The sequence below is a fragment of the Taurulus bubalis genome (genome assembly GCF_910589615.1).
Source record: "Taurulus bubalis genome assembly, chromosome: 21".
Classification (NCBI taxonomy): Eukaryota; Metazoa; Chordata; class Actinopteri; order Perciformes; family Cottidae; genus Taurulus; species Taurulus bubalis.
The window spans coordinates 7005322-7075343 of NC_136609.1; the positions used below are offsets into that span (position 1 = coordinate 7005322).

General features: G+C 45.8%; 7 protein-coding genes across 7 annotated transcripts in view; 4 read left to right on the forward strand and 3 right to left on the reverse strand.

Annotated features, from left to right (window-relative positions):
- The window catches only part of cckbra (cholecystokinin B receptor a), a gene marked incomplete at both ends in the record, with an annotated part of 23496 nt that extends 14861 nt beyond the window's left edge, over positions 1-8635 (reverse strand). Inside the window, one exon of the mRNA XM_079236841.1 lies at positions 8494-8635. Within this exon, the coding sequence (XP_079092967.1) occupies positions 8494-8635 (142 nt within the window). The remainder of the gene's footprint in view (positions 1-8493) is intronic.
- A 10501-nt stretch (positions 8636-19136) lies between these two features.
- Positions 19137-22187, forward strand: LOC306752916 (carboxypeptidase O-like; the record flags this gene model as incomplete). Its single annotated transcript, XM_079236747.1, has 9 exons — positions 19137-19198; positions 19297-19336; positions 19436-19537; positions 19633-19737; positions 19839-19955; positions 20322-20415; positions 21297-21499; positions 21753-21837; positions 21922-22187. The coding sequence occupies 9 exons, from the start codon at positions 19137-19139 to the stop codon at positions 22185-22187; spliced, it is 1074 nt and encodes a 357-aa protein (XP_079092873.1).
- A 229-nt stretch (positions 22188-22416) lies between these two features.
- Positions 22417-23613, reverse strand: nudt15 (nudix (nucleoside diphosphate linked moiety X)-type motif 15; the record flags this gene model as incomplete). Its single annotated transcript, XM_079237015.1, has 3 exons — positions 22417-22697; positions 22798-22994; positions 23465-23613. The coding sequence occupies 3 exons, from the start codon at positions 23611-23613 to the stop codon at positions 22576-22578; spliced, it is 468 nt and encodes a 155-aa protein (XP_079093141.1). The 3' UTR covers positions 22417-22575.
- A 1126-nt stretch (positions 23614-24739) lies between these two features.
- On the forward strand, positions 24740-31034 carry trim25l (tripartite motif containing 25, like). The gene is made up of 16 exons (XM_079236491.1): positions 24740-25369; positions 25766-25861; positions 25953-26186; positions 26728-26887; positions 26974-27006; positions 27107-27139; positions 27236-27277; positions 27368-27415; positions 27504-27551; positions 27648-27713; positions 28028-28210; positions 28313-28423; positions 28847-28882; positions 28983-29051; positions 29142-29207; positions 29364-31034. Exons 1-16 carry the CDS (start codon positions 24743-24745, stop codon positions 29936-29938), a joined length of 2427 nt encoding a protein of 808 aa, XP_079092617.1. The 5' UTR covers positions 24740-24742; the 3' UTR covers positions 29939-31034.
- Positions 31035-31813: 779 nt separating this feature from the next.
- Positions 31814-37347, reverse strand: trak2 (trafficking protein, kinesin binding 2). Its single transcript, XM_079236490.1, has 13 exons — positions 37282-37347; positions 37083-37199; positions 36719-36937; positions 36535-36613; positions 35711-35841; positions 35472-35546; positions 34847-34984; positions 34671-34750; positions 34432-34572; positions 34048-34346; positions 33098-33598; positions 32907-33006; positions 31814-32612 (listed from the first exon to the last, which is right to left on the reverse strand). The coding sequence occupies exons 1-13, from the start codon at positions 37330-37332 to the stop codon at positions 31829-31831; spliced, it is 2715 nt and encodes a 904-aa protein (XP_079092616.1). The 5' UTR covers positions 37333-37347; the 3' UTR covers positions 31814-31828.
- A 9951-nt stretch (positions 37348-47298) lies between these two features.
- stradb (STE20 related adaptor beta) lies at positions 47299-51078 on the forward strand. The gene is made up of 11 exons (XM_079236929.1): positions 47299-47372; positions 47869-47949; positions 48796-48898; positions 48991-49112; positions 49281-49389; positions 49661-49784; positions 49887-50058; positions 50160-50264; positions 50371-50627; positions 50720-50762; positions 50890-51078. The coding sequence occupies exons 1-11, from the start codon at positions 47361-47363 to the stop codon at positions 51040-51042; spliced, it is 1281 nt and encodes a 426-aa protein (XP_079093055.1). The 5' UTR covers positions 47299-47360; the 3' UTR covers positions 51043-51078.
- Positions 51079-54973: 3895 nt separating this feature from the next.
- Positions 54974-70022, forward strand: part of nbeal1 (neurobeachin-like 1) — a gene marked incomplete at its 5' end in the record, with an annotated part of 33447 nt that continues 18398 nt past the window's right edge. The window contains 12 exons of the mRNA XM_079236969.1: positions 54974-55024; positions 61907-61998; positions 63015-63176; positions 63357-63438; positions 63541-63668; positions 63795-63877; positions 64896-64981; positions 65391-65865; positions 66027-66133; positions 67532-67618; positions 69741-69824; positions 69920-70018. Of these exons, the coding sequence (XP_079093095.1) occupies positions 54974-55024; positions 61907-61998; positions 63015-63176; positions 63357-63438; positions 63541-63668; positions 63795-63877; positions 64896-64981; positions 65391-65865; positions 66027-66133; positions 67532-67618; positions 69741-69824; positions 69920-70018 (1536 nt within the window). The remainder of the gene's footprint in view (positions 55025-61906; positions 61999-63014; positions 63177-63356; positions 63439-63540; positions 63669-63794; positions 63878-64895; positions 64982-65390; positions 65866-66026; positions 66134-67531; positions 67619-69740; positions 69825-69919; positions 70019-70022) is intronic.

Genomic DNA, 70022 nt, shown 5'->3' on the forward strand with positions numbered 1-70022 from the left:
ACATCTTACGTTGTGCTTGTGACCAAAGTCAAATTAGATTAATAATACTGAGAGAAAACGATGGAAGACAAACAACATCATGCGGGCTGAACAGACATGTCAGGCGGTAATATCACTCGACTGGAAGAACAAGATCAAAAGTCAACATTATTCGCACCATCAACATCCCTCTGGGTTATCGTCAAAAAAAGTATCAAATGATCAAAATACGGATCAACGTGGAACATCTTCTGTGCAGGACTGACAAGAATGAAAAGGTGTTCGGCCTCGGCCCGCCGCTGCCACACAGCTGAGCATCAGCGAGAGCAGGGCGGCCCGGCCAGAGGGGATTTGGGATGTTCCCTTCACTCTCAGGCCTGTCAGGGCGAGTCTGTGCGAGGCTGAGAGTCACCAACGGGACAAGGCCGGCCATGTGCTGCTCCGACTGAGTCCTGATTACAGACAGCGACATGAGAGAAGGCCAAAGGTCAGCGGACACACACGGCCCTCAAAGGCACAAGCGCAGTCTTCATTAGGGCCGGGCGACATGGAGGAAACCCAAATACCCTCTGAGTCGATATTGTGAGGATATCGTAGGGTTGGCCATATGTGCCTTCACAAAATATTCATGAGATTCATTCATATGAGATTTTTGCTAATCATCAGGAATGTGGGTATAATGACTTCCGTGGGGGAAGGCAGATAAAACACAGCTTGAGCCGTCTGGTTAGTCAGAATATTACATCACTTTACTGTCATGCAGACTTTACAACCAGGAAGAGACAACACTGTATTACTGTATTAAAGTATCCACATTCTACACAAAATAAAGACACATATTCTTATTTATTTTTTACGAATAAAATGTGTTTTCATTGGACAGTTTTTTAAAGCTATGGTATGATTGGCTGTTAATGTTGTATTTGATCTATTATTGCTTAATGCTGCTCTGCATGGCTAACATATGCAATACAGAGTTATTAACAGTATTGCTTGTATTGCTTCATATTGCTTTGTGAGTCTCGTTACATATACTGAAGAGTGGATGTAATAAAACTGCATGGTTTTGCTGCTTCCTTCTGTTCTCCCTCATTCATTCATGGAGGGTGCTGATTTAGTTTCTAATATAATTTCTCCGTGTACGTGGTTCTTTACCTCCATTGGTGTCGGGGCATCTCGCCAATTGGACAGCAGTTAAAAAGCACTGCGCCAGGTACAGAAACGTTGATTCATGTGGCATTGTCCTGTATTAATAAAATATGAGCCGTTTTAAACACCCTTATCTCTGGCAAAAGTCCTACTCTGCGCCAAACCTTACGTGGCCCACTATTTTACCTTTGTTTGTGTTTGTGTTGAAATGAATACAAAAATATAGAGGAACCAGAAGCCGTAGCCAATTTCTATTCGCATTTATCGGACAATCTGCAGAAGGTGGGAAAGATAAAACGTGGCTGAGGGATTTGAACCTAGGACGCCTTTGGAAGCATGTTAATCACCTCTGCCATCTGAGAGACGCAGTCGCCCTGCACTGCAAGTATGAATTATTCTTTTGATCAGGAAAATCCTCTGGCGGCTTTGAGAGCGGTTTCATCGGCTGAGGATTGACGACGCGGTCAAGTTGATAGAAGAAAGTGTTCAGAGAGTTTGACACCGAGCGGAGGAGCACCAACGAGCTCCGCAGCTTCCATTGTGTTAGATCGGGAGCGATCCAGCCGAATGAAAAGGGAATTATCTATTCATTGAGCACCGGCGGTATGTCTGGCTCCCCTGAGCCCAACGGCTGCAGGACAATTCACTTCGGTTCCTTTTACTCCCTCAAGCGTGACAGCTGCGTTCAAATACATCTATAAATACATCGTTGATTGAAAAAAAAAAAAAAGGCCTCCGAGATGCTCTATAACATTATGGCCGTGGCCCAGGGCTCAGTTATGTTTATTTAAACTCTGTTTGCTCTGCGTATCCTATTGGCTCTGCAGTGCAAACTGACGCCACATTTCTCCGCAAGGATCATTAATGTGTCATCACTGCACTTTGCCTTATCTTCAGGAGAGGATTAAACCAATTTAATAAGGACGGCAAGCATTTGAAAGGCATGTGGAGGGAGAGGAACCTTTCTACGGATCGTCTAATCTCATCCTGATACATGAATTAAACAATCTTTAAAAAGAGACCGTCTTGAGATGGGATCACATCAGATAGGACGCAAAGTCGGGCCGGGGGCTTCCCTACTTCCTACCTCCTACTTCCTAACTCCTACTTCCGTCCCCCCTACTTCCTTGCGTCCTTGCTCCGACCACACCCAATCGTGTGAAGTTGCGCGACCGCCTCTCCTGCACAGTTTGCGACGCTTAACGCCTTAGCAATCTGTCCACAGGCAGAAAGAAAGAAGATAAAAAACCTGGCGAAGTAGTCACAACCGCCTGCTGTGTGCCGGTTGCCGCGATGGCAGGTGTTTCCAGGACAACGTGACTCACACCGGTAATGATGAACAGTAATAATCTCAGCGGTGATACGACTGAGACGCCACAACTCTGAACTCTCCTTTTAATCACAGCCCCGCCGCGAGGTGGTATTTCATCCCAAACCCCTGTGAGATGATGAAATATCGGCTCCGTCCAGATCTGATGTTCCTCCTAATTACAAGCGGGCCGAAAGCCCCTCGGAAATGAACCTGTGACGCAGCGGACATGAGTCAGGAAATGAGTCCCGAACTTGTGGGAGTCGGCAACTAATTCGCATTTCTTAAGTATATTTATTTTCATTCAGAACATGAATGTCTCAGGACTGTTTGCCTGGGATAGACCCTTCGCAGGTTTATGAGCAACATGGATATGCTAGCTGGAGTGGCAAAATATTCTAAAATGCATCTTTGCAAGCATTTTTAGGAAAGAAATGCACCTGTCAACATCATTCTGTGTCCCACAAAACCCCAGTATATCTTTTCATCTACAGATATGACTAAAACCGTTTTGTGCAAACACATAACCAGAATATTAGAGAAATCCCTCAGAATACAATTCTGTTCAGACATTTCCAATTTTCCTCTAAACAGTAAACATCCTAAAATGACGTTTTCATTCCAATTAGAGTCTCTTTTGTAACGTCAGAGAGAAAAACATATTTTTTGTGTGGAGAAAAAAAAAAAAAGGTCCTCGAGCCAAGTGACAGATCACTGGTTGAAGTTTCTGGAGGCTCGTAAAGCATTTTGTCAGTTCAAGGACAGTATAATATCCCAGTGACAGCAGACAAATGGTGAAGAAAAAGTGAAGATAAGATGAACCCTATAAAATGTGCAATACAGTAACTTGTATTGGCTTTTCATATTTGGGTCACTTGCACTTCCACTTTATGTGGTGCTTTTGGCAGGAAGGTGAATAAAAATCAATCAACTTTGTGACTTTGGCTCCGAATTATGAATTTGTCCGTGCACCTTTACCTTTTACGGTGTTCATCCGCTATACAGCACATGAAAAAATAAGTGAGTGTTTTGAAATGGAATATTTTTTTTTTTTAGTACAAGGACCTGCTGGTTATAACAACAACAACATTTCCTTATAACCATGAATGGTTGTGTTTTGGACTCATTTCATTCTTAACAGGTAAACACCCCAAATACTAATACAAACATGCTCATGAATGTTTCCCCAGAGTGGAAGGCCGCTTCCGATGCCAGATTTGTGTCCGCAGCGCCGATGAATCACTATCTCACATCACTGAGGCTCCCTGGCTTTAATCCCCGTCGCCTCCTTCCAAATTGCAGGAGAAAATTGGCGGCATGTCTTTTTATCCACACGGATCGAGTCAAAAGATAGGGATTGCTTCTTCAGTCTAATCACAGGGGAAGCACCACCTCTGAATACCAAGACTGAATCAAGACTGATTTCACCTTGAGTCAGGTGTGCGGATTCCTTTCAGACCAAAAGGATCAAACTCAATCTGCAGGTTTTATGACAATCTGGCCCGTTGCAGATTGGACCCAATTACCTTCTGTGCAGCGCTCTCCGAACAGGCTTTACTGTATCTTAAAAAAGTGGTGGCAGACAAATCCAGTGACGAAAGCAATCAAGCACCTGGTGCTCTGCATCTGTTTCACATTCTATCATTCTAACGAGGCGAGCTACTGGTACAGTCAGCACAATTTAACTCAATTAGTCTCCCCACGAGAGGGTCATATTGATCCTTCTCTACCGTGACATTTTTGGACGTCTTGGGACGGAGTTCGTTTGTATTGCGCGAACGAGCTCAGCAAATCTTAGATTACCCACGAGGCCTCGGCAGATACGCATTTTTGCTTTTGACGGCATTAATTCCTCCGATATCGGCCTCATTACCACATTGTAAGATACCAAAGAGAATATTTTAACTGGAGGACGGATACTTGAGGGTCTCAACGGGTCGGGCAGATAGAACGGTAGGTGTGAGCTCATGTCTATTTAAAGTCAAGCATTTAGCAGAGGCACTGCACTGCAGCCGTTTGTCTTCTGAAGACTTGTAATCACCACTACAATACTCATTAAAGGAAGTGAAATTAACTATTCTGATCCGTGCTTGTTGACATTGATTAAATCGAAGTTTCCTCGTTTGCCTCGATATAGTCTCATTTGAACAAGCACCTCGCCGCTGCATATTACCGGAGCTTTATCTTGAGGGATTTCTTTATAGCATTAAACATTCAGCCCAGGTGGTCGCTCCTTGATTCCCATTAATCACGACGTAAACAAAGCCAACGGGGAGGCGCCGGTGTTTCAAGAGGGAGCACCGTGCAGTGCAAATTACTAATTGGACTTCTTCTGGACTACAGAGACCTCAAACTTTGTGAGGTTCAGACTTTACAGAAGAAAAATCAATCAGAAGTTACAGTTCCTATATTTTAGGATCATTGAAGTTGCTCTCGGTTGCACGGTGGTGGAGAGCCCTATAAAGCAGAGGTGGGGGCTCAAGTCACATGACTTGGACCCTAGTCAAACTTGAGTCACATGACTTGGGACTTGTTTTTCTTGACTAGAGACTGGACTTGGGACAAGTCGGTCTTGACTAGGGACTGGACTTGGGACTTGTTTTTATTGACTAGGGACTTGAATTGGGACTAGTCAGCCTTGACTTGGTACTTGACTTGGGACTTGCCTTTCTTGTCTAGGGACTTGACTTGAAACTTGCCTTTCTTGACAATAAACTTGACTAGGGACTACGGACTTGCCGTTCTTGACTAGAGACTTGCCTTTCTTGACTAGAGACTTGCCTTTCTTGACTATGGACTTGCCTTTCTTGACTATGGACTTGCCTTTCTTGACTAGGGACTTGCCTTTTTTGATTAGAGACTTGATTAGAGACTTGACTAGAGACTTGACTGGGGCCTTGACTTGGGACTTGAGCACAAAGACTTACAAAAGCCTTCCTCTCTCCCTGCACCTCTGCCATGAAGCCGTGTTGTATTTGCTTTGTTATCGGCGAGTCACATGACGGAGGATTAACCAAGGGTGAAATTAGTCCTCTTTCATATCGAGTCTGACTGATGTCAGATAACCATAAAACTCCGGCCTGCTGCCAATCCTCCGCTATCACGAGCTCATAACAACGTTGTGCAGACGAAGACCATTACAGCTCATACAACTATTATACGGTTGAGGGCATCTTTATTACTTGTGCCGTCGACACTCCAGACAACACCATACACCTTCATAATCTGCGATAACGGCACTGTTTTTATTGAGTGAACTGATGAGATAAATACCGATAAAAGCCATAACGCCTTATTGATTTTCTTGATTGAATGTTTACTAACAAGAAGCAGCAGCTCAAAGTCAGGAGGGAGGGCATATTAGAGTGTGTGTGTGTGTGTGTGTGTGTGTGTGTGTGTGTGTGTGTGTGTGTGTGTGTGTGTCTGCCTCACCAGGTCGCTTCAAACGTCTCAGATTATTTGATCTAGGTCCCGTGATCATGTTATGACAGTCTACATCACCGTGTACACACCAGACGGGAAGATATTGGGGAGACATTAGAACTCCTGAGGCGTCTCTCCACCATTGCTGTGCATACTGTGCATGCCTTCTCTGCGCTGGCCAGCCTCCCAGCCGTTTTTAACCCAGAGCCCGAGGGCGACTGGTTGTTGTATTATTTCTCTTGGACGAAACTGAAAACGGTGTGTATTTAATGCTCACGAGATCCCACAATGGGATCCGCGTCAGATGTTGTTTTCATGTTTTTGCGCTGCAGCACTTTCGTCCGTAGGCAGCAAAGAGACACAGTCTGCGTCTCCTGTAAAGTACAGACCTCAAAGGACGTAATGCATTCACATTTTAGGACGTTTTTCCTTCTTTGCACATTGGCCCCATCAAAAGTTAGCAGAATGAGCTAATGCTATGCTATGTTTGCAATGCACCCAGTGGCGTACTTTCAGCTACCACCGGACGACTTTGATATTGAGTTTAAAGGATCACGATTCTCAGGCGAGCTCTGGAGTTATGTGTGTTTGTTTTTTCTTCTTCTTTATGATTACCAAGCCGGCACACAGGCGTTTATTCCTGATGGACACCCGGGATAATGTTGTCCTCTGGAAAATTTAAGTAATTTCACATCTAACAACATGTCCATCACGTCCGCATGTTTCTCATTTAGGAGGAGTGCAATTTGCAAATCGTGTCAATTTGAGCAAATGAATGGATCGGACTATAACAACTGAAAGTTGTTTTCTTTTGTAAAGAAAAGGGTTCACATGTTGAAGTGTGTTTAGTCTAATGAGAGAGAGGAGTCACCTGTCTCATTTGTCCTCGGGTAAGTTTAAATATTAGTAAAAAAAAAAAAAAACTGGTTCCAGTTAGTCATTTTCAGTTTTTTTCTCATGCGATAAACAGAATAAATCTAGTTATCTATCGAATACTGATACTGATAAATAATAAGTGGAGACTTATTGCTCCAAATATGTGATTTAATTGCATGATTTTGACCCCTGACATAAAGAAACAAAAATAAATATTAAAGGCATTTAGCTCAGTCTGTTTGCATGGACAATAAACTCCAAAGTTCTCTCCTCCAAATACATCAGACTATATTTACTCGACTTTCTTTTCGGTTCATTGGGATCAAACCACTGTCGCGTTTATTGCTAGCTGTTATTGTTTTGTTTATCCACCAGCATCACAAGCTCCGTCCGTTTGCAAGGGAAGGACACAAATCTCCAATTCAATGAGTCGGACAGCAGAAATTCCACAAGTGTGTGTGTGTGTGTGTGTGTGTGTGTATGGATGGGATGGCTCTTTAAAATCCGTCCCAGTGCTGGAGTGGCTCATCACATAGAGCAGCAACACGGCTGCATAATCCGGCTCCCTCGGCCTGAGGGACAATAAGAAGAGGACTGTTGGCGCGTGTCGCAGAGAGGGAGGAGGCAGCGATCCATCAGCGGGACCCTCCTCTCGGCCCAACACCGAACACACACCCCGCAACGCTTGATCAGCTCCGGCTACAGTTGGGTTGGGAGCCCGGCGCCGATCCTATATAAGGTCAATGCAAGCAATGCAGCGCAGAAGGCGGGAATGCCTGTGAATTATTTAGTAGGGGGTGAGTGGGGAAAGGGATTTTTAAATTTTCTGCAGGAGCAGCGTGTGTGTGTGTGTGTGTGTGTCTCGCCCACGTTCAGACTTCAATCAGCCCTCATTTTCCACATGCTGTCCCGATAGGAGATGAAGGGCCGTATCTTCCTCTCTGGTGTGTGGGGTTTAATCTCCTCAATGTGCAGTCAGCAGTTTGAGAATTATACACAAGAAACATCAACATTCAGGATTTAAACAGCTTCTTGCAGTGTGCACACACACACACACACACACACACACACACACGCACACGCAGACACACACACACACAACAACTCACGACTCTCCCTCCAATTGTGGTATTATTGATGCAGAGGAAAGCTCCAGTATAATTGGTCTGCTCCATGATGGATTGCACACAATGAAGCTGAGGAACTTTATTTAAACACAACTTCTGATTGCGCATAATTCTTTTTTTATTTTTTATTTACGGTTTTTACATGCAGGTAGTGGAACATATGGAAGGATCTGTGACAGTTAAAAAATAAAAGTGCTTTTGTTGTTGTTGTTTTGTGTTGCAAATGTAATATCCGTAATTAAGTGACTCTACATCTGCTGATTGAATTTTTAAGCAGGCAATCAGTCAAAGGTGGCAGTTTGTAATTAGAAGCAAAGGGAAATAAAAGCATCGGATCAACCGAAGGGGTTTTTGCGCTTTTATTTTGTAGGACATACATTAACATATATGCACTTGTTTTCTATGGAAATAAGAACAAAATGTTTTGGGGTTTTTTCTACTGTCAACAGGCTATTTGGAAAATATGACAACTAAGACACAGTTTGGGGACAGATTATTTTTTTCATTTTTCCTTTAAAATGTATTTTTGTCCGCCTGATGCAGCACTTCCATGAAGCGCGAGCACAGTTTCTCAGCTCAGCTCAGGTTATTCATGCGCGACAGCTCGGTGTAGAGGAGGCGCGAGCCTACCTTTGACTCCTCTGGCCGGGTTGGGGATGACGGAGCCGTTCTGGCAGCTCGCATTGTAGTCGCCAACTTCCAGGCTGAGGTTCCCCGGCACCGCGCAGCCCTCAGACAGCCCCGCCGCCTCCAGTGCGCTCGCGTTCGCCATCCTCCCTGCTGCGGCAGGACGGGCGTCAGAAGTGCGGTTCTTGTCGCGTGCACCTGCGCGCGCTGTTCCGACAGCCGTTGGACTCAACTCGTGAGGGTCGCGTTTTGCTTCATGACAGCCGGGGGGTGTTGGGGGGGGGGGGGGGTCGTTGAACTTGAGAGTTTGCTAATTCAAAAATATATTAAATAAAAATAAAAAAACTAACACCGCGGAATAACGGGAGAATGAACCGCACCGTGAGAAGTTAATCAGCGCGCGGTCGCGAGGAGGGGGGACACCCCGTGAAAGTGAAGCGCAGCTCAGCGTGTGCCGCACCGGACTGTGAAGGAATGAAGCTGCGCTGCTAAGGCAACTGAGGAGCTCTCTCCTTCTCTCTTTCTCTTTCACACACACCCTCCCTCTCTTCCTCCCTCCCTCCCTCTCTCCCTCCCTCCCTCTCTCCATTCAGCTCACGACAGTCACTGTACAATTCAGTCACAGCTACACGAGCAGACTTTATCTGTATAGCTGCGAGGTGGAGACTTCAGGTTCACCTCTTCAAAGGAGTTAACACTGCAATTTTCTTTTGGAGTGACAGCAGAAGTCAAATATAAAATGTGTCAAACCCCTTGCTTTTTATTATCATCTTCGCATCTCTTTTGCTCTGACACCGACTGCTCCTCTTACTGTTGTCAGCTCGTTTCTTGCAGTTTACAGGAAGGTGATTTTAGTGAAAGAGCTGTAAAACCCCACTCGATACTGATGAACACTGAACCAAACAGCAGACAGACACAGTTATACCTATGAGTACTTTCTGCATCCGTGAGGGTCTGCCTGTTCCTGCATGCATGGCAGAAATGCCACAAGCCGCCAATTTTGAGGGGACTGCACTTTCTAGTCCGGACTTGTCCACAACGCTACAAGTGGTTCCCTTCAAGTGGACAGTATAAACAGGACCACTATGTGTTCTCAGCTCTACTTGTACGCGTCTGTTTGGGAGTATTAGACTGGAGAGATACTAGCATTAGTTTAAGGACGTACACAACCAATGCTCCAATACGCGAGGTGGCATCATGCTCTCTGTTTTATATTTTATATTATTGTCCAATCACAGAGGGCCCCCAAAACCGCCTCCCTCTTTTCGTAGAGGAACTGATTGTGCTGCTGAGGTGCAGGTACAGTGAGTGAGCGTGTGGATATTTGCCGTGGGTGGGCGATGGGGTTAAAAGAGCTAGGAATGTAATTTATAAATTCTAACCCACTTACGACTCAAAAGATCCAACGAAAAAAACAAAACAACAAATAACACCAAATAAATCTGTATTTTGGTGACTCATTTATGAGCTTTGATGAGTTACAATGTTTACTGAGGGAATAAATCAAGTGAGAAGTAGAGTCATTTTCTCATAGACTTCTATACAACCAGAGGAGTCGCCCCCTGCTGGTCAGTAGAGAGAATGCACATTTAAGACCCTTCTGCATTGGCTTCACTTCCCAGAAATGAAGGCGTAAGCTTGACCAGCTCCCTCCCTCACTTAGCGGTGTTGTTAGAACTCATCTCTCAATGTAGAGTTTTAATTTCATGTACCGTTCCGGTGGATCGATAGGAGAACAATCTCTTCCTCTCAACGAATGGATGCTGTCAATTGCTCCGCTCTAGTGAGCAACCTCCCGGTCTTGCAGGGATGGAGACATAATCAGTGGGACAAATAGCCGTAATTCTGCAAGGTTTAGAGAAGGGTACCTACCGGGTTACCTTTTTCTTAAATTGTCTGGTGGTTTAAAGCAGAGAATGGTGCCATGGTTAGAAATTGTTCTCTTGGATGTACAATAAAACATATTGCACATCCATTTATTTTTTTTATTTTTTTTCCCCCTCTTTTGTCAGGGTCACTGTCTCGTTTACGCTTATGTTTCTAAATGATCTGTTACAGGAGAGCATCTTGGATATTCTTCCTCGCAGCCGGTGGAACCACCGATAAATTTTTGTAGCATTGTGTGTGTGTGTGTGTGTGTGAATTAAAATTCCAGTATAGATTAAGCGTGTTGAATTAAGTTGATCACCCCCATTGTCACTGACAGAGTGGTAGATCGACGGTTCGATCCCTGCCTCCTCCAGTCCACGTCGAATTGTCCTTGGGCAAGACACTAAACCCCAAATTGCTCCCGAATGCTGGGCCATCAGTGTGGGAGTGGATGTGAATGTGAATTAGTCCGTAGTCGATTATGATTTTTAAAACCTGACCTGCCGACCTCAGAGTTTCTGTCTAAGAACTATAATTAACGGCAAGGCTCCAGGGGCATTTCACTTACTTACACTATAAAATGATTTAACATTATCCTGCTCTATGCAGGCATTATAATCACCACTGTAATCGCACATCTCATTATCGTGAGCCTATTATTTCCTCTATGTTAAGTGCAGACAGACATGTCGTTGAACTTTCCCGTATGAGAAGAGAAAAGTATCTCAATTGGAGTCCATGACCTCACTTGAGGTCTGCTCACTCGAGGATTTTCTCCTAATCCTGTGATGTAATGAGCTCATGAACTGGAAGCAAGGGGGGGAAGCTAGCCATTGTCTGTCCAAAGGTTAAAAAATGATTGCATACCAAAACCTCTAAAGCCCCCTAATTAACTCCAAGTGTCATCTTTACATTTCCGAGTCAGGCTAGCTGGTTTCCCCTCGCTGCCAGTCCTCCAACCGTCTCCTCGCTGTAGATTCAGGCTACTTCAAGGAAAGAGGTGGGACATTTTGAAGAATACACTTATTTGCTTTCTTGCCAAGAGTGAAACGAGAAGATTGATACCACTTTCATGTATCTCCGTTAAGTAAGAAGCTAGGAGACGGTTAGCCTAGTATAGCATGACGACTGGAAGCTAGCAAATAATTAAACTACCAGCGCCTTCAAAGCTCACAAATGTATATATTGTTTGTTTATTTCACAATTAGTGAGCTTCAGAGCTGTTGATATATATTTTTACTTTGAACCGAGTGACGCTAGCCGTTTTCCCCTGTTTCCTGTCTTTACACTAAGATAAGCTAACCCTCTCACAGCACTAGTTCAATTCTTAACGGACAATAAAGAGCATTTCTAATATTATATTTAATTTTGAATAGATTCCTTAAATAAAGTCTGTGGTTAATACCCAATTCTCCAATATAAAATACGTCATCTAGTGAATTTTAAAGCTTTTTTGCTAACAAGTGGCTAAATGATAGTGATGTGTCCTTTCGTGTCGAGGCTTCAATGCGCGTGTCGAGTAATCCAGGTAGATTTTGGTGAAGCGCATATCGAGGCTTGTGTCGATGACGTATGTGGTGACGTTTGAAGCCTCGCGAGCCGGCCGTACCACGTGACTGATTCAGAAAATGGTTCGTGGGTTTGCCGTGCGATTTGAAATATAAGGGGCAGCAGTAGTATATTTCTGGTACATAGCAGTACCGCATGTGTCCGCAACGTACCAAATGGCGCTAAACGTACCAAATCATGCCATATTGAAAAAAAAACGGAACCCATTTTCTTTTATTTATTTATTTTTTTCAAAGATAGTGGCACGTGAGGGAGGGGCGGTGAGTCACATGTAGGTGTGAGGACCCAGGGGGGGGGGGGGGTATAGGGTTAGGGAGCACTTTTTTCTATCTCATCCATCCCCTTGGTACGTACCGGGGGGTGGGGTTCACATACTGTTAAAACAGGACCCAGGGAACAGGAGGGGAAAAAAAATTAGTAGGATTGTTTTTAAATTTAGCATATGGTGGGAGTGTTTAAATGTAGCATTAGCATAGATGGGTGTGTTTTAAAATATATATATAGAGGGGATGAGTCAAGGGTTATTTCAGGGCTGTAAGTTAACCGATGTTCTGATATCATACAAACTATAGAGCGGTATGTTAGCCAGTGTTCTGATACTTATAAAAAACTGAGAATATAGTGAGATGATGTTCTGATATTCATACAAACCAAGGCTATAAGTCAGATGTTTTGATAATTGTAGAGTTCTGTAGAATTATACTAGTTTAGGTTACCAAGGGGATGGATGAGATAGAAAAAAGTGCTCCCTACCCCTAGACCCCTAGATTTGGTACGTTTAGCGCCATTTGGTACGTTGCGGACACATGTGGTACTGCTATGTACCAGAAATATACTACTGGCAGCGAAACTCAATGGATTTCCCCCCTTCCTCTCTGTACCCAGCTTCATGTGTGCCTGTGAAAGGGTATTTTATAAAGCAGGCGAAATAGTCTCAAAAAGCCCAGCACTGTGGAAAAGTTCTTATTTTTACTTAAAAAATTGGACACATCAACATGGACTAGCGGAGCCGAGGCTCGAAACACCGATCCTCTTACTGAAAGTCGGATATTCTAACCACTGACCCGTCACATCACAACCCTCTCCCAATTTGTTTTGAGTTTTGATTTTGACCCCGCCATTATATCATAAAGATGGACACAATATTAATAAGTTAATAATTGATGTATTGGCGTCACAAACATAATGTATTAAATTTAAAGCTTCACACACCAAAGCCATGGTGTCGTTATGATCACTGTGCTTGTTTTACATGTATTGTCCACTTGGTGGCGCAGTCGAGCAAATGAAGCTCCATGAAGCTCCATGAAGCTTCGGCCCATGAGCGAACCAATTGGATGGAAAGCTTCAATGCTTCAGGAAGCTTCATCTCGCCATCACTACTAAATGAGACTACAAAAAAACATCTTGTCGTCTAGCCTGATTTAACATCTTTGATTACTCCAAAAATTATAAAAGTGGTGTTCATTTGTGAAGATTATCTTGCTGAATAAAACTTGTTAAGTATCATAAACTTGTTTGCCACAGTTTATTTTCCGCAATAATCCAAAATCCCGTAAAAAAAACTGCATTCGCTCTTCGTCGAGGGAACCAGTGCGATGCTAACTTCTGGGGTTGGCACACTGAAACACATTTAAGGGCAAACCCACGCTTACTCACATGTCAACGCAGCACTGACGAATACTTCACCTAAAACCCGCCAACCCACAACAACCCTTCATGCCCCTCAGGGATTTATGCAGCAAAAAGCATTTGCCGGTGACCTTCAGCTCTGCAGTCTGTCCAGATGTTTACACAGCTCTCCAAGTTAACTGCACCTCGTGAAACAATGAGTGATCGTAAAATGTTGGATGGAAACTGTCAGGTGATGTGATGTTTTGGTTAAATGAGTCACAAACTGGGAATAGAAGAGGATGGCTGCGTTTGAAATTGCTTCCTTAGACCCTCCTTGCCGGTTTGGAGACCTGTAACCATGGTAACCAGTGCCAACCACATGTGATGCAACGATGATTTGTGAGCTGAACTTTATAATATATATATATATATATATATATATATATATATATATATATATATATATATAGCGTTCAGCAAAGTGGAATCTTATTCCTAAATTGAAGTGTTTTTTTATGTTGCAGAGCTGTTCGTCATCATCTGTTATGAAACGTGTTGTCACTACCGCATTGCATTATGCATACTTTTGGTTTTATACTCAGGTTTTGGACATCAAAAAGCTCACCAACTGTTTTAGTGTACTTTCGAACGCAACCAACGAGTACATGAAGTAGCACATATCCAAATTCAGCTCTAATCCCCCAGAGAAATTTCTTATCTCTTAATCCAAACTTTAAGATGCTATCAGTGGCTTCAAAGACGCCGACAGACAGGCTGTGAGCTCGTGTCTGAGTGCAGCAGAGCGGCCTGCCTCTCTCATCCAAAAGCATTAGCGCTTTCATCCATCATTATGAAGAAACGGCCCATGATGTGCACTTTGATTCCGGGTTTGTGCATACAGGGCCAAGGCTGAGACAGGCCTTGTCTCCGTATCTCATGAGCAGCTTATGAATAGACAAGATGCACATGTCAGCAAAGGAGTGGGAACAAAGACCGGAGCTGCTGAGGCGTGGTTAACGTGCAAGCGCTCCACTGTCAGGGCTACAACCACGAAGACAGATGGAGCGCCGGGTAAAGGAAAGGCTGCACTCCGACACTAATTAATCTCAAAGGGTCAACTTTGCCAAGCGTATATAGCAGGTATCATAAATGACTAGTTGACAACCTGCACCGACTTCTTATTGAGAACTTAAGGTGAGGACGTACTCCCATTGATAGTCTGTATATAGCTGTCATTGTGTAATGGGCGTACTCTGGGTGTCTCTGATTATCTTATGCTATATATCTTACCTGAACTCAGCATTGCAGTGACATCTGCTGGTGAGACATTCCTACAAAAACCCTCGTCTGGCTACATGAAAGCAGATCTTGCTGAAAAAAAATGCTTTGAATGCCTAACAGTAAATCGCATGCTTGAACTCCAGAATCCAGCTGCCTCAGCACAAGTTTCAGTGCTTATTACTTAAACGTGTGTAGGTTGTACTTCAGTGCAGCAATGGAAACACAAGTAGAAAGAAATGGGTGAGAGAAATGCAATTTATTTTCTTCTGATTATGCTATAGTGTTTTATTCTTTGCATCATTACAGCGCAGTGCACAGTTATTACAATCTTAATTGTGCCCAGGTGAATGTAGGTCAGACTCTAGCCATCATAGATTATTATGACAGAATTATTATGACAGTCTAGGCTCAGTTTCAATGAGAATTGGTTTGAATAATATTTATATTCGTATAGAATGTCATTACAAATGTAACACTGATTTACATAGAGATGAGCATATTTACCGTGAATTTGATACGGATTGAGACCAAAATCTGGACTTTTTGTCTTAAGAGGTTTGAGCCTTTGTTGTGAAAACTGAGGCAGTAATACTGTAATATCCAAGGGAAAGTTTGTAGCTCCCCGTCATTTATCTCTTCGCACTAAAGTGACTTTAGTATAACTTTAAACGGGTAACAGATTCACGGATTTACGTCCATGGATGTTTAAAGAGAACTGGATGCAGCATTGGGGCCCCATTCATTCCTATGAAAATTGCTCTTCACATGAAGCAAAAAAAAGCTTTTTCAACTATAAAATTACCTGGGTCTTTCCGTCCATCGTCCACATTTTGGGGCCCGCAGAGCTCTGCCTTTTCCTTTCTGCTATTAGTTCATTTTACAACATTTAGGACCTGGTGCATTAAATAAGGTCTATTCATGTGTTCGTACCTTAATTCATCTTTTTATTTTTATTTACAGACGTCCATTTCCCAATGTAAGTCTATGGGGGGAAAGTATGTTTGGGCCGCATGGCTACACATGACGGACCTGGAATTTTGTATTCCACCGTTTGCCCGCCATGTCAAATTTGCTTTCATGCACGGCGCTCTTCTTGGGGGTTTGTTTTTTGTTTTCCTGGGTAAGTGACGATTGATGATGATTAAAAGCATCAAAACGAAATCCAAAGACTGTGTTACAGGCGATTTTTAGGAGCTGCATTTCAGCAATTTAGCACCGAAATAAACCAAAATGCGGGATCTGAAGACCTCAATGAGGACTCTTCAGCAGGCACTGCTGGGACACAATAAAAGCTTGTTCCTGGAAAAACTGGATTAGACTGAGCCTATAATGTCATGCAGTCCACCTGAGCACAGATGATGTTGACCAGAAACATTTCCAAAAAATCACATCATATAAAAGTTTAAATTATTTTGCATTTGATTGTGTGAAATAAGTATTTGATCCCCTCGCAAACAGCCATAATTCTGGCTCCTACAATCCGGTTCGATTAGTTATTTCGCTTTAAGAAAGTGCCCCGAATCTCAACTGATACCTGTATAAAAGACACCTGGCTACAGAATCAATCAATCAGATTCCGACCTCTCCACCATGGACCATGTGCAAGACCAAAGAGCTGTCTAAGGACGCCAGGGACCAGATGTAGACCTGCAATAGGCTGGAATGGAGCACAAGTCTATCGGCAAGCAGCTCGGGGAGAAAGAGACAACTGTGATTATTGGAAATGGAAGAAACACAAAATGACCATCAATGGCCCTCGGTCTGGGGCTACACGCAGGATCTCGCCTCATGGGGTATCGAGGATCATGAGAAAGGTGAGCGGTCCGCCCAGAACTACAAGGGAGAAACTTGTTAACGATCTCAAGACAGCTGGGACCAGTCACCAAGAAAACCATTGGGAACACACTACGCCGTCATGGATTCAAATCATGCAGCGCCTGCAAGGCCCCCTTGGTCAAGAAGGCACATGTACACCTGTCTGAAGTCTGCCAGTGAACACCTGAAGGCTTGGGAGAAGAGGGTGTTGTCAGATGAGACCGAACTCAAGCTCTTTGGCATCAACTCGACTCGCTGTGTTTGAAGGAAGAGAAAAGCTGACTATAACCCCAAGAACACCCTCTCCTCCGTCAAGCATGGAGGAGGAGACATTGTGCTTTGGGGATGTTTCTCTGCTAAGGGGACAGAACGACTTCACCGCATCGAGGGAGGATGGACCACGCACCAGGAAATCTGGTCCAACAACCTCCTTCCCTCAGCCAGGACACTGGAAATGGGTCGTGGATGAGTCTTCATCAGTGACAGTGACCCAAAACATACGGCCAAGGCAACAAAGGAGCGGCTCAAGAAGAAGCACATTAAGGTTCTGGAGTGGCCGAGTCAGTCTCCAGACCTGAATCCCATAGAACATCTGTGGAGGGAGCTGACAATCTGGGTCGTCAAGCGACGGCCTCGAAACCTTCAGGATTTAGAGAGGATCTGAAAGAGGACCACAATCCCTCCTGGGAACCTGGTGAGCAACTACAAGAAACGTCTGACCTCTGTGCTGCCTGCAACGGTTTCTCTGCCAAGTACTGAGTCATGTTTTGCGAGGAGATCCAATACTTATTTCACACAATCAAATGCAAAGAAAGTTATAACTTTCATATGATTTTTTTATATTCTGTCTCTCACTGTTCAAATAAACCTACCATTCAAATTATAGAGCGTTAATTTCTTGGTCAGTGGGCAAACTTACAAAATCGGCAAGGGATCAAATACTTATTTCCTCCACTGTATATCCAAGCATGTCGACTGATTGAGAGGGTGAAATGGAAAACAAGATAACACAAGGCTTAATTTGCAGATAACGATCTTATATGACCATTGGATGTAATGGAACAAGCAATAACAGAGGATTCAGGTTATTAATAATTACCTTGATAAATATAAATGATGTGAAACTATAAACAAGTTTCTATCCCGAAGGCCATGAAATTTCAAAATAAATTCATGTTTTGCATCAAATAAAAGTTTCAGGCAACAAGACACTGTTAAAAGTCTACAGCCTTGTGTACAGTTACAACGCTGACAATGTTTATGTTGAGCATTTACTTTAGCATCTTAGCATACTAGCATGTGTACAGTGACAATGCTAAATTGTTGATGTTTAGGAGGCATATTTACCATGTAGTTCAACGTGTTCACATGTGTACAGTGACACTGTTTAATTGTTGATTTTAACATGCAGGTACTGCTCACTCTTTAGTTTAGTGTGTTAGCTTGTTAGCATGCTAGCATGCGTACCGTGGCAATGCTAACATTTCGATGTTATGGACCTTAGTTGACCTTTTAGTTAAGTGTGTGAGCATGTTAGTGTGCGTTCGGTGGCAATGCTAACATGTTGATGTTCAGCACGTAATGTTTACCTTCTAGTTTAGTGTGTTACCATCGTAATAGCTATTTATCACTTCGCACAAATTACAGCTATTTGGTTATACAACTTAATATTTCCCTCCAAGCTGAAAGCATAGCACCATTAATTTAAAGATAATCATTAACATCCTTATATTGACCTTATGCTATCCACCTAAACACATGCCTCCTTTGTTAAACAGAACAACATGTGCAACACTTGCATTTATACTCGTAGACCTTTGCTCTTTTTCATCGGCCGAGCCTCATTATTTTTCCCTGTCATGTCTTTGACTTATTGGGGCTTATCTAATCTACTTCCTCTTTTATTCATTTTCGGGAAACATGTTCTCTTGTGTGGCTGAACACGCCGCTATTACCCTCAGACGAGGATGCAGGATGCTCTAAAAATATCCACACTTAACGTTTCCAGAGAGGACGAAGGGAGCAATATTGCTAATGAATTACAAAATGTTTTCATGCAAGTTCCTTTGGTGTTCCTGATGAGTCTTTGTGTTCCCGAGGCGTTTGGCGGCCCACGGGACTAAATATCACCTGCTCTCAGTTATTTGTGAAGAAAAGAGTGAGCTGGAGTGGATACGATTAAAAAGTCTAAAACAGTATTACAAAAAGGTCAGCCTGGAACGGGAATTTAGTCTTTTGTACAAGTCTACTTTTTATTGCTATTGTCTCATGATTAATGATTAATATTTAGCAACCGATAATAAAAATACTAAAATATATACATAAATCGTAAAGTCAAGCTCTCGGCTCAGATAAATCATTAACCAACAGATAGCGTGTGTGGTCTCCGGCCGAGACAAAGGTGTATCTTTATCTGATGGAGGCCTCCTATAAAGGCTTGAGTACCACCCGCAGGCCAGGAGTTCCAAACGACGGGGTTTACGTTCACAAAGGCGACAATGCTTAGCTCGGCGAGTCTCGTGGTGCTGCTTTCTGCGGTGGGAGCAGCCGCAGTGGAGAGGTAAGTTTCTTCCATGAAGTGGTTTTGTTGTGCAAATACAACATATCATCATACTTCCACCACTGCTTCTCAATAATTTTGCTGATGTGCGCATACAGAGTGGAGCATGACTACTACAAATATCATCCCATGCCGGAGGTGAGAAGGCCTCCGATGAGCTCACTCTGTCAAGAATGAGACGAGTGTCAGACACACAAGACACTCGGATTGCGTAACGCGTGCATTCTCACTCCGCAGATCGCCAACTGGATGGATCAGGTGGCTCAGGAACACTCCGATGTCGTGACCACAATGAAATACGGACAGACGTACGAGAAGAGGACCATCAGCCTGCTCAAGGTCAACCAACTTTGTGATCCGTTGAATTCAGATCGGTAATGCATGTTTGTGTTGTGTGGCGGCCTAACCGAAGGCAATATGAATGTGTCTTCAAGATCGGCCTCAACACTGGGGAGAAAAAGAAAGCTATCTGGATGGACTGCGGCATACACGCCAGGGAATGGATCGCCCCGGCCTTCTGTCAGTACTTTGTACGGCAGGTAAGAGACAGGCGATCATTTCAAAATCATGACCTTTTTCTTCTTTTTAATATTATTTGTGGATGTAATTGACATTCCAAACCAATCCATTCTCCAATCAGATCCTGCAAGCGTACAGAACCGACCCCAAAATGCAGGAGATGATGAAGAACATGGACTTCTACGTCACCCCCGTGCTCAACATAGACGGCTACGTCCACTCCTGGAAGGACAACACAGTCAGTGCTCATGTTTTGTTTTTTTACGGATTCAAATCAAATTACTTTTCGAGGGGTTTCTTGCGGCTCTCGGGCCACAGATGAGTGGGATAATGCGAGGATGGCGGTCTATTAAAGAGACGGCAATTAAGTTGCAGCGGGCCACGATTCAATCAGAGAGCAAATTGATTTCTGGTGCTCAGAGTGACCCAAGTAGAAAATCATCTCATTTTTATCATAAGTTGGATGGAGGAAAAATAATAATTATATCACACAGCTATCCCAGGCAGCACTGGAGTATGTTTGAGTGCCCATTTTACATCCCACTGAATTGATAGAACAGCCAGGAAGCAGCTGATGTAACTGACTGAGCAATTTGACCCGTAGACTCGACTGTGGAGGAAGAACAGGTCACCGGGACCTTTGGGCTGCAACTGCACCGGCGTTGATCTCAATCGCAACTTTGATGCCAACTGGGGCAGTGAGTCTTGTTGTGGTTCTCCATCTCCTTATTATTCAACAATAAGCAAGTTTGTGTCACACAGATAACTGTCCCTTGTTCCTCCTCAAGATGTCACTGAAACAGTCTCATTAATGCACAATTTGTTTTAAAGGAGGTGCAAAAGAGCGCTCTCAAGCGCCGAAAACGCAACTCAGCACCATAAATATCCACAACTCTCAAGATCCCGGTTATTAGCGCAGATTATTATTTCTGTTAGGAAGTGTTTTTGAGAATAGTGTGACATGAAAATGTGAAATACCTGCATGCAAATAGTATACATCTGGGGCTTTTATTGTGAAGGAAGGAGCGGATCTGTTGTGCGCCCTCTTTGTCAAAGTTTAAAGGAGTAATTAAGTTTGCCGTCTTGGTTTAGACTACAACGCAACTCATTGGTCGATGCCGTAAAAAAAATGTATTGCGCTTTTTCATGTTCATGTTCTGTGCAAAAGTAATGACAAAAACACGTGCCAATTAATTGCATGCAAAAAAAACACCTGCCCCTATTGTGTAATAGGCCTTAACCCCAAAGACATCACTATGACATCATCCGGGTTACTTTCTCACACTTGACCAGGCTCGTCCGGAGCCTCAGAGGATATCATACAGGCTCTGCCCGATGAGTCACCTGATCCATCGTGTGTCAAACCTTTCGACACGATACAAACGTCAATCGATGACATGAGCGATCCCCAATCAGTGTGTTGTATTGACTCAATGTCCCATGATGCTCGTTCACAGGGCCAACAATCTGCATAAAAAAAACAAATGTTTGCATACAAATATATTGCTTTATAGAATTTTGAAGATTTAAGCATGTAAAAAGAAGTGCCGTGACTCCTCCATTTGATTTGTCCTCACAGCGATCGGGGTGTCATTTGACTGCTGCTCCAACATCTACTGCGGAACCCAAGCCACGTCCGAGCCCGAGGCGCAGGCCGTCACTTATTTTGTGGGAACCCGGAAGGAAGACTTCCTGTGTTTCCTCACCATCCACTCCTACGGCCAGCTGCTGCTGGTTCCCTATGGAAACCCCAACTTCACCGCCTCCAACTACGACGAGCTGGTACTTCCGTCCACACACACTCAGCCGTGCAAAATATTTGACGTCTCAAAGTCAGGATTTGAAACATTATTACTGACTGAAACATCAGATTTCTTGAAAACGATTTCATATCAAAAGCAGCGTCTTTAGACCCTTGCCTTTCCCGCCTCGTAAAACTGCTTCCTGGTGTCTCCTAGTTGCCTGAACCTGCAGCATAAGGGCACATAAATGCTTTCAATGACTGTGGGATAAAAGCTATCGTCTGGTTCCTCAGATGGGGGTGGGTTTGGATGCCGCAGACGCCATCAGGAGCGTCCACGGGATGAACTACACAGTGGGAACCTCACCGGACGTGTTGTGTAAGTCACTGCCGGTCCTCGCCCGCTCTTTGGCTCCCGGTGGGGGGGCGGAACGGTAACACCTTTGTACCCTCTTTTCTACAGACCCCAACGCCGGTTCCTCCAGAGACTGGGCTCGGATGCAGGGGATCCCCTTGGCCTACACCTTTGAGCTGAGGGACAAAGGGACGTTCGGCTTCCAGCTCCCTGTGGATCAGATCAAGCCGGCGTGCGAGGAGGCCTACAGCGGGGCCCTGCACATCATCAGCTACGCCCACGACAAGACCTTTAGCGGTACCGTGGCAACCACTGCCGTGACCCTGTGGACCATGCTGCTAGCAGTGGGTGTCACCAGCAACACCCTGATGTGAGGAGGGGAAAAACCTCCTCACATCAGGAACCGTCTACATCTGTCTACATCTGTTCATAAATCGTTCCCAAGTCTATTTTTATATCATGACATATAAATAGCATTATCTTGGAGTAAAAAAACAATAAAAATATTTAAATAAGTGCCATTTTTCTTGTGTTGATGTGTGTACTTTAAACATTTGTGAAGCCCATTCGCTCACGTACATTGCACTTTATTTCATTGTTTGCTTAAAATCTGAATGAATGTGGCAAATATTAGAGTATGCACCATAAGAGAAAGAACACATGATGTTTGAGGAAAAAGTCCTTGTACACCAACCACAAACCAAAGCATGTTGTGTCCTTTAGTGAAGGATACACGTTTCCCTAAATATAAACGAGGCTGTTTCAAAGCTGAGTTTCAGCGCTGCTTGTCCTGAACGGCTGGAAGCCTTGCTGCCTCAGGCCTGCCAGCGGCAAGAAGAGCTGCTCCTCTGGAGGGAACCGGTCCCACAGAGTCCACGTCCAACCTGGGAAGGAGAGAACCACACACACTGCTCAGGTGGAATCTTTTTGTCTTTCTTCCTTCCATTTAAAACTGCTGACAAACAGCAGTTCCACCTCTCGTACCCTCGTTCTTTTCAGGCTCCAGGTTCTCCGGCTCTCCTGACTCCTTCCGGTCCAGTTCTCCCTGCATGAGTATGGTGACGTAGTGGTACTGCTCCTCCAGTCTGATGGAGTTCACCACGGAGGCAAAGTGGACGTCTCCCAAACGCACCCCCGCTTCCTCCAACACCTCTCTGCGAGCACACCCCTCCCATGTCTCCCTTTTCAGCGACATAGAAACGAGTGTGTCACATCCACTGGAAGTCATCACTGCACGTCATGCATGCAGCACATTGAGGAATTTATACACATATTTAGACTACGGCCTCTCCACCTCTCAAGTAACCTCAATTTGCTTTAAGGTGAATGTCTTAAAAAATAAATAAAAAGATTACTACCCACACTCCCTACCTCAAACCAAACTGCCTTTAAAATATAGCAAAAATAGTCTTTATGCACACTTTATTGGCAAACACGTGAAACAATGCAAAATCAGAACATGTCTTAATATTTGCTGAACACTTATGAACAATTCGGCAAATTGATACCTGACGTTGTTTATTCCGTTGTAAATGCACTCATTAAAAGCAACGAGGGGTGTTTTGCAACGGGTCTTGCGTCACATGTCTACGCACGTGTCAGATTCATGAATGGGGCTTCGCTAACTGCTGCAGCTGTCTCGGTTACGTACCCAAACTCCAAGTGGCCGCCGGGAAGCTGGTACGTCCCGTCGCCCATTGGGCTTTTCCGTTTGCCCAGGAGAACACAGCCCGGGTGGGTCGGGTCTGTCACCAGCACCCCGACCCCAACTCCCGGACGTTTCACGGTTTTATCTGACATCTGCACGACTCATAAACGACACAAAGTTAGCTAAACTGATGAGTAGCTATCTGTCTGGGAGGTACAAGAGGGGTATTTTTCAGGACTTCCGTCTTCGCTTTAAATACAAAAAACAAAACGTTGGGTAGACCACGCCCTCTCTTGTTGTCTTTACTTTGGTACATTACCTCCTTTTTTATTGGGTGGCAAGGCAACAATATAATGGTCTATCAGTAGCTGATATTCAACATTATACCGTCTCAATCCTTCTATTTAGCTGGTTATTTGAATTAGTCACGCTGTAGATACTCTCTTTGACAGTTAAACACTCTTTGGCTGCAGGGCAGTTTGTAGACAACAATTGTAGTCTACAATTGGTTATTTCTTAATATAATGGACAATAATTACATTCAAAAGCACCCGCTGTAGCCACTAAACATAGGTGTAACACTGCCCCCTAGTGACACGTTTTGCTAAGTGTATATCTATTCTATTTATAGACCTACAGGGACTATTATGATGACTGTAACCAGGGGGCGTCAGCTGCAATCACAGATTTTGGCTCACTTGGCTTTGATATATTTGCTGTAGAGGCCTTTCTTAAATCTCACAGGAGGAAGAAGAAGCAGTCCACATAATTTATTTTCCACACGGGTCACAGTTAAGTCTGAGAGTTAAACTAAACGTGTATTATTGGGACAGTTTAATTTAACATTTAAATTGACAGTAAATCTAACTAAAATGAGAGTGAAATCTTATTGTACAACTTTGTCATATTGAGAACATTTCAAGTACATGAATTGAATTCTTCTCTCCTTTCACTGAAGTAGGATTTAAACTTTGTTTTCCTTGTAATATAGGCTTTTGACATTGTAGTCTTGGTTAGTTTACTAAAGTAAAGGATCTGAATCTTGAATACACCCGTTTCTTTCTGGTGCAATGACAAAACGATCAGTCCATTCACACACCTATAATTGTTTTCCACTGACACCCGTTTTCCCCGCTAGACCTGCCCGGCGGCTCTGGCCCCGCCCAGCCTCTCCCTGCTCTCACCTGGAGAGACAGAACTTTCCTCCAGTCAGTCCGGACGAGGCTTCCCTCCTTCACCGCTCCATTCTCTTCCGTCTCTCCTCCACAACGCGGCGTCGCCATGAGCTCCAAGCTGTGGACCGAGGAGCAGTTCAACTGCCCCGTGTGTCTGGATCTCCCGAACGACCCGGTCACCATCCCCTGCGGACACAGCTACTGCATGGGCTGCATCAAGGACTACTGGAGCAAGGACGACCCCAAGGGGGTCAGCTGCCCCCAATGCCGACAGACCTTCTGCCCCAAGCCAACCCTGTCCAGGAACACCATGCTGGCCGAGGCGGTGGAGCAGCTCCGCAAAGGGGCCCTCAAGGCCGACGTGCGGGAATCCATGCGGAACGCACGCTCCTCGTCCGGCGCCAAAGGGAAGCCCTCCTCCTCCTCTTCCTCCATTGCGGTGCCGTGCGACATGTGCAAAGGGGAGCAGAGGGCGGCGGTCAAGAGCTGCCTGTCGTGCATGACCTCGTTCTGCGCCGCCCACCTGAAGCCCCACTCCACCAAGAAGGCCCTAAAGGCGCACGAGCTGATCGCGCCCACCGCCAACCTGGCGGAGAAGATCTGCACCCAGCACAAGTACCTGCAGGAGTTCTTCTGCCGCCAGTGCAAGATGTTCGTCTGCTGGCTGTGCACCAGCAACCTGCACAAGGGCCACGAGTGCGTGTCCACCAAGGTCGAGCGCCTGGAGAAACAGGTAAGGGGGCGGATGCTGCGGCCGGGGGGAACCGTGGTGCATTTAGGGAGGTAAACATCTTTATTTAGTCAGTGGTGTCTTCTAAAACAAACAGATTATCAGACGGAACGGTTTAATTTCTTGGATAGAGTATCGGCGATGGTTTCTAGAACAGTACTATGCTGTGTGTCCAGTGTTCACCGCTTGATGGGTTTCCGTGTCTTAGAGGGTGTTGTCCTCTCTCTCTCCTTTTGTGTCTCAGCTGGCTCCTGCCGGGCTGAGGACATTCCTAACTGCATTCCTGTCCAATCATAACGCTCCACCTTCTCACGTTGTCCTTCTTGTGTGACTCACACACACGCACACATGGCTGTTTCCTTGTTTGGTTTTTCATTGTTTTCATGCCCCTTCTTGCAGAAAGTGCTGTCAGAGATGCAGACTGAGAATCAGCAGAGGCTGAAAGTCAGGGAGCAGGAGCTGAAGGACATGAAGAAGATGATGGACGGGATGAAGGTTGTGCCCCATAAACCCCTGCAGCGGTATGGCTGTTCCAGATAAGGGGTCAGTGTGTGTTTTAATCCGACCTCCTCCTCCACTCTCCCAGCGCTCCGCCAACAGGGTGCACGGCGACACGGAGGAGACGCTGGCGGAGCTGCAGCGCTCGATGGAGCGCCTGCAGGAGCTGCTGGAGGAGGCGCTGGACCAGGCGGGCCAGGAGAAGATGGGACAGGCCCAGGAGGTCGTCGACAGCCTGGAGGCCGAGGTCAAGGAGCTGAGGAGGAGGGAGACGGAGATGAGGGATCTGTCGCTCTGCGAGGACCACATCCGCTACCTGGAGGTACAGGCCGGACCGAGGAGGGTTAGAGTATCCAAGCTACGGCACGCGGGGCCAACTGGGGCCCGCTGATCTTTGACTTGAATATGACTCGAGCATATTTATAAACTGCACCTTACATTAATTTCATGAAATTATCTGTCTTGACCTCTTGGCACAGAAACCAATATTTGACCATTTCAGCCTGTGTCGCATCTTAATAATAAACTCATTCATTTACATCTTACATTTATATTTGTATCAGAACTTTTGAAGATATTTGGTTATTTTTTGCCTGTGTTCACTTTACGTAAAGATTTCCTCTCAAAATTGCAATTAGTATAATATATTATTTATGCTTTTGGGCTTTTCTGGTCTAGAAACACAGATGTGTGTAACTTGTTGAAAACTAACCATCTGCTTTTCAAATCCCTTTTAAATTATTTATTTATGAATGTATATATATATTGATAACTATTTTCGTGTGTATTGAACATTATTTTAGTGGAAAAAGACATGAATATATAAATCACAAAACACATCTGTGCATCATGTTTTCTGTCAGGCATGCGAGTCCGTGTGCAGCCCGCTGGAGTCGGGCGACCTGCCCGCCGTAACGGTCAACCCCGACGCGTCCTTTGAGCCCGCGCGGGAAGCCATCCTGGACCTCAGGGACCGGGTGGAGGACCTGTGCAACCAGGAGCTGGGCAAGATCACCAAACAAGGTCCGTCGCCAGACGCCTCTCGTCCCGCCTCTCTTATCTCCCTTTCACGTCCTATCTTTCATCTGATCTCGTCTTCTCTCTTCCAGTCAACGACACCACTCTGTTCACGCTGAAAGACTGTAAGTCACAAACATTCCTTCTTCTTCCCCACCCACAAAACCACACATGAACTTAACAAAAGCAAGTCGTCTTTGCTTAACTTCCTCTTGTCTCATCCAGCCAAAGCAGGGCCGAAAGAAGGGATTTTAAAATGTGAGTTTTTTTTTATTTATTTTTATTTCTGAATAAAAAAAAAAAATGTAAAAAATCTGAAAATCATTATTTCATGAAAACTAATTCCCATTGCAGTGTTCGGTCTGGGCACTCGCAACACAAACAGCCGTTCTACAGGTACGTCCAGTGTCTCCAAGTCTCCACTTCACCCACCATCACCTCATCACCTTTAACACAAACCTCCCTGTCCTCTGTCCCGTCTCACAGCTGCCATACCCAGCATCTCAGTGGGAGGGCGGAGCGTGGACAGGCGAGGTGACGTAAACAGACGTGCGACAATATCGTAAAGAAAATATTTAAAAAAATATATATTTAACCTCCGAGTTAACGTTGTGTCATTCAGGGATCGGCCTGAAGAGTCAAGACGTGAGGAGCAGAGACTCCCCGCGAGGTGAGGCGCAGCGTGGAACAAACCTAAATGAACCTCGAACCTGTGATGGAGCAGTACAAACGTGCGTGTGTGCGTGTGTGTGTTTCTTCCTTGTAGCAGACAGAGGAAACACGAGCTCACCCAGACTCCAAGACCGGCAGAGGAGGGAGGAGCGAGAGACAGGTGTGTTCCTGGAAGATGACGTGGCGGGAAATACCGGCGGCACGCGACTAAGGCTGGAAGCGCTGCGTCATTAAGAAGCATTCATGATTATATTCAGACTGCTTCAAAGCAATAATCTTAACACGTTGTGAAGCATTTTTATCAGGACCGACAAGGTCAAATATCACATGACTTCATAGTTCACGGTCACTTTTTTGTTGTTGCAAGGATCATTAGTGTATTATAGTAATCACAGTTTTTGGATGAATTGTTTCTTCACATTTAGTTTCAAGCCACTGATCTTCTATCTGACTTGTCCCGTGTCCTCCAAACAGTGAGGGAGACCCCCAGACCCAGTCCGAGCCCCAGACCCAGCCCCACTCCCAGCCGCCGGGAGCCCCAGTCTCAGTCTCTTTGGAGCAGGTCCAGCCAGAGCCAGGCTGTCCCTGCAAATATCCCGACTCCAATCCCGGCTACCCCGGCCCCAGCCCCAGCCCCAGCTCCAGCAGCATCCGGAGGTACAGCACCAACCTTATTTTGACGCTGTTTGCTGCCACTAACAATAAAAAGGTTCAGGCGGGAGTCTAACACCCTTTTCTTCTCTTCCTCCCCGGGTTCAGGGTCCGGTTTCAGTCGAATGTCGTCCATCAGCAGTCTGTTCCGCTCCCACCGTCGCGGCACCACCCCGGCCAGCCCGGCCGGTAACACGCTGCCAGCGGGAGGAAACCCATGTAAGATCAGAGTCCAACTCCCAATCAATCAAATCAAGAGCATCTCTTGATCTTATTTTAATGTGTATGTTCAGACTTAAAGCAAGAGAGGCTTCATTACAAAGGATATCTCAAAAGAAAGCAGACAGTCTACAGATTCTGGACATATACATCAAATCTGCTGTGACCAGTAACATATATACTGATATTTACACATTTGAACAAATCTCTCAAGTGTTCTTTTATTATTATACCAACATTATTCAAATAGACCTTATGGTTGCAGAGATATGCTCTTTTTTTATTAATTATTTATATTAACAATTTGGTGTGTTTTTAAAAGGTTATTTAGTCTAAGTGATCAGAACATGTCTCCTTATCAGGCGTTACATAGCCTGTCCACTCAGTTTCAAAGTGTCCTAAGTGCGTGTGTCCACTCAACAGGGGGGATGGCCGCTCTGTCCGAAACGCCCACAGAAAGTAAGATGGCCACCTTGACACATGTCCAACCCTTTTTGGCTCACCACTCCAACACGTCCTGTTTTATTAACGCGCATCATTTCCCCCCCCGTTTGGACAGTTAACCCGAGCCTCTTCTTGGACCTGCCCACCCCGGTCTCCACGATGCACGCGGCCACTTTCCCCGCACGTGAGTAACACGTGTGCAATGGAACCCGTTTGTAAAAATGTAGCCTTTTTTTCTTCTGTGCGTGAGCCGACACGTCGTTTGCTTTCCCAGTGAGGGAGATCAACCTCGACAGCATCGAGGCCCCGGAGCCGAGGAGCAGAGAGGAGTTCCTGCAGTGTGAGTCGCTCCTTCGTGTTCACGCCAAAGCATCAACAAACATATCAATTGATTATTGAAGTTATGATAGAAACGGATTCCACATAATAATACCCACCATACATGAACTTCACCGCTTCATTTTCAGTGTGACTAATTCTCAGTTCAACCCTCCAGACGCGGTGACCTTGACCCTTGACACCGACACGGCCCACCGGCGGCTGGTTCTCTCCGAGGGAAACACCAAAGCCACCCTGCAGCCGGCGCCGCAGCCCTACCCCGACACCCCGCAGCGCTTCGACGGCTGGACCCAGGTGATGTGCGCGAGCCCGCTGTACGGCCAGCGCTGCTACTGGGAGGTGGAGTGGCGGGGGCGGGGCTCCTCTATGGGCGTGGTCTACGGCGCGATGTCGAGGAAGGGCACGGCCGCCCGCTCGGGTCTCGGCTACAACGCCCAGTCCTGGACCCTGGAGCTGTCGGACACCTGCTGCTCGGCCATGCACGACAACGAGAAGAGGGACATACCGGTCACCTACTCGCCGCGCCTGGGCCTCTACCTGGACCTGTCCACGGGGACGCTGGCCTTCTACACCGTGGCGGAGAATATGACGCACCTGCACACCTTCCGCGCCAACTTCACGCAGCCGGTTTACGCCGCCTTCGGGGTGGGCAGCGGAGTCGGGGTGGGTCTGGACTTCGCCCTCGGACAGTTCAGTTCCAGCTCTGACATCATCAAGATCTGTCCCATGTGAGAAAGCATCCAAAACAACAGACTGCAGGGAAATACGTTTGAGACAACATTGCGTTGACTTTCCGCACCATTTCTTCCACAAATAACTAGTTCTCCCACAAAGTCTGAGTAATAAACCAATGGGTGAGTCAGCAGTTTTGTTTCCATTGATTTATTTAAAAAAGAAGAAGAGGCAACTGAATAATAGCTATGAGTAGTTTACAGAGGATCATGACCTTAAAGGGGAGGCATGAGGAAGTGACAGAACATTTTATACTTTAGCCGAAGCAAAAGAGACACACACACACACACACACACACACACACACACACACACACACACACACACACACACACACACACACACACACACACACACACACACACACACACACCCTGCTTTACTGCAAAAACAGGAGATATGACAACTAATCTAAAGATATGAAGTGCCTTCTTTCCTCATACATACATACATACGAAATAAAAAAAAAACTTTTTTAAATATGTTACATATGATTTTTTGCACGTGTATTCTGTTACTTAAAAAATAAAAGCATCACGTTTGGCTTCAGTGGGTTTGGAAAGCAAAATAATTACACATTAAAATATGTCAAAATGTTAGCCGAGATCGTTACAGTGTTCTCATTATGTGTATATTATTATTGTTATTATGTATACTTCAAATAGTGGTGTCACTAAAACAAAAGGTTAAATACAAAAAAAGTCAAAGTGCGAAAGCGGAGTAGGAGGTCTGGTTGGATCGACGGATGTTAGGGACGACGATCAAGCGCTAAGTTCCGCCCTTCCTCGTATCTAAAAAGCATGATATTACAGAATATAAACAAGCAATTTGGATGAACTTTCTTTACGCTCTCCTGCAGGAATACTCCCACCTGCTGGCCAGTGTGTGAACCATATAAACAATGTGATATACAACTAAAGAATGAAAAGGAGGAAAGAAAATCTTTCCTCCTTTTAACCGACTGAACCCGAATATCTCACGGGCCTGAATCTCTCTTTTAAAAACCACCCGTGGTGAAACCAAGCAGTGATCCTCAAAACGAACACAACCTCCAAATCCCACTTGAGTGCAACTAATATATACAAACATGGCCTCACGGCAACATAAACCACAACAGTGCTGGCTATACTTAAGGCCTCCGACCATTAAAAATAAAAAATAAACACAAGGACCCAAAGGAAAAGGCAGACCCGGTCTTGCTCGCCCCTCTGCCGACAGGTGCATGCTGGGAACCCCGTAAGGCTTGCGAGATGCATGGTCGATCACCAGACCAGTAAAAATCATTAAAATATTGATACTGGTACGTTAATGGCATGGTCTGACTACAAGGTTGGTCCGGCAGTACGCTATTAAACCAGCGAGCACTGAAAGTCCTCGAGTTAGGAAAGCATGTTGAACCCGTCTGCTTTTTATTTGGAGATGACCTAAAAGCATTCGCTGTATAATGGTTTTGCTCGTATTTGATTACAGACTAAAGCTTTTCTGACCCACTCCAGAACAAGCCCTTGGAATAGCCTGGATGCTCGGCCGCTCTCTCTTTCACTTATTTCCCCTTTTGACAGACGTATTCCTTCATCATAACTTAATCTCCTCTTATCCACATCCACAAACCTTCGACAACATACTCGTTACCCGTTTACTCCTCCTCCTATCCCTGCAGCTGAGCATCCAGAGCCTCGCAGGAAAACTACAGAACTAATAAATGACTGAGAGCTAAGGCCTCGGTTGCTAGCGGCATGGCGACCGTCTACACGCGTAGACACGACGGTGGCGCTAAAACAGTCCAATCTTCGTAGCATTGTGCTTTTAAAAGGAGGTTGTAAAAAGGAGGGAGGGAGGTGTAAAAGGACGTGGGAGTGTCTGACCCTCGCGGTCCAGCCGCCTCGTCCCCTCAGCGTTTCGTTGAACTTGTCGGGGCATGCGGGACAGAGGCAAGATGCCGTCTCCGCTCTTTGGGGTTCCCCCAGGGTGGCAGCGGGAGGGCCAGGGAGGTGGGGTGAGGGGGAGGCGGCGGGTGGCCGGCTGACCTCCCCGCTCGGGCACCGATCATGGCCGGGAGGCTCTGGTTGCGCCTCAGGCCGTCCAGTAGGCTCCCCCCGCCTGCCGACACGAAAGTAGCAGAATCCTGGCGCGGCGCCTCAGACTCGGCACTCTGGAGCACCTTGCTGAAGCCCAGCCGCCGCAGCCGCTCCACCAGGCAGAGGTCGGGCTTGGCGCGCCCCGACTTGGGGGACGGGACGCGGGCCGGAGGTCCCTGGGAGGGGCTCGGTAGGTCGGGGTGTGGGGCGCGGCCCAGGTTCAACCCGTAAACGTCCTGGAGAAAGAGCTCGGCTGGCCGCGAGGCGAGGAAGTTGTCGGCTTGCTTGCGGAGCTCCGGGGGCACCGGGGGCACCGGGGAGGCGGCCCGTGAGTGGGTGGGGGAGTTTGGGGGGGTGCCGGGGAGGAGGCGGAAGAGAGGCTGCCGGGGGGCGGTTTTTGGGGACGGAGGTGGGGTGTCAGTGGAGATTTGTGCGGAGATGCCCCTCTCCAGGACCAGCTTGGCCAGCCCACTGGTGGGCACAGAGGGCCAGCGGCGGGGAAAGCAGTCGCCTAGGCTCAGCCTGCAGGGAGTCACCGGGGTGCTGGGACCAGTCCTCATGGAGCTGGGGGTGTTGGCCATGAGGGACGACTGAGTGCTGAAAAACATGAAGACAGGTACGAGGTGAGAAGAGAGTCCTCCTGTCATTGACTTTATTTATTTATTTGATGTGGACATCACAGTGCACACACAAAAACAGTGTATATAGCGAAATGCTCATTTCCAACACCTGTCCACAGGAGGCTTTTTTTTTTATAATAAAATGTGATAAAATAGAATAAAAAAAGAGAATACATACAAAGTAAAAGTATGTGTTACAAGGGTGTTAAATTTGTGAACAATGTTGTTTTTCTCTTAACGATGAAAACGATCTCTGCGTGCTTTGACTCACCTCGAGGTGACCTGTGTGATGTCACTAGGGTGCAGGATGCTACAGGTCGTGAAGGTGTAGGTGGAGGAGGTGGAGCTCTGGCACTTCCCTGGATTTTGGACTGAACACACAACAAATTAAGTAACGACAAACAAATTAATATGAGCGGTTATACCCTAAAACCCATAATTTAATAGTTGTGTAGTGTTTACCAGAAGAAGACGTTGTCGTGGAGATGAAAATCTGACTTGATTGGACCACGGTGGTGCAGGCTCCTGGAATGGGCTGAGGGGGTTCCTCGGTGACATGTCGGGGTGCGGGGGTCAGACAGAGGTCCGCTCTGACGGAGATGGAAGCGGAAGGTGTCCCGGGTGAAGAAGGCAGGGTCGGGGAGACAGGCGGGACGAGTAGAGACAACACCGAGTGCTTTCTGTCCCTCCTCTCCGCCGGCGTGGACGTAATGCGCACCTTGAAGGTGATTCCGCCTTCCTCCTCTTCGTCCTCGTCCTCCTCCTTACACCGCTCTGCCGCCCCCTTCTCCAGGACACCGCTGTGCCCCTCGTCCTCTGCATCCTCCTCCATGTCCGACAGGCGGTAGACGGCGTCCTGAGCCAGTGGACAGGAGCCTTTGGTCACCACCCCGGGGTGGGGGTCCAGGATGGTGGCCAGGTGTGGTTGGGCCAGCTGCTGCCAGTGATGCAGCGTCAGTGAGCCTGATTGAAAACAAAATGTCTTTATGGTCACCGACTACTTTCTTTCTGAGCAAAACGTGATTAAAAATCCACTGGGACCAGCTTGTAAAGGATGAGGTCATTGTTTTAAGTCCAGAGTCAAGTCCTGAATGAAGACCCCCAAGTCCAGTTCACCAAGTCCCACATCCAGACCACCAAGTCACACATCTAGTCTCAAGTCCCACATCCAGACCACCAAGTCCCACATCTAGTCTCAAGTCCCACGTCAAGTCTCAAGTCCAGACCACTAAGTCCCACGTCTAGTCTCAAGTCCAGACCACCAAGTCCCACGTCAAGTCTCAAGTCCAGACCACCAAGTCCCACGTCTAGTCTCAAGCCAAAACACCACCAAGTCCCTTATAGTCACTGAAGACCTTCTCTCCAGTGGTACCAGTTTGTAAAACGTGCTGGCTGACAGCTGACCACTTTACCTTCCATGGGCTTGACGATCTGAAGCTTCTCAGGCAGAAAGGTCCTGAAGATGCTGGAGCTGAAGGAGAGCTCCGACAGGTTGGAGAACGAGGACAGCGCGCTGCCCGTCGGTGAGCTGTAGCCGCTGGCCTCCCCGTCGCCCTCTGGGCCCGCCAGGGCCTGCAGCTTCTTCTCGCGCTCCGCCTGGAAGAACTGGCGCTCGCAGAGGAAGTTCTGTCGGCGCAGTGACAGCCGGTGGAGGGCTTTGGTCAGGTCGTTTCCTCCCGGACAGCCGGGCTGGCCCATTCGCACCTCCTCCCTGAAAAACACATTGATTATTAAGCTGAAGGGGTATGCAGATCTTCCTCAAGTTAAAATCCAAGGCAGAGATATTGGTGACGTACCGCTGATTGGACGTAAAGGGCTGTGCGGTCATCACCAGAGAACTCTGTCCTGAGCCGGGGATGGGAGGCGTGGCCGAAGCGGGCCGCGAGGCCGAGGCGTTGATGGAGCGGACCGTTTGGAAGACTCTCTTGTGGGACACTCTGCAGGGAGAAGAGGTACGAGGTCAGAGACACGGTCCTGGACCTAGTGAGGAACCAGTCTCAGCCTGAGGACCGTCGCTTTAAAATGGGCTTCTGACCTTTGGTCCCGAGTGGCGATCTCCTCATCGACACTCAGCTCTCTCCTCATGGTGCCCTCGATCTCTGCTGCCAGGGAGTCCTGTACACACACACACACAAGTTCTGTTCACATTCAGGCACACATTTTTCACTGTTATTTAGCAACTGGCGTGTGTTCATCTCGGTGGTCTCTCACCATGGGGTAGAGGCCGTAGGAGAGGTGCCGTCGCATCCCAGCAGACGGAGCGTTTCTACTGCGCAGGTCCTTGATCTCCTCCTGGGACTCATGGAGCATCTCTACACACTCTGCATTCCTGTCCGCAGACTCGTCCAGCTGCCACACACACACACACACACACACACACACACACACACACACACACACACACACACACACACACACACACACACACACACACACACGTAATTCAAATGACTTTGTATGCAGCTGTTAAGTAAGCCCTTAAATAGGTATTTGAATTAGGCATGCAATCAGACTTTAAATGTATTATTTAATTTGTCAATATAATTGTCTTAAATACATTTATAAACCCATTAATGGATTTACAAAATTAACATAATTACTAATTAAAAGATACAACTTTTTAAATGAGGCATATAAACTATAAAAATGTATTCAAATTATTTGTTTAATTGCATCTTTTTTATTCTAGTCAATTAAATAATTTCTGTATTCATTAAGTGTCGCTGTATTCATTAAATGTTAAAGCTACAAACCTAAACATCTGGGATTTAGTGATTTTAGTAAACAAAAACAGAAGTATTCACGATCTGATCTCACTTCCTGTGAGAGATGGTACCTCTGCTGTGAGCTGCCTCTGAGCTTCTTTAGACGCCTGCAGGTGGATCCTCAGCTCCTCCTTCTCCAGAGCCAGCTGTGTACAAACACACGCACATTTAAACACGCCACCAAGTCCCACGTCCAGTCCCAAGTCAAGACCGCCAAGTCCCAAGTCTTACTCCTAAGTCCATGTCCAAGGGAAGTCACACGTCAGTCTTAAAGACTTTAACGGTCCAGACAGCTGTTCAGCCTCCTCACCTCCTTCACTCTGCGCTGCAGCTCTACAATCTGAGAGAGCAGCTGGGAGATTTCCTCCTGGTGTCTGAGCAGCTCCTCGTTCTTCTGAGACAGCTCGTCCGTCATGGACACCATCTGGCTGTTGGACTCTCCTGGAACCAGCACACAGACCAAAGTTAAAATGGGGCACGAGGGACACGAGGCCGGAATGTAAAACGCATCTCACTCACGGATAGGGTTGGGTACCGAAAACCTATACGATAACACAGATTTTGGTGCTTCCTTTCAGTGCCTAAGCTGATTGAAATACTTTTTTTACACTACTCTGATGAGTCAGTCCTGGCAGGAGGTAACGATAGCTTATCGTTTGTATAGCTACAGTAGCTAGCTAGCCATCAACCTTTTAACAGAGAAAATGCCGAAAGGGAAACGGTCAAGTTGACTTGCTGGTCTGTGCTTCCTCGCCTCAAGTTTCCATGGATCGTGCCGTTTAATACGCAGTTTGTCTTTTTAGTTTATTCCGTCTTCTAGTATAACTTAATCAAGCAACTAATAAAAACATGAACCATGAAATTAAAAGATAAATTTACACATACATCATTGTCTAACACGGTGGTTTAATGGATTAGGCAGGCGACTTTCCGGGTTTGAGTCTGGGTTGTTCAATTTGAAAAAAAACTAATTGCCTTGGCAATAAAAAAAAGCCTCATTAATGTCGTCTATCGTTGTTTTGTGCTTTTTTGTAATTATTATTAAGTATCGGTTCAGGCACCGGTATCGTTTTAAAAGTATCGTTTTAGCACCGGTATCGGGAAAAACCCCAAACGATACCCATCCCTACTCACGGAGCTCCTTGACGCAGTCGCTCACGAGCCGCTGCTCCTTCTCCTCGTAGGTGACGGTGTCGCTCTTCAGTTGACACGCCTGGAGAGGAGACGAGGGGGAACCAGTTAAATTACACTAGCCTCTCGAAACATGGTCACGATTTACAGCTCCCACTTCCCACCGCGTTTCCACCACCCCTCGTACCTCAGACCTCAGGGACAGGTTCTCCTCCTCCAGCTCAAGCAGCTTTCCCTGCAGACACTCCAGCTGGCCGAGAGCGCCGGCGGCCGTGGACACCCCCGGCGGCCGGGGCTGCCGCAGCGGCGTGGACGCGCTGGAGTCGGTCTCGCTCTCCTCCGAGGCGCTGGCCACCATGCGCAGCAACTCGTCCTTCTTGCTGAGCTCATGCTGCACCTGGTGGACCTGACCAATGGGAGGAAGGGAGGGGTTTGTCAAGTGGTTACTGTGTGAGCGAACATCTGCAGATCCCTGGAGACAAACTGGTTTAAATGTGTTTCCTTTAAATATGGAAACAAAGACCTAGCGTGTGTGTGTGTTAGTGTGTTACCTGGTCCTGGGCCTGTGCCAGCTGCTCCTCTAAGGCCTCGTTGCGTTCCTGCAGCAGGTGGTTCCTCTGCAGAAGGGACTGACCGATCCGAGCTGCCAGCTCCAAGTCTCTGTCCCGCTGTCCAATGAGAGCACAGACCAATCAGATGCCGCTTCATAACTGCTAAACAAGTTGTCCCGAGCGAGTGTGGGCGACCTACCTCCGCCAAAAGGTGCGAAACCACTTCGATGTCATTGTAAGTCTTGGTCATCTGCTCCACGCGATCCCCACTGAGGACTGTCCAGAAAGAGGACATTTTACCATCAAACGCACACACACACACACTCATGCAGTCTGTCGTGCACATCGTGCATTAAAACACAAGAGCATTTAAACCAAACCACACATACCACTCCACTTTACTCACGCCCTAATAAAAAACATTCGGACCACAAGCAGCCGTTACAGAAACACTACTGATGCCACTTGATGAAATGACTCCACAATGTGGCGATGTGGTTGCGAGTGGTCTGAATGTAATGAAACCACAACACACACACACACACACACACACACACACACAGCTATAAAGTCGTCTACGCTGGCAGACAGCAGACCCACACTAGTTAATTTCTCATCTGCTGTCGTCTACATGCGAAGAAGCAGAGACACACTGGAGCTAAATGGAGCAGAGCAGGTAGAGAGGAAGATACCTTTGGAGAGGCTCTGAGAGCCGGGGTGGGAATAGGAAGAGGGCTCCAAGGCAAGATACGCTAGAGAGAGAGAGAGAGACAGAGATAAAAGCAGGGGAATAGTTCAGAAGGTTTTCAGACTAAAGGGGCAGGAAAGACAGGAAGTAAAGAAGCTGAGGAGGTGGAGAGCTGAAGCTTCAGTGAATCAACATATTAGTGTGTTGACATTCTACACATCGATTAGTCCGGTCCGCCTTTTAGCACCTGAGTGGGTGTCGCCGGCGCCGCACCGCCGCCCCTTCCACCTGTCCAAAGAGAAGTGGCAACTCTAAAAATCACTGAAATCATCGGCAGGCTCAGCGCGGCGCAGGAGCGAGCTACATTTCAGCAGGAAGTACGAGGTGGAGCGAGGGAGCAGCTGCCCGATTGAGGCGAGCCGCCGTCCGGTAATCTGAGGCCCGCGGAGATCCAGGTCACCGGCGGTTAAAAATAACATCTGCTGCCCAAACGGAGCCATCTTTGTTACACATATAATCTCTTGTGTTACTGTACATGAGACGCCAAGGGTCTCACACGTATACAGTATGAATATCCTTTTACCTGCTGGGAGAGTAAGGCGTCATTGTGTAGATTAAGCCTATGATAAGCCAAACACGACATACTAAACTAAACTAAAGATAGAAATACAAATCACACTGGTTTGGCTAGTTTGAACTTGTGCTTTCATTTTCATATTGATTCTTGGACTGTTTGCATACTCATGGTCAATGAAACACTCTGGACGTTTGGCAGTAATTAACTAACGTCACTTGCTGCAGGTACAACATTTAGTTTATGTGGAAAAGTATTGATACTTTAAAATCCCATTTTTACCCAGTTGAATTAGAAATTATAGGTACAAAGGGTCAAGTAGGAGGACAAAACAAACAACGTGTCCATTTTACTGATGCTAAAGTGCTGAAGTGGCGCTTCCACAGGTACTTGTGTTGCTGATGTGGTTTTGAGAGGTTGGTTCAGGCATCACACACACACACAAACACATGCAAGGTCAGAGTGGCAAAGACTACAAAGTATTAGAAGCGGGCTGATCCTGGAAATGCATTCTCCCACTCGGACTCCACTTTGCATTGGAATGGAGTTTCTGCTGCTCAAAGAGCTTCTTTTTTTTGTTTTTGCCGAGTCAGACCGCTGCCTGATCCAATTTCACAACACAACACGATAATGGGATACTTGAGATGAAGTTCGTATGGTGCCATCGTATTGGAGTATTGAGGCTACTGTCAGCACCGTCTGAGATGCGTACAAACCCCTGCACACTCACTCATCTCTTCTGGTGGGCACTCGAACATCAGCATGCCTCTTCCTGAGTGCATTGGGCGCTATTAATAGTCTTGATCCTACAAGTGGAGCAAATGTTTCACCGAGCAGGAATAGGACGCAGATCATGGAAACGAAACCATCCACCACTCAACTTAAACCTGCTTGTGTGTGTTCAGGTCCGGTCAGATCAAATTATGCTTCAAATTAAAACAAAAAGGAGAGAGAGGAAGTACATAATGCACTGAAAACATAGACAGGAAGTTGTTCCCGCATACCGAAACTCGTTTGAATGTAAACACGCGAGCGTTCATTCAGAATAGCCCACTTCCTGTCTTTCGAGAGAGAGACACACACACACACACACATTCTGCCTGACCTTGCAGACTCGACACTGGAGCTGCAGTCACACCGGCTCACATGTCTCTCTCTCACTCTCACTCACACACACACACACACACACACACACACACACACACACACACACACACACACACACACACGTCTGCACTGACCTTCCACAGCGAAGTTGTCGTAAACCTCCTCATTGTGAATGTTTAAAATCGGCATGATCCGACTCCTCTCTCTACCGTCCTCTCTTCATCCTCTATCAACCTCCTCCCTCCCTCCCCATCGCTCTGTCCCGTGACTGGCTCCAGCTTTGAACTGCACTTAACTCTGGCTGCATCACTGGATTCCTCTTGCTCACCGTCTCTCTCTCTCTATCTCTCTCTCTCTCTCACTGTCTCCCTCTCACACACATATCAGCAAAGACAAACAGGCACAATGACCACCGAGTGTCAAATAATATCCGCGCTTAAATCGCTGCCATTTTAATTGGAGAGGATGTGCGTTGGATGAAGCGAATCCCTCACGAGACAAACGCCATCTGCTCGCCGATGTTCGGCCGCGGGCTTTAGCCAATCAAAAAACGGCAGACAGAAGGTGTCCCGCCCCCAGATATCACCCAAGTGAAATCCACACTTACTCATGTAGCGGAAGGTCTCCTCGGCCAGCATCGGGGAGATGGCGCCGTGCGGTGCGGGGCCCTCGTCCGGGGAGCAGCTGGGGGAGACCGCCCAGTCCTGGCTGTCCGACAGGTAGACGGAGCCGGAGTCGGCCGAGCCGGAGCCCAGCGAGCCATAGCGCTTCCCGCTGCTGCCGAGACCCTCATCTGTGAGGGAGAGAGGACGGCATGTCATGATTACTTTCGTCAAATGATCTCCCGCACTGGAAAATGTCCAACGTGACGCGGTATTAAAAGATCACTGGCGGGAAGACTGGAAGCAGAGTACGACTGCCCAGATACAGCTAGATTCCAGTTCAAAACAGGGCATTTACATCCCCCCAAAAACTACATGTTAAACTATTACTTTAATGTCTTTAACTTGCAAATTATGAACAAATATTATTATATTAAAACAGCTTGTAGCAGGAGCCTGGTTGCCATATTTATACGCTATAAATAGACAACCAGCTTCAATACGGATGATGCATGACATCGAAAACAAAAGCAAGGCTTTTACTATGTTATCTGTCACAATGATAACATCAATTAGAGATGAGCGATGCTTTTATTTTGAGTGTGGGCCGATGAAGCCTTTGAGTGTGTGTCTATGTGTGTGGTGTGTGTGTGTGTCTTTCCACTTGAACAAACGTGGTTTACTGGGACAGTATAGTATCGAGCCCAAAGACACGGCACACTGTACTCCAGGGCAGCGGAACGCTGGCGGAGTAAAACTTAAGAATGCACACAAAGCCCACACTGCAGACGTTTCCCGTGGGACGCCCTACCTGTCTCCGTGCTCGACTCCTTCTTCTCCACCGCCCGGGGTTTGACTTCAAACATGTCCTGTCCTTGGAGGGGGAAGGGTTCCCCGCTCGCTAACACAAAGCTGGACCCGGGAGCGGCTGCCGCTGTGACATCACATCCTGTCCCTGTGCTGACGGGTGGTGTCCGCGCACACCTTTACCTGAGGAGAGAAGCGTTAGATGTCAAAGAGATGACATTTACCACGCTTACAAGTCAAATTAGGACCTATAGAGAAAAGAAAATGAAAAATTCCTCCCACAGTGTTTGCTGCTGGACACTTTAATCTGGCATCTTCTTTAAGGTTTGATCTTACTAGCCTTAAAATCTCAAGAAGCTGCAAGACTTTTACTCTCTTCAGTCTGCCCTGTCGCATAAACAACATATAAAGTCACTCATTAAGAATTCACAGTGGGAAACATGCAGAGCAGCTGCTGTATATTTTCATTTCCTTCTATGTGTCACATGTTTTTTAAGGGAGAGCCCGCCCACATCCGGTTGAGTCTCTGCAGGGAATGCTCTGGTGCTTAAAGGGATGACTGCAGGGAGGAGACAGGATGCACTCTCTTAAAGGAATGAACTCCCAGTGGAGAATTTGGGAATATTAGCTCCTGTACTGGCATTTGGTCAATTTTCACTCACACGCTTCTTCAGTTCCAAATAACCCGCTTCCACAGGAAACATTCAAAACTCAAATTAAAGGGCAACTCCAGCAATTCAGCATTGCGCCTCCATGAAGTTGTGAGAAACGTATTTACTTTTTAAAGGGAGAAGGCAAGATCGAAGCAGCAGAGGGGTCGAGATCACCTGACTTTTAGCGCTTAGTGTCAGTGTCAGTGTCAGTGCCCCAAAACACTTCCCACGATGCAATTTGACAGCATCTTTAAGTTAATCCTCCCCCACTGTATTACAGAGCCGATTTCAGGGCTAGACTGCTCTTAACGTGTCAAATCTGTGCTCTTTTAAGTGGAAAAAGATTGCAGCTCATGACAGCTACTTTGACAAAAAGGACACTGTGCAGGTTCATGCAATCCCAGTACCATCTGCATCCCTGACCTCAGTGTGGGCAGACGTATCGGTGTGGGTGGGTGTATGCATGCCTGTGGAAAAACACTGGTCCTTGGGCAACATTCATCCTCTGCTTGCGTAACACTGAAGCTGGAATCGTTTGTTCCATAGAGGAGATTAATGTCATGCACGCACCGCTACAGCTCAAATGTGCCGTTTGGCATCAGAGGCCTGGGAGATAAAAATGTACTGACCCATTAACGACACCCGTATTGGAATGAATAGAGCTGAGTGCAATCTTCTATGCACAAAATATTGCATTTATTAAATCATCCTTAATAGCTCAGTATGAGTCGGGTAAAGATATGCTGCACCAATCATGTCGATAGCAACATCTTTCAGAGGATGCTTGTCCCTCCCCCTTGATTTAAAATGCCACGGCTGATCTTGACCAAGAGGCCTGTGAGTCATCTCATGAGCAGCACTGTCACAGACAGCACTGTGTTTGTGATACAGCCCGGCACTGTCTGGGAACTGGACAGCAAGAGATGCAGTCCTTTGGGAATCTTTCACTTTAAAACAGGAAAAATACAAATAAACTAAAAAGAGCCAGCGAACAAAAATCAATCTATACACTACTTCCTGTGGTTTTGAAAAAAACACCACTTAATGTTGGCGACAGATTATTGCAGTTTATAAGTGTGTGAAATGGAAGCTACGGCCGCAAGATAGCAGCCCTGGAAGTCCCTCTGTGAAACACACGGACAACGCAGCAGCACTGGGCACAAACAAGGTCCCGTCACAGCCGTCCCACAGGGGACTCACTGCTTACTCCAGCTTTTTACAAGCTTCATCTCCCTTCGCGTCTAATCCCATCACTCAGCTGACGCTCTCATCCAGAGTGACCTACAACGTGCAGCAGCAGAAATGTCAGTATCTGTAGTCGGCCCTGTCTTAGATCTGACAAACTAGACAGGGCCCGTGGGCTTGTGTTTTTTGTTTTTAAAGAAAGGGGACACTGGAAGTAGCACGTGACTCTGACTTAGAGGCTTTAACTGCATAACCGGACACCTCAGCCATCAGCAGAGATTCCTTGCCAAAAGAATATGAATTATTACCAACAACATCATAACATACTCATCTTATCAGATTGGCTGCCAACATCCAGAACCATTAACCTCCAAATGCGTCATCACCTGCCTACTATGAAGAACTTAATCAAGCCAAACTCAGTTTGAAAAACCTATATTTTAAAGATGCTTCGCCGGTCAGTACAGACGGGTAAAGCGTGAATTAAAACATTCAGATTAATCCACCAGGAGCTGCTCTCCATTTCGGCACGACTTACATTTAGGAAAAACAATTATTATAAGATATTTTACAAAATCGGGATGCTGCTTTGTGGTTCGTTAAGGTGCTCAATATGTCAGAAAACATATTTCAGGATTAAGATGTTCTATTAATAAATTAGACTTTTACAAACAGACAGAATTAGCCAACAATGATTGTATACGTGTATGTGTTATATGTAGGTATAGTTAAAGGTTACCATATTATAAACAAGCTCAGCAATAAACAAACATGTTTAGCAGGCCAGCTAACATGTCACGTTACCGTTACATGAGCCAGACACGGAGGAGAGGCCGTTGTTTGTCCTTCATCAAAATATCTTTGACTTTAAACTTGTATTCTTTTATTTATTTGTATTAGGTTTTTAGCATCAGCTAACGTAACGTTTCACATATCGGGCAACGGTGACAGCTTCACTGTTGCTCGTCATTGCGTTGCCCTCGCGAGCTCAAACTGGCCGCGTCGCTCACGCGGGGCGCGTTTACAGCACATTAAAAAGGATGTTTGTGTCAATTATTATGAAGTGAAAAATTAAAAAACGTACCCAGTGTCAGTGTTATTCCACAGCATCTGTTATTCCAGTTTTACATGCGGTGTCTTTCAATCCCTTCACCGAGACCTGAAACAATGGAGGGGAAGGGAGGGAGCTGGCTACGAGCTACGCGTCATCGACGCGCGACAGTAAACTCGGGACGTTTTTAACCCGCGCCAAGGATATGTGTCAAAAAAGGTCCTGTCAAAAAAAAATAATCACAATTTCGCGTTGGGATGTCGCGCGGTTCGATATTGACTGTAAAACTCTATACTTTATAATTTCCCCCAACTAAACAATTAAAGACTATCGAGTTTATAGACAAAACGTCGCTGAGGATATCAGCCTCTCTTTTGTATTTTTAACGTTGTTCAAATCTTTGTTGCATGTTATTCCCCATCCATCGTTTAATGTAATCTCTATATTTGTCTTTCAAATAATATGTATAAATTGCCCAAACAAACAATGACGTGAGTCAAATAATTACTTTCCCAGTCAGTGAAAGCAGGCACTGGACCAGGTGGTTTTTTGGCCAAGCACATTGCACATTTGTATTCCGATTCAAACACTAAGATACAAACACACTGATTAGATCTTGAGTACTACACTAAGAAAATATGGCTAACAAAAGTTCTCACTCACCTGATGGGTTCAGTATTTTTAGAGCGAACTGTTTTCGCTGATGTACCATCTCTTTAGCTGTCGTGCCAAAATCCACGTTTGGCATATTTGGGAAGGCCTCCATGACTTTGTTTGCCATCTAAACATGTGAGCGATTGTAGATGCTGTTAATCGACTTAAATCTGAACATCAGCTCCATCACTAAGAAGGCCCAGCAGAGGATGTTCTTCCTGAGGCAGCTGAAGAAATTCAACCTGCCAAAGAAAATGATGGTGCAATTATACACTGCCATCGTTGAGTCCATCCTCTGCTCCTCCATCACCGTCTGGCACACTGCAGCCACTGCCAAGGACAAGGGCAGGCTGCAGCGCATCATCCGCTCTGCTCAGGGGGTGACTGGCTGTAGTCTGCCGTCCCTCCAGGACTTGTTCGCTTCTGACTCTGAAGCGAGCTAGGAAGATTGTAGCTGACCCCTCTCACCCTGGACACAAACTGAGTCCCTTCCCTCTGGCAGGAGGCTGAGGTCCATCAGGACCAAGACCTCACGCCACACTAACAGATTTTTCCTGTCGGCAGTCGGGCTCATCAACGGGGCCCGGGGCCCCCACTGACTGACTCTGTCACCCCCAGGACTATTTTTCTTTCTTTTCTTTCGTCTTACCGAGCACTCGCCTGCACACTTCCTATTTAAACACTCATGTCACTTAACATACACTTTAACCTAAACACACGTCACTTTAACATACACTTACATTAACATTATCTGTTTGTCTGAGCACTTTATCTTATACTTTATCTTATACTATAATTTAATACCCACTGCACTGTTGTTGTCGTTGACTGTTGATTGATGTTTGTCTCGTCTAACGTCTCATGTCTAATGCATGCCCCCTCCGCCTAGAAAAATTCCTCATTTGTGTAAAGATTCCTGGCAAATAAACGGTTTCTGATTCTGATTTCTGAAAAAATAAATAAAAGCAACTGTGGATGGTTTTAAACACCTACCCAATAGTCAATCAGTTCAAGGGCTATGCGGTATTCATATAGTGGCCCATTAAAGCAGCATGACAAGAGTATTAGATGCATGACCAATTGGTACAGTAAAATGTATTGATTGCAAGTTTAGTGGAAGTCCGAGACGTCCTGAGCACATCTGCATCAGTCATTCCCTGGAACTCTTGAGAAAAGTATATTTAGAGAGCCTCACACATTAAAAAATTACTCGTTTATCGCAAAAAATGTAGGACCTTTACTTTGAAATATCTCCTAATTGGTAAAGTAAAATTGTTTGATTTTCAATATATCTGTAGACATATGCATCAGTCATCTTTGGGAATTATTGAGAAAAGTATGTTTATGGCACCTCAAATATGCTAAAAATAAGCTTTTTGGACATAGCACCTCAAATATGCCGAAATAAGCTTTTTGAACAGGACTTTTATTTTTGATAAACTCTCACTTAGTACAGTAAAAATGTTTGAATTTTTATATAGGTAGAGTCTGATACATCTTGAACACATGTTAATTAGTCATTGCTTAGAATTATTGAGAAAATTATCGTGATACCGCCTAAACATGTTAGAAATTATCTATTTGAAAGGTAAAACGTCTGTTCAGTTACTTACTACTTATATCTGAATTGGTAATGTGAAGATATTTTATTTTTGTTTGGATGTGGTCAGTCAGTCAGATTGAATTACATTAATTATCTTTCATTAACTCTCAAATCAAAGAATAAATACACTTCATGCACAATTTTGTTGTATTTTCTCTTTAACTCACTAGTTGAAGGTCACATGTTTTACTTAATGTGAATATAATTCATGTAATCTAAATTCCATCATGCAGGTACACGATTGGTCGACATCTTATTTTGAAAGACGGACATCTTACTTTTAAAACCAGATGTTGTGTCACATGGATCTTTCCGCTCACTTTTCTTCACCGAGACCTTAAGGGAGGGAGCTGACTACGAGGTGCGTCATCGACGCGCGACAGTAAACTCGGTGACGTTTTTAACCTGCGCCAAGGATCTGTGTCAAATTAAAAGTCCTGTCAAAAAAAAAAAGAGAGAAGAAAATACACAATTTCGCGTTGGGATGTCGCGCGGTTCGGTATTGACTGTAAAACTCTATACTTTATAATTTCCCCTAACTAAACAATGAAAGACTATCGAGTTTTTAGACTAAACATCGCGTAGGATATCAGCCTCTCTTTTGTATTTTTAACTTGTTTACGTCGAGGCGCTCGAGTTGCAGCCGAGAGGAGACGGTAAGCGACTTCTTTTCAACACAGGGGAACGTTACTCTACACAAAGTCAATAGCGTTACAGTAAATACACGAGCTATTTGTTTTTTTTTTGTTAGCTTGAATACATTCAATACACAGCCTACATGTTAGCTAGCTGACATTAGCCGTCGGTTTGAATAACAGTCGCGTTCTGGTTAAACTAAAATGGCTGCAGTTAATCTTAACCTTGAAGTGGAATTTAGTCTAATACTTGTACAGTAATGTTGGATATTAATTAACCCAAATTGAGTACATAACAAACGAGGCTGGACGCGTTTAATGTCGGCTTCTCATCTGGAGTGTGGGGCAAACAGTTTTCCCGGGGTTCATTATCGGACTCAGCCAGGTGTGGGTGTTTGCTGGTTAACTTCATATAATTTGCTTAACCTAGATCTCCAGATCACCTGACGCAGCCAGGTGAGCCGCACGCGGATGGCTGGATTGATGGCTGGCTGGGGTCGGACGGACGCCGGCTGCTTTCTAGTCTAGTGCGTGTGTGTGTGTGTGTGTGTGTGTGTGAGAGAGAGAGAGAGAGAGAGAGAGAGAGAGTGTGTCTGTGTGTTGTGGTGGGGGATCAACGCTCGTCTCTTGTTACCGCTGCGCTTCATCCTCCCCCCTTGTCTCCCTCCTTCGCGGATGAATACCATAGCCTGTGGTTTTACCGTCGCCGAAAGGACTCCATGTCTTTCTTGGTAAGAATACCCCGCTGTTTTTTTTATTTCTTTCATTACGTGCCTAATGGTTGAGCTGTCATCGAGCGAGATGTGCAGTCTGGTGGGATGAAGCAAAGTCAATCAGTCCCTCTGGTGGTGATGCACCAACATGTGTGTGTCAAATGTGGATTTTCTGAGGGACGTAAGAGGTCAAATATTATTTAGATGGCTTGTCTGGAAACTCTGATGCGTCTGCACTGACATGCATGGCATAGATTGGGGGTGTATGAGATGCTGCTTTGCATTGCTCACATCTAATGGGCATCTACTTTAAGTATGCAGCTCTGCGGGGACGCATCAGTCACTCGGCTGCCTCTTATTGTTGCCTGTTATTGTGCTATCACCACTTCTGATAAAATGCCCTGTCCCTGCCCAGTGTATCACCCTCCTCTCCCCAAGCTCCCATGTTTTTACCTCTCCACCCATTCCGTTGTCTGTAGGGCATGTCTCACCTGTGCTCCTTGTCCTTCACTAGGACTGTTCCTGCATCTCCCACACTCAAGTCCAGCCCCTGGACATAGTGGAGCAATATGAGGACATCAGCCACCATTTCCTGGTCAGTAGCCAAGACTGTCAGCACGGAGACGAGCAACACCCTGATGCTCTTCCACATATCACCACTGTTCATTCATCCATCTATCCGGGGCTGATTAACCCGTCGATAAGTTGTTTAGGACCGTAACTACTGGAATCACATTGCAGATGTTAAAGCTGTTGGTAGCATGTAAAGGGGTGCTCCATCAATTTAATATTCTCACACAAAAACAAATGAGCAGACAAAATTGGAGCGACAGATATTGATTATATTTTTCATGAGATCCTTTATGCCTACGTCTTTTATACTGCCAGTTTACAACACTGGCGTTTTGTAACAAAGTGAGGAGCCAAGGTTATGGCAACTCTGATGACATCACCATGACATCACCAGGGGTTGTTTTGCTCAGACTTGAAGCCATAGAAGATGCGGATTGCCCCTTTTTAAAAAAAAAAAAAAAAAAGCATCACCAATAATCCACATTATTGATTTGATTTTCACCAGAGACTTTGCCTGTTTTTTCAAAATATATCTTTCTATCGCTACGTAAATCATTCCTAACGCAGAACTTCCTGATAATACAGACACAATGCTGGCACAGTAAACACACTCATCTGATGTGTGTTTGCAACAAAGCTGCATCCCCTCCCAACTCCTTTATGCTCTGCACAGCGTCACAGTGCCACCCTCTGGCAGCCACACATTACCTCACCACAAAGTAGTCTTTGGTTGATGAAGGTCATGGAAGCACATTTAAAGCGGCCGCACGTGCGTCCGTGTTTGAGCCCCTTTTGCAACGCTCTCAACATGTGTATATATAAAAATGCATAATCTTATTAAATGCATAATATATGTCCCTTCCCGCAGAGCTGTGACAGTTCTGAATACACGCTGCAGGGGCCGGCAGGTGGCGATGACATCACGGGGCTGTCTGCTGAACCGGCCCACTACCAGCTGCTGTCCGAGCTGGGTGAGAACACCACATGCGCTTCAGTCAGGCAACTAGATCCCTCTCCCGGGGGAAGGACGATTTTCACTTGAAGTCAATTCTCTGTGTCACAGGGAGGGGCTTCAACAACATGAGCCAGGTGAACATGGCGCGCCACGTCCCGACGGGCCAGCCGGTGGCCGTCAAGCAAACCAACCTAGACGAGTGCACCGAGGAGGAGCTGCTGCAGCTCATGGTGAGCCGGTGCTGATTTATTTGAAGGACCTTTTTGGCGGAGTACATGTGGTTCTTCCCTTTAGAGCTTTTAAAACCCTTTTTTTTATTTTTTTTTGAGGCACGCTGTCGGCATAATAGCTGCTTTCCACCCAGGTGTGTTGACGTCTGATTCTGTCTCAAACCCCAGAGCGAGGTCGTGCTGTCCAGGCGGTTCCGTCACCCCAATCTGCTGACCTCTCGCCTGGTTTTCGGCTCCTGCTGCCAGCTTTGGGTCCTCACGCCCCTCATGGCCTACGGTCAGCCACTGCTACGTCGCCATTCACTTTTTTTGCGTTTTGTTTTGCCCATAAAATCCTTAAAATTTTGTGATTATGAAATGCAGTGCTGTGCACAAGGATGGACAATAGCTCTTTATTGGTTTTGGCATTCTTCATGGTTGCATTTATTTCGATAAGATCCTTCTCGGGGCTGAAATGCATTCCCGCTGTCTCTAAATTCAGATAAATCACTGCTTTCCATGAGAATTACCAGCTCAGATATCCTTCTCTCTCCCTCTCTTGCCTGCAGGCTCTGCAGACAGCTTACTCCGAACATATTTCCCAGATGGAATGAGTGAATCCCTAATAGCGTACCTGCTGTACGGCGCTCTGAAAGCATTGGAATACCTGCACAGGATGGGCTACGTTCACCGGTCGGTGGGCGAGGGGTCGACGTTAGCGGCAACATCTGTATTACCAAGGTGGAGAAGTGTTTAAAATGCTTAATGTCTGTCCACATGTTCCTCTCCCGCCAGGGGGGTGAAGGCCAGTCATATCCTGCTGTCTGGGGAGGGCCGCGTCTACCTCTCGGGGCTCCACAGTGTTTACAGCATGATGCGCGAGGGGAAGAGGATGAGGGCGGTGTTCGACATGCCCCACCACAGCCCCGCCCTGCTGCCCTGGCTCAGCCCCGAACTACTGCGACAGGTCAGGACTCCCCAGATCTAGAAGCAATGCGCCGGTGTCGGTGCCTTTTATTCCGAATGTTTTTTATGTCTCGCCTCTCACCACGGTGTTGTCCTCAGTAGGACCTGCACGGCTACGGAGTGAAGTCAGATATCTACAGTCTAGGTATCGTGGCCTGTGAGCTGGTCAGCGGCAGGGTGCCTTTCCAGGAAATGGCCCCCACTCAGGTAATGGAAACTTACTCTTATTCCTATGTCACTAGAAGAACCACATTATTATATATCTGTATATGTATGTATAATGATGTGTTTCTTGCCCCCCCTCCCCGTCCAGATGCTGCTTCAGAAGCTGCGCGGCTCCCACTGCAGCCTGCTGGACGTGGCTCCCTTCCCGCTGGGCGAGCTGGGGGCGCTGAAGGTGTCGCGGTCCGGCGTGGACTCCGGCATCGGGGAGAGCGTGGCCACCGGCAGCATGACGCACAGCGCCACGGCTCCTCCCACCGACCGACCTCAGAGCCCCGCCCCTAAAAACCACTCTGTCACCCTGCACAACCTGGTCCAGCTGTGTCTGCAGCAGCAGCCCGACCGCAGGTCAGTGCGGTGGAGGACCAGTCGACCTCATTGTCAACTACTCATGACTGTAATGCATAAGTGTTTATTCTTTTCTTTCCTTTCTTCCATAGGCCGTCAGCATCTACTCTGCTGACCCATGCTTTCTTCAAGCAGGTGGGTTCATTGGCCTCTTAGTTCTCGGCTCTGTCCACACATGAAACAGCAGAGCACATGAAGATAATGCATGTGATCAGTATAACTTTAACCGTGTTAAATCAGAGTTGGTGGCGTTCTGTGACAGGTGAAGAGGCACACCAGAGACACCTTCCTCAGCCTCATGTACCCAGCAGTGCCCCTCACCAGCCCAGCGGAGGCTCCAGTGTCCAGCCCCCCGGCCCCGTCCTGCCACGCTCCGGTGTCGGCCTCCGCCGAGGCGGCGTGGGACTTCTCCTGATCCCACGACCTCCAAATCCTGACTAGCAAGCCAAACCCAAAGACAATCAAAGCAAAGCAATGAGGCCAAATTCTACTGTGCTTTTATTTTGTATTATTAACCCGACTCTCTGAGCCTTTTTTAAAAGTGGTTTCGTAGCTGTTGTTTTTTTTTTTTTTTTTTTTTTATCGGTTTGTCTGATGCATAAATACAGAGTCGTGAGATGGGGGCGAGACTGTGAACGTGCTCGATCAAAGATGCTGCTCTGGATTATATATGAGCGATCCATGATGACGATGATAACAATGGACCGTCAACAAGTCACACACCACAAAAGAACAATGCATTGATTTATAATCACACACTTCCTTCTGAGATAAATGATAAACACATGTTTTTTTTACAACATGGAGGACCTCGTTAACTTAATCTGAATACATCAGAGAGTTAAATCCTAACAGGTACTGACAAAAATAACCCCTGAAGCGCAGGTGACTAAGCGGGGGTGTGTTTTTCCTTTGACGGTGTTTTAATGTATTCAGACTGTGAATAGTTCATACTGAGGTACATGAGATATTTACCACACATGCGCATATATATTCATCTATATCCAGCGACTCTGAGCTCATTCGGCATACTTTTAGTAGTGCCAATTTGCCAAAATACAAACACATATTGGCTTTAAAATCAGGGAAGTTGTTGTAACAAGTCTGAGTCCACGGCAACATATTACACATAATTATTGAATTATTAGAATATTAATATATTATATATCTCTATTTTAATCCCATCAGAAGTTAAGTTAATTTGCTTAAATTGAGGCTTTCTTGCCAACATGTATAGAAAACTTGCCACAATCCAAAATGTAAATGTTTTTGCTGTGTGTTTGAACATATGTGCGCGCAGTGTTTGACCATATGTATTGTCATTTAAAAAACATAGGAATAATAAGATAAACTTGGCTCTAGACTAAAGCTAGTGTCCCATGTGGGAGTTAGAAACAATCCGTAGAATCCGTAGAGGAATTATCGCCAGCGAGTCGTCCCAAGAGAATATTTCCACTGTGACCTCTCCAACAATGCCTTTGTGTGTTCATGAAACCTGCATTCTGAATATGGTGATCCATCTGTAACTGTGATTAAGTGTACTGATATGAGAACTGTGATCTACAGTACGTATAAAACATGGTAGCTGTATGAGCCTTATATAGTATATATATATATACACATAATTATAAATGATATGTATTATATAAAAAAAAATATTTCTAAACTTCCTGTTAAGCCTTGAATGTTTTCTTTATAGTTTTCTGTCAATAGAAAAGTTGTATGTGTACAAGTATGTTTTTTTTTTCGACAATTCTTCCTAAAAGGACATTTTTATATTTTAAATATGAACATAAGTGCGGTAATCTAACGTCAGTTTCACACAAATGGACTCGTTATTATTATGAGTCCTCCTGGTTAGGAGAACCCTGAATATACTCTGTGGTAATTCAAAAGAAACTGGGATGCAGAGGCATGTGCATATGTTTCTACAGGCATGTAATAACAACACAATAATACATTGTATTATTCATGTTTTAGACCTTTTAATGTCTAAAGATGCAGCCCACAGAGCTTTACGCCACAGAATAAAAAAATGTGAAATTAAAAGAAATAAAACAATAAAATAGAGGGGAAGACTAAGAAGACTAAAGACGCATGTGGATAGGAACCTCGTGAAGTACCTGAAGTCCAGTGCCTGGTCAATGGCACCTAATTCAATAAAAATGAGTTAGAAAAGAACATTTGTGTTAATTCATCATTTATAATTATTTTTGAGATATTAAGTCCACGTCCCTCTGCCGTGTCCGATTCTTTTTCCAGTTGTTCCAGACCTCATCCTCCTTGAAGTGCTTTTGTGTATGTTTCTGAGAGGTAAGACATGTTATTTTATTGGAACATGTTATTGTTGTTTTTTTACATTCAGAAATGGCCAACATGTATTTCCCAACCAGTCTATTAACTTCTCTTTAAAAAAAGGGGAAAACATTCAACCTTTTGTTTTATAATTTCCTCATTTGATAGTTCCTCTCTGTACTATATCCACTTGTTTTTTTTTCTTATTGACCTACTGTAAAAGGCCATTCGTCTTTTTTATTATTATTAAAAAGGCAGTGCTACTTTTGCAAGTTTGATCATATTATTGTACAGTAATTTAAATGTAATAAAAATACATCTATATGAAGTGTACCTGAATTCATGAATGCTACAGTAACTCATTCTTACAATATTGTTGTGTCTTAACCCATTTTTTCCGTCACATTTAACGTCTCCATAATGCTTGTAATAAACAGCAGTCCACTACTGCTCCACTAGGTGGCAATACAACATCATAACAAACCGATGGAGCGCCGCTGCAACCTGAGCCCCGCGCTTAGCAACCACGTAGCTCCACATCGACAACGTAAAGTGGATATACAGTCGCAAACACACAGAATGTTATGATAAATATTGCACGGCACGTATTCCGTGCTTCTTTATTTTTTATCATAACAAAATGAATCCGCTATAAAAAGAAAGACGTATTCTGTATTGAAACTGCAGTTTAATGCCTAATATGTTCACTTGGTTGGTAGTTTTTTCTGTGCCAGTTGCTGCAGTGTATTATGTATCCGGTTCCACTACCAAATTAAACGTTCCGTTTTTTCACATAAGAATTACTTTTAAAGTATGGTTAACTAGACCATTTATAACAACGTTATACACCACCAGCAGCCATAAGGCATATTCTAACTTTATTAAACTAGTAGCACGAGAAATAGGCTAGTATGCATATTCTTTTCCTGTGGAAGCCAGCTTAATTGTACCACACCCTTGTGTGACTAATAATACAATTTACCATTAAATATACCGTATTGAAGAATTTACCTGAGTCTGACTCAATTAGAAAGTAAGATACCAAACATTAAACTAAATTAATCACTTCAGTATATAAATGTGTAACAAAATATCAGTTTAGGGATAATACAACTGAAATCTTGCGACTCTTATTTTGAAATAAATCAAAACGCACTCTGACCGGAAGTCGCTGTCGGTTAATGCGCGGTGTCAGTGTCTGCAACTTGACGCATTTACAACAACTCTGGAGACGGCGTCAGTGACAGTTGGTCCTTTCGTCACACAGGTGAGACGTCTTTACGGGTTTAATACACGTTATCAGACATTCATACTCATATTATTTTCCTGGAATGAAACGTGTGTAACCGAGCGGGGTTCGGGAGGACGAGGCGTTTACTGTCACATGAGGAGGAGGAGAACGGGAGACAAATAAATAAATAATAGAAATAGGCTTTTTTGACAGCTAGCTTTGAGCTAACGTTAGCTTGGTCAGGTAAGGTCGACCGAAACATTAAGTTAATGTTTACCGAGGATAACCGAGGGCATTGTACAGCCGTTGCAGCACGAGCAACTCTGCTTTTAACTAGCTAATAGCGCGCGACAGAAACGGACATTATTAATTAAACCGTGTAGTTTAAACCACCGTTGCTCAAAGTGCACAGCGGACCCGCGGTACTGGAAGTGTTTCGCCGCCGCTAGCAAGCGGACGCTACTGCCAGGCGGACAAAACATCCGCCTCCATGATAACTAATTGCCTGTGTTGTTGTCGTTGATAGCGCAAACCCCGCCGGGAATACCCGAACGAAGTAGTACGGGCCCGACTTCTCCAAAGACCCGTCTGGGGACCGCACAGCTCCCCTGCCGTGGAATAAACGCCTGCCGTCCACTTTGAACACGTCTGGAAGGAGTTTTTTTTTACACCTCGCCAGAGTTGGACAGCAGTCGGACAGCAGGCATGATGCTGAGCGCTGAAGGCCAGCAGCAGGGGTTTGGCTCGTGACTGAACACCATGAGGCAGGCAGGGAAGTGACCTCGGTGGACTCCACAGCCTGAGGGTCCAAGGCACCACCATGGCATCCAAGGAGAGACTGTACGAGGTCTGGATGCTCTACTGCACCAAGGTAGGGTGTATTCCTGCACACGCACACACAGTGTCTGTTTTAGTCTCCTGTGGCAGCCGGGGAGGAGGAAATGTCATTAGGTGAAGTAATGGACAGTGTGATGGCATTTCCTCCTTGGCAAAGAGGTCATCCATTCATGACATTTCTCTTTTGGAAGTGTTGTGTTACATAATAGATTCAGCCTATTTGCAGTGGCAGACTGGTCACTGGTAAAGTAAAATCAATGTGGGATTTCAAAGCTTGTGCTGGCAGATGTTTTTTTTTTTTTTAAACCAAAGTCACTGATTGCCATTATTTTGTGGCAACGTTTAGCATCTTTTTATACCCTGCGTTTCACTTTTTAGGATGGAAAAGCCTTCTGAAACGGCATATAAAACATTATACGACTCTAAAGCACTCCAGTCAAACCCACACTTATGAAATTTCCTGCAGATCATGAATGTTTAATGGTCGGGGACAAATTAGTCCCATGAACGGGTAATTAATTCACAGAGAGCTACTATAACTGTATGTCAGGTATTAGCACCAGTTTCTCTGCAGCTGTGGTGAGACGGGAACCGTCATCACATTGGTGCTGAATAAATAAAACCTAGAAATAACTCTAAAAACATATCCAACACGTGGAGGTCTTCTTAGGCCGACGCGTCAGGGATGGTCTTGTAATGTGATGGACACCACTGCAATGCTCGGAGCGTTCTGCTTTTGTTTTTAAAATGACACTCGGCAGAGACGGCACCCCTTGAGTCAGCTGTTGGCTAGATTTAATTCACTTGGCGATAAAGCACGCGCGTCCCGCTGTCCAATCAAAACAGCCCGCCTGAGCTGCTCCTCATGTGAGCCTGGCTGCAGTCACACACTTAACTTTCCCACTGTAATCCCTCACAACACACACACACACACACACACACACACACACACACACACACACACACGCACGCGCTGCCACAGCCCTCTCTGAAGTGTCCCATAAAAGCAAAGCTGTGTTTTTTTCTTCTTCTTGCAAGTTTAGGATATGACATTGAATAATCCTCACCCTGGGAAGCAAAGTATAGAAGCTTGAACGCTGACACAAATGGAATATCTAATGCCAGCGGCGTGGGCGTTTGGGGTTCAAAACAGAACGAACTGCTGCTTCCGCCGCACACACTCGTCGCAGTCCCTTGTGAAAATGCCATCAATTTGCTACGAGCATACACATTGCATTTGTTGGAGCAGGAGTGTGTATTTGCATTGATTAAGCATTACACTGCGAGGAGGGGATTGTTTCATTTCATCCTGGCCATGAGCCAATGGTCCACAGGGGCCAATATTGCTCTCTGCATGAGGCGAAGGAGACGCCTCGAGGGACAGAAGCATTTCAAGCTATATGTGTAGCGGCTTGCCTTTCTCCCCCAGCAGCTGAAATGTCAGGTTTGGCCGGCGGGGTGTCTCTGCACTATATATATGTGCACGTATGTATGTTAGGGTTGCTAGGAGATGCTGTCTGCGAGTGGAACCTGCAGTCATGTGACCTTAATCAGATGAGGAATGCTGGTGTAGGGGACCCCTGATGGGTTAACTGTTTCACAACAAACCTCAGCCTCGACCTCCATAGTCATACTCCTATGCATTATTGAATGATTACCAGTTATTTGGCATCTTCAGTCCAAATGCTACCATAAGATGTGCTCTGTGAGGGCTATTTAAGCATGAAAGAGTACAAGGAGTAGCTATTTAAAGTCCATGATATAATTCAGTTCGATGACTGGAAAAGTGTTCTCGCCATCTGTCCGTGTAATGATTGACAAACCAGTGGAGACGTCACGCTGCCCTCAGTGTCAGAGGTTAACACTGGCACTGTTCTCTCCGAGGACGGCTCTATCCGAAGTGTATTGTTGACCGGAGAAGCTTCCATGGTACTAGCAGCCGAGGGTCACATTCGGAGAAGCATCGGCTGCCTTTTCTTATCTCGGTGTGTTATTATTCATCCCCCGGTACCCGGTGCTGAAAGAGGAAGGAGTGTTTTTTTCCGGGGGGTTTCTTATTGAACCAGATGTGATGCTGTCATTAAATGTTCTTCGACTTTGGATAGATGACATGTAACTGATTTCAGAGCCAACTGTGGCAGCTGTTCACATGATGATGTTGGGTGAGCAGCTGTGGCATTCCGTCACTGTTGAGGAGTGATGGAGTTAGAATATTTTTTCAAACAAGATTAAACGGTGCATTCTTTAGAGACTATTTTCAGGCGTGGAGATCTACCTACTAGCTGCCTGAGCTTTCAAATGCACGCTCATTTGTTTCTCCACAAAGAGTCAAAAGCATCACTCATTCGTTCCAGCGTGAAAAAAAATTCATAAAAACCACAGATTCCCTACAGAATAGAGGATTCTGTGTATTAGTAGATGCCTGAAGCAATCAGAGTTATTATATATTAATGAAAACGGTTATTAATCTGCAGTAGATGCTCACTACAGCTTGCTTCTCAGAGTTGTCGAGGGCCGACGGGTCACAGCTGACGGCCGTTGCGTAACCAGCGATCCTCTGAGCTGCCCGCCATTGGTCTGTGCCAGAGAGTTGGCTCCGAGCGCACAGAACCGCTGGTTGCCGCTGGAGCGTTATGCCGCAGTATTTTACCCAGAAAGGCCTCGTCAGAGAAAGTTTAGAGCTTAGCAGCCTCCTGAATGCCGCCAGTTACTCTCTTAAAGCCTTTGTCTGCTGCAAAAAAAAGTTTTTAATTCCCAGCCACAGGGGGACATGCCTCAACGGCCAGGGGCATCGCTTTACCCTTCAGTGGTTTTAAAGCGGAGTCCGGTATCTTAATTCTAGATCAGAGATCCTCACTCCCTTCTAATTGTCTAAACACTAAACCAGGGATTTCTGGGAAAGATTCACAGAACCGCCATCCTGTCTTAGAGAGAGAGAGAGAGAGAGAGAGAGAGAGAGAGAGAGAGAGAGAGAGAGAGAGAGAGAGAGAGAGAGAGAGAGAGAGAGAGAGAGAGAGAGAGAGAGAGAGAGAGAGAGAGAGAGAGAGAGAGAGAGAGAGAGAGAGAGAGAGAGAGAGAGAGAGAGAGAGAGAGAGAGAGAGAGAGAGAGAGAGAGAATTGGAGACGGACGGAGGAGGAGAAGAAAGTGCCGCGGTTTCACATATTTGCTCAAGTAGATTACTCAAGTCTTTTCCCCCGGCTTTGCTGCCTGTTTGCTGGTTACGGTTTAATCTCTGTTGTCACACACGCATGCATGCACACACATGCATGCACACAATGCCTCACACAGTTAACACAAGCCCACACACTCCGGCTTTGGTTTATGTGCTGGCATGCAAAGTTTGTTCCCTCGGGGAAGCTTTCTTTCTCGCCGGCGCTTACTGCATTCTGTGCTACTTTCTCGCTTCTCTTTTTTCTCTCCTTTTTTTTCTTTCTATGTCTGCGCTATGAATATCTCTGGAATAACACTGATGTCACTGACACAGTGCATCATCAGACATGTGGTTTCCACCCCTCCCACCAGCCGCTTAAAATACACCCTTTGGCAGTGACGTCACGGACCGGGGGAGTCGCCGCTGACTGATGGGCTGTGATGGAGTGCAGATGCAGAGCGGCCACATCGGGGAGGGCACCGTTTTTTGTTTCCTTTTTTAAACTTTGCGGTTTTCAGTGACTCCATGCCACTTCCACCGAACCAGGTCACTCTCAGCCAGCCCAAACTGAGCCGGCAGCCGCCTGTCTGGACAGGGTGGAGCACTCGCATAACAGCATCCTGATAATAGATCAATCCATCAAGTGATCTAGTTACTGACAAACATGAGTGCATTGCCTTGCTCTTAAAACATTTGCGAAGCTATTTAATTAAGATGATGTTCGTCTGCTCTGTAGAACATTACATGATTTCTCCACCTGTTCAGTACGAGTTCGACCTTTCTGTTATCGTCAGTCTCTGTGACGTATCCGACGCAGGGGGCGTGTTATTAGCTGGAAGTGTATGATGTCACAAAGCGGAGTCTGCTCCACTGTCGCAGGTACACACACATCTCTTGTTTCATTCTCATGTCAACGGGGATCTCGTTTTTTTCTTCCAGAATGAAGCGCATTCATTCGTTGACCTTGTTAGCTTTCCAGAGGTCAGCTTAAACAGATCAGTGGGAATGTGATATAGGGGCTTGGCAGAGGGCCTAATATGATTATGTATGTGTGTGTGTGTGTGTATATATATATATATATATATATATATATATATATATATATATATATATATATATATATATATATATATATATATATATATATATATATATATATATATATACATACATACATACATAGGAAGAGACATGTGATCTTCTCATGGGAATTGTTTGCCTAGTTGGTTGTTAAGAATCGGGACAAGGTGACTGTTGTTGAGTTAGGAAGTTAGGATTCCTGCCTGTACGTGTAGATCATTATGTGTGTGTGTGTGTGTGTGTCAGGCCAGCGATGAAGGCCATGGATAAACAGAGCCATGCAGAGCAGGGTGTGTCCCTGACTGCCACAGTCTAAAACCCTCAATGGGCATCTGTGCTCCCAGAGCTGCTGCCTAAAAGAGGACATTCTTTCAGACACACACCACACACAGACGCGCACGCACACAGTCATTCAGTCACTGCTACTAGCGAGCTCACTTGAGAGTGAAGCTGCTACCATAAATCATCATCTAATTATCTGGTGGTACCGTGGACATAAAGACAATACAGTGTTTATTGCTGGAGTTTAAAGGACAGCTTTCAGCAGCAGGCCGAAATAAATGAGGTTTTCTCTCTGTAGACAGGGATTCATGCAGAGGAAAGAAAGAAGCACACAGGCGACATGCTCTCTCAACAGAACATATTATTCACACGTGGCTGATTTCAGATTTCACATGCCGCTCTCACACACACACGCACACACGCACAGGCCAGCGACGCAGGATTGTTCTGATGACTTCATAGGCTTTGCAGAGAGCTGGCTTCCTGCTTCGCTCTGGCTGATTCCACACTGTGACACGCAGACAGAAGCAGTCAGCCTTTCAGGCCCCTCTCCCTCTCTCTAGCCAGATGGCACCGCTACCCTGAGAAAATCCCATTTTTTTCCAGTTGTGCGTGTGTTTTTGTTCTTCTCTCTCTCCACTTTCAAGCTCTAATCTGCAAATTATTCCTTATTAAAGCCATAGCTTCATGGGCAATTGTATGAAACTCTTGGGGAACGTTCACGTGTCCTGTTTCTCTGAACAATGTCATCATGGGAGATTTTCAGGTGCGCACTGTTTCTGCCTCATCCGGTGGTGATGTCTTCATTGCAGGAAATGAAGAAACACATTAACCGTCCGATCACAAATGAGCCACGCAATAACTCCATAATAACACCAGCGCAATGTTGCATTGTGGTCTCATGCTCCATCTGTGTCTTTGTCTCCTGGGACAGCCCAATAGAAATTTGATTTTCAGTTTCAAAGTCGCCTGCGCCGCGTGACGGCGCTTTTGAAACCCACGCGGCTCATTCAAAGGGATTGCAACGTCAGTCGTTCTGTTGACGTCTGTTCCGCCATGTTGCGTGGATTTCTGTGAACACGACATTCGTGTTCCCCAGAAAGTGAAACAAGCAAACTGTAGCACCAAATGCACAACATGCCGCCGGGTGTTAATCTGCCCCGATCACCACTTCAGCCCTCCTTGACCCAGATTGGCTCACCCTCACCCTTCCAGACGGCTCAAAGTCTTTATGACAGGATCTGCTGCTGGGGTGTTGTGAGCGAGTGATGAATTAATAATGCCTTCCAAACTGTATCGGGCCCTCCACCCTGCAAGCCTGTGGCGTATGCTATGAGGCACCCGCCTGCATTGGCTAAAGAACACGCCGTACTTATTACGGGGTTGTAGCATTTTACAGCTTCTTCCTTATTCTGATGACGTAATACGACTCATCTGATAAATAGTTGCAAGCGTACGTGTTGCTTTCCGCCACAAAACGGTAAATATGTATTTACTGGCAAGCCTTCAAAAGTGTGTGGTAGATTATTAGCAGCTGTTATTTTGCGTTAACCGACAGTCATGACATTAATGATGGTCATAAAAACCGACGGCGCGCTACACCATTTGCATTTTTTATTGAGGTATGAAAGAGCCTAATCTCCCAGAAGTAGGAAGCAACGGTGTGGGACTTTTTGGACTCTGAGCTCTTGCTATTTAAGCAGTTTTGCTGCGTGGTCCCATGTGTTTAGTGTCCTGTGTTTGTTCCTCTGGGTTGAGGACATTTATACACCAGGAACTGTGCCGTGACCTAGCAAGCTGAGCCCATGTTGCCATCCCGTCCCTCTCTGGGCTTTGTTCCTGCTTTGTTTATGAATTGCCGGTGAGCCGGCTGCAGAATGCAGCCAAACTCGTTTCTCGCTCCGACAGGTGCACGTTTCAGCCTCCACGCCCCGAGAGAAGATAAGATAAGAGACGCACCTGAGACATTCCTGCTGTCACGCGTTTGTCACGCTTCGGTAGCAGCCTCTTTTTAAACATGGTGCTCAGTATACACTGCATCTTGTCCTTACTTGTTCGTTTACTGTTGCTGCACACAATCAGAAACTTGTATCCCTTTGTTGTCAAACAAAGAAAAAATTATTAAGTCCTCGAAGCCATAAAAAAACATTGCATTTAAAGGGTGCGTCGATAAGAGAAACAGTTTGCTGCCAATTGTTGTCTAGGAGTAAAAATTACAGACGAGACACACACACACATCATTTTGCAGACAGGGCCTGTCAGCTGCCGGTCATTTATGTATTTTAACCATGACAGCTTTTGTTAGCAAAGGCCACTAACTATATTATCTCCTCCCCCTCCCCCTCTCTCTCCCTCCCCCTCTTCCATCACCCCTTCTTTCTTTCTGTCGTTACATTTCTCAGAGGGATCCGGACTACTTGAAGTTATGGCTGGAGATTTTCATCAGCTCCTACGAGCGATGCCTGGACGTGGACTTTGAAAAGCCGCCGTCGAGGTAACGCGCGGCAAACTGTGGGTTTCTCAGTGGTTTTTCATGTCACTAACATATTTCAACAGGTAATGCTTCTTGTAGTTGTAACTACCACGGGTGATGGTAAAATACCCAGTTCCTCTTCTGCTTATTCTCTTCTACTAACTGGAAATATAAACAAAACCCCACATATGACACCTCCTGGTGAGGAATAACTGTTTATAATACATCACATACCCGGATTACTCTGATCTCCTGATTGCATTTAACAAAACGCCGATGCAGTTTCCTGCAGCAGGTCAACGCGAGTGCGTTCACTACCATCTCTCCGTGGCACCCAAAATAGCCACCAGATGCTTTCGTGTGGCGCGGCCCACAGCTGCAGCCTCTGCTCCGATTGGTGTCGACACGTGAACGGTGTACACGTGCATGGTGTAAGGCGAGGCCACCGGCGCCCGACCGCACAACCGAAAGCCCGAATTCGGTTTTTCGGAGCGTGCAGAATTAGGCAAAGTTTGTCGGTGCACCATGTCACATTTTTATCATGGATGGAGGGCCGTGTGCAGAGAGAGTGGAGGAATATGGTGTGTGGAGCTTTTCATCTTGTCTTTTTCGTCATTTCTTTCTCCTCTCTTGACTCAAAATCTTCCATCCTCTCCTCCTTTTTCTCTGACCCCTTCCCCCACCTCCTCTCCTTCTTTCCTTCCCTTCCTCTGCAGCTGCCTTGTGTGTGTGTGTGTGTGTGTGTGTGTGTGTGTGTGTGTGTGTGTGTGTGTGTGTGTGTGTGTGTGTCATATATGAGTCATATATGCAGTGCAGCACACAAGCATTTTTTCCCAAGGAAAAAAATGTCTTAACGCTCTAGGTGTGTGTGATTGAGTGAACGCAGAACATGATCTGCTCCTTCAAGCTTCCCGCTGCAGCGACACCTCCGTGATAAGAAAAAGCTACGTCTGCACCAATCTTGACATTAACCCCCTCCCTTGTGCTTTCTTATCTAATGGAGACTAACCTGCCTCTTCTGGGCTCTGTGTCTGCAGGCCAGAGGAGGTTCCCCCGGTGTTGACGCTCCTCCCCGACAACATCCTGCAGGTTTTGCGCCACCAGCTGCTGCAGTGCGTCCAGAAGGCCTCCGACGGCCTGGAGCCCGAGCAGCAGAACCTGGCTCTGCTGCTGCTCAAGTTCCTCATCATCATCTGCAGGTCTCGACCATAAACACTCACAAAAACAGTTTAGCTACTTTGCAGCAGGACAAGGAGAGATTGTGACGTATGAATCCTGAGCTTTGCATAGATTGTGTTGTGCTGTTGTGCGTTGCTATCTTCATGGAATAGACGGTACTCTGAAGCCACCGATGAGTTACGATGGTTTGTTTCTGATAGGAACCTGTCCAACGTGGAGGAGATTGGCACTTGCTCTTACATCAATCACATCATCACAATGACAACACTCTATATTCAGCAGGTGTGTGCCCCACGTGAAAGTAACATTCTGTTCGATGCTCTAAATGAGACGTTGTAGTAGCAGGTGTGACTAAGGTGTGTGTGTGTGTGTGGGGTGTTGTAGCTGAAGAGCAAGACCAAAGAGAAGGAGATGGCAGACCAGAGCCAGGCGGAGGAGTTCGTCCGTCACGCGCTGGCGTTCTGCGAGAGCCTCTATGACCCGTACCGCAATTGGAGGCATCGAACCTGCGGGTAACGCCGTCCCACAGCTAGCTCGGCATTGCTTCACGATACCGTAACAACCGTGACGCTGACGTGCACCAGCAGTAGGAAGTGTTTCTCATCCCGTGTATCTGTTTTGTTTGTTCCCCCCTGCAGGGAGCAGAGGGGTACAGTCGAGAGGAGCAGACAGAAGTACAAGGCAGCTTCGCTCACTGTGGAGTTTGTTCCTTTTTTTTACCGTAAGTCATATATTTTACAGTTGGATTAAGGCATACTCATTTTGCGTGGCTTATTTGCAAAACACTTTAGCAATATTACAATGCTTGCTCTGTATGGTCCTCACTTTGAATCACCTGCTTCAATGGCCTCTTTGGGCGTGGATGAGGAAGCAATCTCCTATCATAAAAGTTTCCTCCTCTCCTCTCCTCCACCATCTTTTTTCCCTAAGTGCACTCCTGCTGTCATTCTTTCCCTCAAGCGCCTCCTCTTCTTTCCTCTCTGGGTCCAGTTGAATCCCCTCTTTGTGCTCGCGTCCCGTTCGCCAGGCGCTGAGATGAGCCGATAGCGAGCGGTGTCTGTCGAGCCACTTCAGCTCCGCTGGCGGCCATTTTGAACAAATACTCCCTTTCTCTCCTTGCGTGGCTGCTGTGGTTTTGTACCAAAGATAACACCTGAGTCCTAACGTGTGTGTGTGTTATGTGCATCAAATACAAATTTGTTGGAGTACTGTAGGAAGACTGTTTCCATTTATATGTTAAGCTCAATTGGATATAGGATAAATGATAAAGTGATAGTAGAACGTTGTAGCATGACTGGGATAAAGGAAACAGACATCACGGAGCCGAGATGTCACATCTTTCCTCCCCAGTCGGACGTGTTGACAGATGAGTTAATGGATGACGGGGGACCACCATGGCCCAGAGGTTACCGGCACGATTGCCTCATGTCAAATGTGCGATTGTGCTTTGTGTGTTTGCTAACCTATCTTATCTGGTTTGCAGATTTAATTTAGCTTTCGTGCATGTTTTTTTTGTGTGTACGAAAAGATAATGGTGTGTCTGTGTGTACACTCGACAGTGTTTTGGTTATAGACAAAAATGCAGGAACTTCAGCAGTTTGCTCTGAGCTACGGTTTTGTTTTGTGGTTTCGTTGTAATTGCAAAGCAGACATCACGCTTACAGATCAAACTAATGGACTGTGTGTGTTTGTGTGTTTGTATGTTTGTGTGCGTGTATGTGTCCTGTCTTTTGTTACAGAGTGCTTCCAGGAGAGCGAGCACCTGAAGGAGAGTCTGAAATGCTGCTTGCTGCACCTGTTTGGAGCCATCGTAGCTGGTGATCAGGTACGCCTCCGGATGACCTGGAGGGTGCCGCATGTTTTAACTAGCAGGTCACAGATGATTCCTCACTTCCTCTTGCTGATAGATGTGTTTGGAGCGACACCTACATATACATTTATTCAAATGACCCCTGCGCACAGGCTTCTTGAGCCACGTGACATTGAGGCAGGAAGTAAAACATTTAGCATGAGAAGTTCCCAATCTATGGTGGGATGTTTCTGTTAGTTAACACAGAGCGCTGGGTCTGTGGCTTTTTGTCGGTGTCACCTATAGTTGTCCGGCAAATTCAATTATCAACGGTCAAAATGTCCCCTGGGAAATATGCCAAATAAGTAAATCGTAAAAAATAAAGTCTAGTGTAACTACCTTTTGACTTTTCTCTCTGCTTCATCTCTTCCTCCCCCTCTGGCAGAGGAACGCTCTGCTTGCCATCTCTCCAGCCACCATGGAGGTGTTGATGCGGGTGCTGGCCGACTGCTCCATGGGGAGCTGCTCCTCGGACGAGGGCGAGGACTGGGACAGCGAGGCGCCCGACCGCAAGGCGCTGCTGAACCTGAGCTGCCTGCGGGAGGTGGTGCAGCGCCTCCTGGCCTCGAGCTCTGACCAGCGGCAAGTGGAAATTGCCTCTGTGCTGGAAAACTACTTCAAGCTGCTCAATTCGGACCCGGCGGCCGTTGTTGCTTCCCAACAACAACAACAGCAGCAGCAACAACAACAGCAGCAACAACAACAACAGCAACAACAGCAGCAGCAACAACAGCAGCAGCAGCAGCAGCAACAACAACAGCAGCAGCAGCAGCAGCAGCTGCAGCAAGCCAAAAGCAGAGTGCCGACACTGGGCCGACACTGGGAGAGCCGGTTTGTGGCGCTGCAAGTAAACATGCTAGGTACGGCCTTTAATGGCAACATTTTTGTGATATTGAATACACTATTTTGAGTTAAGTTCATGTGACTTATTCCACCTTCTTGTTTTATTTCTGTCTTTTGCTTTTCTCTGTGTCTCTCTTTCTCTCCCTTTGTCTGCCGTCCGTCTCCTGCTGTCTCCCAGACACCATCAGGGACATGTTCCTGTGTTCAGACAGGCCGGTGCTACAAGCCATCTTCCTCAATAGTAACTGTTTCGAGCATCTGACGCGGCTGCTGCAGAACAGTAAGGTAACAGCAAGTATTTCGATCTAAATATAACCCGAGGACACAACTCAGTTCTGAGCGGCTGGATCTGGGCTTTGATCACTCGGAGCCAAGTTATTAGTTGCACCATCATGACACGACAAGACTGTTTGAGGTTGTGATATCGTACAAGTATGACATGTTTTCCCCACTGCAGTCGTTTTTCTTGTAGAGGTTTTGTAAATGTTAACGACATTATCAAGTCTAAAATATTCATCTTTCACAGTACTCAGATCCTTCACAGTAACAATGTCAAAATTTACAAATGCGTACAATTAAGTAAAAGTACAGAAGTAGTTTCAGCACAATCTAAAGTAGCAAAATCAAAGATGCATATTTTGCAGAATGGCTCCTGTATGTTTTATTATCATTATATATATTCTATTACTTGATTATTATTACTATCGCATGTCAGCAGCATTTTATTGCCGCAGCTTGTTTAGGTGAAGTTTAGTTGGGTAGTTTTCTTAGTAACAATGCATTATATTGTATTTCTTAAATCACATTTTATATGTGAAATCTTACTCTGCAAAAAAGAAACATGTCGATGTGGGAAAAAATAAATGTAGACATTTTGAGATGTATTCAAGTCGAGGACCAATGCTTCAAAAGTTACTTTCCAATACCGAAACTCTCCAAGATTATTTTACATGGATAGCGTTCTGCGTTCTTATTCACAAAGGATCTTAACACAAGGAGTCCTTCGAAATGGAGTTTCCCCTTTTGAGAGATTCAAAGAGATGAGAGGAGGGTCACTGTTGACCTCGCTGCTATGCATGACATGTTATTTTTTAATGAACTTACTCAATATGACAACAATGACCGGTGGACTGGTCAGGGAATCAGTATTCATTAGTGGAAGATGGATGGATGGGATTTAACGCATGAAACACACTTGTAGCTGGAGTGTATTGTCTCTAACTTCTCTCAGACCTTCAGTACTAAAATGCTTTGTGAGTTACACCCACGTATCCTAAAGTTTGGACAGACTCGCTCCTTTTTTTACGAGTTAATTACCTCCTAACTCGGCCGCTTTGGAGCCTTAGGGTGTTTTGTGAATATGGCCCCAAGGATTTAACATGTAATCTGGGTTCATTAAGTTCCAGGTCTGGTTTTAAGAGCATTTTGTCCACATTGCATGTTTACCTCCCACAGCAAGGCTGGATCACCAACACGCCTCCACGCGGTGACCCCGCCGCTGAAGGGGGTCACGGCTTTTAACCTCTCGCCCTCTCCTCCACTGACAACATCTTCTCCCCCTCCCTTCCTCTGCACCATCCTCCTCCCCTGTGTCTTCCATTTTCTCTTTCTATCAACCTCCCCACATGCTGTGTTGACACGTTGCCTGTTGTTGTTGTTGTTGTTGTTGTTGTTGTGTGTCAGCTGGTTAACGCGAGGTGCACGGCGGCAGACAAGGACCAGAAAGATATAACCAACAACAGGTTACTGACAGGAGAGAGGGACACTCAGGTACCGCCGAGAAATCCCCACCTCTCCACCTCCCCCAACCACCCTCCGCAATCATCCACCTACCCTCCCACTTATTCTCACCTGCTGCCAAGTCCCACCCCTTCACCCCAGAGCCACGTGGGCCCTCCACAGCACGACGCTCCCGCCGCTCTTTGCCAGACGGTTATTAGTAATTGGATCAGGGCCTCACAGAAAACTACACTGAGTCACTAGACTGCCAGGGTGCTGGGAGGCTACCGGTTGTGTGAGCATCATTTATTCAACAGACTGCTACACCACCATGTTTGGGGGTTTTCACATTCATACTGCTTTTCTTGTTGAAACAGTCTCTTGTGTTTGTGGCTTAGAAAAGCCACAAAACCCAGAGACCAGTTGCACAAAACTAATTTTTAAGTTGTGTTCAGGTTAGAAGGTCTGGTTGTCAACACAGTGTTGCTCTGGGGACAAGTAGACAAGTGTATGGACTTCTTTCTTAAAGGAACAGCTCAACATTTGTACATATGAAGCCAGTTAGCTTAGCAAAAGGACTGAACACTGTTTCCCCTCCGCCAGCTTCCGATCTCACAATTCTCATGATGCTATAATCCCCACCTCTCTGGTCCGTCAAGCAGGTCATAACAATTTTACTAACTATTGCTCCGTGGGCCCTGTTTGTTTTGCTGAAAGCTCCAATACATGAAGCTGTCACCTACAGCAGCTTTCTGATACGTTTAAGGCCCGTTTGAATGGTGCAGTGTCGACTATCAGTCAGGGCTCTTTCACTCAATCATCTCAACAGAAAGGTAACTTGTTCCCCTCAGAGTACACCAGCTTCCATTCTGCTGCTTGTACTTTGTGTTGCTACACACAGAGTCACCTTTTTTAGAGGGTATAATCCCTCCATTGATCTGGATAATGTGAATACAGGTGGACGAACTGGCAACTAACCTTTTGTTGCTGCAGCTGCAACCCGATGCGGCGGCTGATGCTTCAGTCTGCTTGCCGGGGTTTTGTTAAACATCAAGCGTTGGCTGCGATCGCGGCCGACATGTAGAACTCCGGCTCAGGAGGTCAGAGCGGCTTCATAGTTTGTTTACAGCAGCGAGACGTCAAAGTAATGCAGACGTATTAAAACACTGAAACTCAAATGTTAAAACCAGAATCATCCGTTGAGCTGTCTTGCTGTGGAGTGGAACCACTTGTCACCACTATGTCATTTTCATTTATTTTAATATCCCTCCCCCTCCACATTGTCCTGGTTTTCTCCGGTATACTATGGGTTTCGCTGGAATGCTATCATGTTGGCCTGGTGTGTTCTCCCAGTTCAGAGTGTTTCGAGGTGATTGATATTTTTTAATTTGCCACAGTCCCTCTCCAGCTGGTCCAAGACTCTTTAGGACCAAGCAGCCTACGAGCTGCATGTTTATTCTAACGGAACATGTTGGACATGAGCTCGGACATGAGCTTGGACAGAGCTGGACGGAGATGTGCTTGTCATTGTTTGGCTCGTGTTTTTATGGGTTGCATGCTTCTTTTGATTTTTCGTGAATCTGTGCGAGGAAAAAAGAGCGAGGCACTTCTCTGTGTGTGTGTGTGCGTGTGTGTGTGTGTGTGTGTGTGTGTGTGTGTGTTTGTGGAGGTCTGTGTTTTTGTTTTGTCCAAGACCCGAGGGCTTCCTGCTCCAGTCAGATCATCATGCTATTAAAAGAATTGTTTCTTCTTTTTTACCTGGAGCAGAAAGACAATACTTTTCACTAAAACATGAAGTACAGCACCTCAGTGACAAACGGGTGTCTCAACATCATCGATGATTTTACTCACATTCTTACACAAACTAATTGAATCAAACCAAAAGGCATCTACTTAAGTCTCTCTTTTATTCCTCTGTGTGATGCATGTTGTATTCAGCTCCTTAAATACGTTTATCATTATCATTTTAGCATTGCAAACCTTATATATATGTGAATGTGGCTTTAAATTGTATGCACGCTTGTCACCTTATAAACGTGCTGAAACATTCATCTGGAATAAGAGGAGATTTGACTTGTGTCCATTGTCCAATCATCTGTTTTCTACACACTCTGTCCGCTAAAAGCGCCAGAGACGTGGCCGTCTGGACTGACGCATCTGATCCCCCCCACAGGTGTTTCAAGGGCGGCTAGACTCCCTCGCCGTAGCGACCATCAAAGCCCTGACGACAGTGATGCACAAATCACCGGCTGCAAAGGTGACGGAGGCACACAAGTGAGGTTATTGTTCTGCGCCAAGGAAGCTTTGTAATTGTGTTTTCATTTATAATGTTTTCCCCGCCACCCTCCTTAGGAGGTGTTCAAGGAGAGGATCGGCTACATTCACCTGTATGAAGTGCTCACCTCACTCGGCCAGCCATCGCGGCTCCTCCTCAAGGAGCTGATGAACATGGTGA

Coding starts and splice junctions, on each gene's coding strand:
- trak2 (XM_079236490.1), bottom strand. CDS start 37,332: ATGACCAAGACTTACAATGACATCGAAGTGGTTTCGCACCTTTTGGCG. Junction 35,547..35,710: donor TGCAGCGCAGAGTGAAGGAG/GTGAGGAGGCTG, acceptor GTTTGTACACAG/CTGGCTCTGGAGAAGGAGGA. Junction 32,613..32,906: donor ATCACACAGGTCACCTCGAG/GTGAGTCAAAGC, acceptor CATGTTTTTCAG/CACTCAGTCGTCCCTCATGG.
- stradb (XM_079236929.1), top strand. Junction 50,628..50,719: donor CAGCAGCAGCCCGACCGCAG/GTCAGTGCGGTG, acceptor TTTCTTCCATAG/GCCGTCAGCATCTACTCTGC. Junction 50,763..50,889: donor CCCATGCTTTCTTCAAGCAG/GTGGGTTCATTG, acceptor GTTCTGTGACAG/GTGAAGAGGCACACCAGAGA.
- trim25l (XM_079236491.1), top strand. CDS start 24,743: ATGAGCTCCAAGCTGTGGACCGAGGAGCAGTTCAACTGCCCCGTGTGT. Junction 27,140..27,235: donor GAAAGAAGGGATTTTAAAAT/GTGAGTTTTTTT, acceptor TTCCCATTGCAG/TGTTCGGTCTGGGCACTCGC. Junction 28,211..28,312: donor AGCTCCAGCAGCATCCGGAG/GTACAGCACCAA, acceptor CCCCGGGTTCAG/GGTCCGGTTTCAGTCGAATG.